The following is a 72,089-nucleotide window of genomic DNA, read 5'->3' as shown; positions in this document are numbered from 1 at the left end:
GTAAAGGGGATTGGGAGTTGGGTTTGCAGAATTTAGACAAGACAGAAGTAAATTGCATTAAACATAAAAGACAAAATTGAATTGCAGTGAAGTAGATCTTAAACAGAAGAGTAAAATGCTTTGAGAATTTAAAAGACAGAGAAAGCAGTGCTTAATTTGCAGCAAAGTAAAAGAGGTTGAAGATCTCAGGGTGGAAGAGACTAGATAACAAGTCTAGATCTCAAATCCTTCCTTGATCCAACAAGAATAATTGCAAAAGAAACTGAAAAGTAAATTGCAGAAAGAGTAGAAGATGAAACAGTAAATGGAAATTGGAATTCAATTATGCAGAAAAATTAAACAAGTTCTCAAGGTGAGATTGAAACAGAAGTTCTTTAATTCTCCACCCAAGATCCAAAGCAAGAAAAATGAAAGAGTTCTCAAGTAAGAACCAAGAAGAAGAGAGATCAATTCTCCTTCCAAGTTCTCAGAAAATTCAAAGTAAAAGCTCCCTAGGAAAATTCAAAATAAAAGTCTTAGAAGTAAAAATAAAAAGTTCCAAAAATCAAAATTCCTAATTACATCAAACTAACTCCTATTTATACACTTTCTATTCTTGGATTTTGGAATTTGGGTGGACTTTTGATTTGGTGAAGAAATGAATTAAATTAGATTTTTAATCCAATTTTTAGCCCAAATTGCACTTCCAGGGGAAAGCTCAGTTGGAAAATCCAACTTAGCTTTCAAGTGTGCTGCCATCCGTGCCGAAATTGGTGCGCCTAGCCCTTGGTGGAGTGTGTGACACTAGAGCTCAGTTGGAAATTTGAACTGAGCTCTAGGCCGTGTCATGGTGCTCTTGGCTTGCTTCCTTGTTGCGCCAAGTTGCTGCTGCCCGTGTCATTGTGCGCAAGACAGCCCTCCTTAGTGCGCCAAAATTGTGCCAAAGTGTGGAGGCTTGGGAGAGGCAATGCTCAGTTGGAAAAACCAACTGAGCTTTCCTTGTAGCGCTTAGCTTTCGGCCTTCACGTCCCAGGTTCGAATCCTGGTGGAGGAAGTGGAGGCTAATTTACTTTGGAGGAGTTGGACGCTCCTCCCTTGCTTCTCATGGAGTTCCCTTGTTCGAACCTTGACACAAGCATTTAAGCTATTTTCCCTTGATTTTTCTTGCAAGCTTGGTGGCACTCCTTCCTTATGTTTCAAGGAATTTCCAAGTTCAAATCCCACGGGAAGCATTTTGGCTATTTCTCTTGATTTTTCCTTGCAAGGAGTAGCGTGTGGTTCCAAGTTCGAACCATGGAGGAGGCATTTTGGCTAATTCTTCATGATTTTCATTGCAAGGAGTGTTCCTTGCTTCCTTTAGCTCATGGGTTCGAAACTTGGTGGCTTCACTCCTAGGAAGTTCATCTTGAATTAATTTGGAGAGGTCCCCGATAAAGTTAACTTAGTTAACTAAGCTTTGTACCATTTCCTTGCTTTCTTTAGTGCTCAGTTAACTATTTGAACTTAGCTTTGTAGCTTGCCTTTCTCCTTTCATTCCTTGTGAAGCTCAGTTTGCTTTCTCAACTTAGCTTCCCTTTCTTCCTTGATGTTGGCCACGTTTTTGCTTCCCTTGGGCACGCTTGTGGCTTCCTTTGGAACGTTTCTTATGCCACGCTTTTCTTCTTTTCTTCTTTCTTCACCTACAAGTAATCAAAACAACCAATCAAAGTATCACTAAATTCACAAGGTTTATAAATCAATTAATTATCAATTAAATTTAGCTTAAACCTCATGATTTTGCATCAAATAAATGGTGGTTGTTTGATTCAAAGAAGTCATGCATTTTCATTCCAAATTACTTACTTAGAATGCAAGAAAGTGTATAAAACCTAACAAAAACAAAGAAAAAGGCTAGTGAAACTAGGCTAAGATGACTTGTCATCATTAAACAACAATGATATTCTCATTGTTCTCTTGTACTATAACTGGATCTACAGTTGAATTCTCATTGTGCTCTTGTATTATAACTATATCTTGAACAATAATAGGTAAAAGACCTGATCATTATCAGTTACAGAATCCTCATCAAAAGCAACATTCTTAATATTTCCTTCCTCCCCAAACTCAACATCCTTAAGAAATCTCGCATTTTTCGTCTCAAAAATAGGCCTTGATGCAGGATTGTAAAACTTGTACTCTCGTGAACGCTCAGCGTAACCAACAAAGTAGCAACTAATTGTTCTTGAGTCCAATTTTTTTCATGCGCCGTATAAGATGGACATTCCCAAATGTGCAAATGCTTTATACTGGGTCTTTTTCCAGTCCAAATTTCATAAGGGTTTTGTTAACTGCTTTGCTTGGAACCCTATTAAGGATGTACACTGCGGTCTTTAAGGCTTCTCCCCAAAGTGATTCAGGCAAGGAAGAATGACTAATCATACTTCTCATCATGTCCTTAAGAGTTCAGTTTCTTCCCTCTGCAACACCATTCATGCTAAGTTTGTCTGGCATGGTGTATTGAGGAACAGTACCGCACTCCTCTAAGAAAAGAGCGAAAGACCTGGGATGTTGCTCACCTATACCGTCATATCTTCCGTAGTATTCACCACCACAATAAGATTTGACAGCTTTAATTTTCTTCCCAAGTTGAAGTTCAACTTCAGCTTTGAAAGACTTGAAAACATCCAAGACTTGGGACTTTTCATGAATCAAATATAGATACCCGTAACGAGAGTAATCATCTATGAACGTAATAAACTACCGTTGTCCATTCCAAGAGACAGTAGAAAATGAGCCACATATATCGGTATGTATCAATTCTAAGATATCTTTAGCTCTCTCGGCACCTAATTTCCTTTCGTTTGTCCTTTTTCCCTTTATGCACTCAATGCAGACTTCAAAGTCTGCCAAATTTAGGGGTCCAAGAATTCCATCCGACACGAGCCTCTGAATTCTCTGTTTAGAGATGTGACCTAGGCGTTTGTGCCATAATGATGCCGAATTCTCATTTAGTTTTTGTTTTGTACCTGTTTGCAGTATTTCATTATTATAGGAATTCAAATCAAGCCTATATAGATTATCCACCGAACGACCAGAGCAAATATTATTCGAATTATAAAGAAAACTGACTTTATTGTTTCCGAACAAACAAAAATAACTTGATTTGTCCAAACGAGAAACAGAAATTAAGTTCCGTCTAAATGACGGTACATAAAATGTCTCAAATAAATCCAAGTAAAATCCACCCGTGAAACATAATCTAAAGGTTCCTATAACTTTGATTGCAACTATATTGCCGTCTGCCACATAGATGTATCTTTCAGCATCACTTGGCAGTCGGCTCCACATGCAACCCTGCATAGTAACACTTACATGAGTAGTAGCAGCAGAATCTACCCACCGAGTATCAATAGGTGCATAACTTAAACTAGTCTCAGAACAAACGAAAGTAAGAATCATACCCTTCTTTACACGCCAAGTGGCATATTTGGTATAATTCTTCTTCATGTGTTCCACCTTCTTACAGAAAAAACAGGTTGAAGCTTGATCCTGTTTCTTAGCCTTTTTCTGCTTAGAAGGTGTATCTGCAGTAGTATCACGCTTTCTTTTATACTGAGAAGAAGAAACCATGTGAGCTTATCTTGATACAACCTCTCTTCTTCTTGCACACGGTGAGATATAAGCCCACTTAGGGACCAAGTGTCCATCAGAGTGTTATAACTCACTTTGAATTACCCAAAGTGTGCAGGAAGGGAGATAAAAATGAGATGCACGGGTAAATCTTCAGACAACTCTAACTTTAGTGCTTTCAATTTAGAAGCAAGATGAGACATTTCCATAATGTACTCCCTTATGTTCCCTTTACCTTTATACCTCATGGAAACAAGTTTGCTCAAAAGACTACTTACCTCCACCTTTTCATTCTTAGCAAAGAATTTTTCAACATCTTTTAGGAACTTTTTGGCATCTTTATCCTCAGTAATTGAGTCTCGCAACGCTTCAGGATAAAAGTATATTTTGTAGCTTTGTTAAAAATCTTGGAAATTGGGTACATATTCATACATTCAATGTGAACCATATGCAGTAGTCACTCTTATATATATTATGTTAAAAAAAGAAAAAGAAAAGAAAAGAAAAGAAAAAGAAAGCAATAAAAAAAGGGGACAAATGTTAACCCCAAAGAAAAAGTAATAAGGATAATGCATATGAAATATGAATTAAAAACAATGCATGAGTGTGTGAAAAAGTGAAGAATGGGTAGTTAGGTTTGCGTTTGAATTGTGTAGGTTGTTATGTATGTTAGGTGAGAGTTTAAGTTAATCAAATATTCAAATTTCAAGCTCACTTGACCATATGCATCCTTACCTTGACCCTAGCCCCATTATAACCTATGAAAAGTTTTCATGATATTTGTATGCATGCATAGAATAATTGTTGATTGTTAGATGAAAAATAAATCTTAGAAACCATTATTAGGGGAGAATTAAGTGAATGAACCCTAAACACTTGAGCAATTAGAGAGTATACACATACGGTAAGGGATTCGATTTCTCAATTCCATATTTCTATTTTTGATCATTGCTCATCTTGCAAGTTTTGTAAATTTTTTTGTAGAACTCAATTCAATTGTGAATTTCATTTGATTTAGATTGTTTAAGCCCTTGATTATGTGTATATGCTTTCTTGGAATTTGATTTATTTTGACTCTGCATATACATATAGATAAATACATAGTGTTAGATAGTGTAGTTATATGCATTTAGATAGATTGCATTTAGATAGTTTGCATTGAATAATTGATATCCCTTCTTGTCTTTCTTGGATTTAGCATGAGGATATACTAATGTTTAAGTGTGGGGAGATTGATAAACCACAATTTTATAGTTTATCTTGTATTGAATTTGGTAGATTTTATCAACTTTTTTTTCCACACTTATTCATTGAAATAGCATAGTTTTATGAATTTTTTCTAATTTGTGCTTAATAGTGAAAACATGCTTTTTAGGCTCTTAATTTGCTAAATTTAATTCACTTAAATTTCATTCGATACCTTGATATGTTTGTTTAGTGATTTCAGGCTTAAAAGGTAAAGATTGGATTGAAGAAGTGAAGAAAAAGCATATAAAGTGGAGAATTCATGAAGAAATTAGGATTTGGAGTAACTCACAGTCACGCGTACGCAGAAGGCATGCGTACGCGTGCATTGGAATTTTGTCAGGCCATGCGTACGCGTGACATCCCATGTATGTATGACACTTGGCACGTGACTCACTTAAAGAAAATGTGGCTGGCGATTTCTAGATTCCTGGAAGCCTAAATCCAACTCAATTCTGAAGTATTTGAGGCCAAATGCAAGAAGAAACAAGGGGAGAGCAATTAGGTTTAGTTTAGAATCATGTTTTAGGTTATTTTTTAGAGAGAATCTCTCTCTTCTCTTTAGAATTAGGGTAGATTTAGGTTAATCTCTCTTAGATTTAGGTTTTATTTCTTGTCTTCATCTAGTTTCATTTGTTTCTCTTTGTTTGCTTGTCTTGATTCTCTTAGTTTACATTGTTAATTTCCCTTTTATGTCACTTTTGGCTTATGAACTTTTGTTACTTTGATTTCTATTAATGCAATTTGATGTTTTTATGTTTATTAATGATTAGTTGAGTTGCTATTATTGTTATCTTGCATTTGGTAGTTTTAGATTTTATTATCATTGCAATCATGCTTTCATTTTATACCTTCGAAGTGTTTGATAAAATGCTTGGTTTGGTTTTAGAGTAGATTTTAGCACTCTTGCCTTGAGATTGAGGACTTAGGTTCCTTGATGTCATTAATGCCTAGTGTGATTGGTAATTTAGTGTTGTTAGTTAGTTTTAGGATCAATTATGTCCACTACTTGACTTCACCCTCCGATGTTAGAGGATAACTAAGTGGAATTAACTCTTTGTAGTTACCATGTTGTGGTTAATGACCTAGATAGACAACCTTGACTCTTAATCCTTACCATGAGTGTCTTTTAGCATTTATAGTTCCTCAGTTGTAGTTTCACTTTCTTGTTCATCATACTAAAAACCCCCAAAATTCTCATAACCAATAATATGCACACTTCCTTGCAATTCCTTTGAAAGACGATCTGAGGTTTAAATACTCTCGGTTTTTATTGGTTTGACTTAAGTGACAAATAAATTAAACTTTGATTGAGAGTTATCTGTTGGTTTAGATCTATATTCAATGGAATTATTTTGTAAAAATTCCAAACCGACGATTTTTCTCCGTCACGTAACCATCAAGAAACCTCAGTCCCCTAATCCACCTACAAATATTTTGCCTCTTCTCCTTTGTTAGAGCAAATATCGCCTTTTGGTTTAGCCCACCACCTGTTATCAAGTCTCCTTAAGTTCAGATCTGGCCACTTGCAAATGTCCATCAAGTCTAACTGTACCTTATCGTTATTCTTTGTTCGCTCATCATCTATTACTGTGTGCATGATATTATCGAACACATTTTTCTCAATATGCATCACATCAAGACAATGTCAAACTAAATTGTCTCTCCAATAAGGCAACTCCTAAAATATACTCTGTTTAGTCCAATTTTTCTCCCTGCCATATCCCGGAGGTCTCAAACCTACCCTATTTTCGATGAATTTTAGGATTCTATTGACACGATACCAAACTTGCCTACCACTCAACTTTGTGAGTGCCTCTTGGTGTTCAGTTGTATTCTTTTTGAATGGGTCCTTGTTGCACCGAAAAAGATGATCCATGCCGAAGAATCTTCGATGGGAATCAAACCACAAATTCTTACCACCATTCGTCGACCAAAATGCATTTGTATCCTCCGTACAAATGGGACATGCCAGTCTACCCTGAGTGGACCAACCTGACAACATCTCATATGAAGGAAAGTCGTTAATGGTCCACATCAATTCAGCACACAGTTGGAAGTTTGTCTTCATCGAAATATCATACGTTTTGACACCATGGATCTACAAGTCCTTTAACTCATCCACCAAGTGCTACAAAAAGACATCTATTTTGGCATTTGAATTGCTGGACCAGGTATAATGCAAGTTAAGAACATATACGGGTCTTTCATGCACATTTCGGGACTCGTGTTATACAGTGTTACGACTACAAGCCGATAAGAGTATGCGTTACCGAAATTGGAATTTGGTGCGAACCCGTCAGAGCACAAAGCTTGTTTAACATTTCTCGGCTCGCTCGCAAATGTAGGATGGACTCGATCGAAATTCTTCCAGGCTTCTCCGTGTGACGGGTGTGTCATGATTCTATCATCTCTCTTTTTGTTACTATGCTAAGTCAGGTGAGGGGTCGAACTCATTGATGCATACAATCATTTCAGCCTAGGGATCAAGTAGTGCATCCATTTCATTGGAACTCTCTTTAACCGTCGTTTACCAATATGTTCTCTCTTGACTTAGAACCTTAGTAATTTACAGAATCTGCATTCAATTTGGTCTGTATCCCTCTTGTAATACAGTATACACTCATTCAAACAACAATCAATTTTCAATGAATTTAGACCCAATTTTGAAACTAGCATCTTTGCTTCGTAATGGTTTCGGGAGATGCCAGAGGTCTCGACAAGTACCAGTTCGTTGCAAAGGGTGGCCCACTTATTAAAAGACTCTTATATATGATTTGACTCTGACTTAATAGTCATCATTCTTACACATGCAGACAACTCTAAATGAACGCAACCCTCAAACAACAGTCTTACAGCAAATTCTAACATATGATAAAATATCTTTACCTCCGGGATAAGCTCTTCTTCAACCTCTTCCAATTTCATAACACTTGTTGCATCAAACACCATCTCATTGTATCTCTCTTGGTTACACTCCCAATTCATGTCTTCCATGTTTAGTTCTCTTTCCACCCGAATCCTCATTGATCGACAGCCAGACCTATTCAAATTCAAGGCAGACCTGTTAATTCCCTATTCGTCCATTTTTTCGTACTCTGTCCACATCCAATACCCATCTTTGAACTCGTTACGATAAAGGTAAAGCGTTATATCACAGTTCCTAGCCACTTAGTCAGCCAACACTTTTCACACGGACACCTAGATACCTCTTCAGATATAAATGGTTCCATGCTGAATACATGCCCAACAAACGCGTCAACTCCCTCAAAGAATTCAGGTTTTAATCCCCCTGTCCACTGTTATCCCTATCATACATTCATATACGGTGACTTGGAATCATATTGAATCACACACCCTAAAATTCGACGAACAATACAAAATTATTAAATTTTTTATAAAATCCGACACAGCATACCCTATAATTAGAATCTTCTGCAAACCAAACAAATCTTAAAATAAATCACACAAAATTTCGGAAAAACTTTCTTTTAATTCAGAGATATTCATCAAATAAATATAACAATTTTCACAATGGAAACAACTGCAAGCATATATTAGAACAAACACAAATTCAATAACATATCAAATCCTAACCGTTCTAGTATACAACCCCTTATAACTCCACAATTTTTCAGTAAACAAATGTTTCGAGAATCCACCTCTATGCGACCTTCTCCTACTTTCGTCCTAAAGCGTTATTCTAGGAAAAATAAACAAACATAAAACTCAAACAATTGATTATAGTTAGAGATAGAAAACCTACCTGAAACACGGTTACACAGAATACGGAAGAAGCGAAATCCAATTAATCTCAGAGAAATACCACCGTCCTAATAAAAAAGAAAACTTATTAAACTCACAAAGTGAAACTAATTAATTCAACAAATTACACAAAGTCATCCACCAACAATATTGAACACTCTTAATCTCACCCCACTTAACCTACATTAACTTAATTATAATTTTTATTTACATTAAATTAACATAAGAAATCATAATCACAAACTTCATTACTCTATTTTAATCAATAATTTGATAATAAAATACATAATAAAATCCTAGACTCACAAAAAATATGAAAAAACTAAAAATCACAAACCAAACCCTAACCACAAACTCCGTTACCATAATTTAATCAATAATTTGGTAAAATACCTATTAAAACGCTAAAGTCACAAAAAAAATCTGAAAACTAGTAAAAAAAAAACTATACCAAATCCTAGTCACAAACTTCATTACACTAATTTAATCAATAAATTCATAAACTATTTAACAAAAAAATTCTAAATTCATAAAAATCTTAATAAAATTAAAAAATTATGCCAAAATTACCGTTGATGGTGGCTACAGAATGTTGGAGGCATGGTGGTACCAGTAGTGACAACGACGCTGATGGTAGTGGCCACCAAAAACAGCGGCGGTGTTCTCAACCTTCCCAGTGGTGACTGACAGATCCAGCGGCGAGAATGTCCAGTGGCAGCGGCACTAAAGGTTCCAGCAGTTGACGGCAACACCGACAGCACCTCCCCCGACGAGAGAACACAAGAGGGGAGAGAGGGAGAGAGAGAGAGAAGAAAGATTTACCATCGAAATACTCCGACGGTAAATTGGTCAAATGCAGTGTTTTACTAAAGTAATTTACCGTCGACAAAGTTCGACAGTAAAATTGGCGCCAACAAATCATATTTCGTGTCACTAATCACTGCCGGATTTAGCATCGGAATATAAAATCCGACAATTAATATTTTGGAAAATTTAAGTTGCCTTATATCCGACGTAAAATCCGACACTAATTCACCAGTAATCGACGCCGCTAAATCCGACAATAACTCCAATTAGTTCTCAACATTTTCTTGTAGTGTCTTAAGTTTTGAATATGGTCCTTTTCAAGTGAACATGGTCAAATTCAGGGGTGTTTACTAACAACCTGAATCAAATTGTAATAAATCGGTTTCAAATTTATAAAACTAGTCAAACCCAACCATTTATGAAAAATGATGTGCCAATGCAAGTCTAAACTAGAAAAGGAATCTTTTTCTTCTTCCCCACTGTGTCCTTAATCTCTTCTCCAACCTCAGCCATCACAGCACTCCATAATCCAAGGTCATAGAAAACAAGAAGTTTTAAATACAAAATAATTTATAAACATAAAATTACTCCATTGTCAGTCAACTCAAAGGGATCTATGGGCATGTAATTAGATTAAAGGTGATATGAGTCATCTTAGTTTGAGAATGCTTAAAAAGAAATTATATCTTGTATACTTATTAATAATAAAATTCTTCACTTAGTTCAGGTTTGGACGTAGGCATAAGGCAGAACCAATATACATCTTGTTATTCATTCTCTCAACATACTTTATTTCTTTATTCATTTATCTATTTATTTTGATTAGTTCTCATATGCCTTAGAACCTTTTCAAAACGTTTTTGAAATAGTTAAACACTTCAGAAGATATTTTCTCAAGATTATATACTACTTTCCGTTGTTCTCAAATCAAACAACTTTATAAGTTTTACTAAAGTGCAGTTTTCAACTTTTCATAAAAGAATATCAAAGTACAATTCAACTTTTTTTAGTATACATCTAGCGATTTTAGTTTAGGATATGTGATTTGGATATTATTTTAAGAGGAATGCTAGGGATCAGTAACTTTTGTGGTTTTTAACTATCAATTGGTCATTAATAGTATTTTTAATGGTGTGAGATTACATCCAATGGTAAGAGATCACTCATTTTTACTTTGATGGTTAAGTGCTGGCCACAAAACACAGAAGTTGCTGGTTCTTAGATTTTCTCTTATTTTAATATCATGTTTAATTTAGCTCATGGTTTTTACTATAAAAATGGCTAGATTAGAGGATTTGATATTATTTTGTTTCGTAACTAACATGTAAATTCTATTTTATTGCATTTAGTTTAACAAGTTTTTTAATGGGTTTGTTGTCTAAGCTAAGCTTTTAAACATGCCAAGTTAGAAAATAATTACAAAAGCCTCTATCCAAAGGCAGCATCATGATTATTCTACATTCACATAAACAACAAATATCTAAAACTTCATTAACATGATATTTAACATAGTATTTACAATCATAAATTAATGAAATCCCATATTTTGTATGTAACAAACCTTAAACGATCTCAAATCATGCACCATCAAAGAAAGAAAAAAAAAAGGAAAATAATGGAATATGGAGGTATATATGATTGCTCTCAGAGAAAAGAAGAAATTGTAGTTGGCCACCAAGGAAGTACAACTGGAGTAATAGGCAAAAATCCCAAAGAGAGGCCACCATATTTTGATGCCTTGAATTCCTGAGTTAGTAGATTACAACAAATAATATGATCACCAAATTCCAAAAATATGGTACCTTTAAGATATGGATGGAAGGCGAGGATTCTGCTACTTCCCCTAACATGTTCTCTTTCTATGGCTTGTAACTTGTCAAAAATTGATCCGATAATATCAGGAATATAAAACTCATGCACTATTTGCCATTCTTGATGAGAATCTAACTCCCAAACTCTACCACTATAAGGACGAATGTTAGCATTGTTAGAACGTGAAATTGGAAATTCGGATAATTGTAAACGTCCACAACAAACACCAACACACCCTCTATATGCTTCACCAAATTCACTAGGATGATCAATCACAGAAGCAACTTGTTCATTTTTGTAAGGATTGTATATAAGAATCTTCCTTCCACTTGTGAAGTATAACACCCCGTCATGTTCAACACACGATGATGTAAGAGAAAACCCACAAGAAAATCCTTTTGGGCATAACAGAACATGTTCATTCCATTTTCCGGTCTCAGAAGAAAAAACCTCAACGTTGAACGTAGTTTTTGTGTTAGAAAAAGCAGGAATGTTCACAACCCTAAATAGGCGTTTTGGAGCAACAATAGACACTTTGTCTTCTTCAATATGATAATAAGGATCGCAGGTGAATCCCACAAGAACACCATTGGGATCGCAATTACTTGGAGCACAAGGTAGCTCTATCGATTCTTTGGTGAGTGGGTTGCAAACATAGTATATACATTTGTGATATCGGCGTGGGTTTCCACATAAGAGCAGGCCATTACAACAACCGAAAACACACTTCAATATGGATCTCAGTTGAACCTCATTGGTGGGGTTGAATTTTGAGCCTAGAAAATTTAAGGATAAATTATTTTCAGAACACCCAAATTGTAAGGAGGGTACCTTTGATGTTATAACAAGTGCATTGTATGGTTTTAGGATGTAGCTATGTTGATCTATGTCTTTCTCTTCACATTGCAAATTTTGGAGAAGTCTATGTTGGTGAGTAAGATATATAAAATGAAAGTTAAGATCGGAAATTATTGCACACCAATGCTTTGAGACACTCTTGCATGTGAAGAGAGATTTGCAAGAAAGCCTGCAAAATATTTCGATGAGTGAATCATTTAGAAGATTATTGATGGTGGTGTAAGATTTTGAGATAGTATTTGATGGTGGTGAAACGGTGGTACACATTGATAGCATTCGAGGAAGAAATTAGAGGAATTCTATGGAATGCATGCTCAACTATATGTTGATTATGATTTAGACTTGGTATTGTAAACCTTATAATTATTGACCACAAGTCAAACTTTTTTTGGATGCTACTTTATAGGGGAAACAATGGTTTAAAAAAATTTTTTTTTTCCCACAAGAGTAACCATAAGCATTTTCTATTTTTAAGGTATAGTTTAGTAAAAATTTTTATCTAAAATCGTTAAAGAAATTTTGTACTAAATTTACAAAGAATATTATGTTAACTTATTTATATTTAGATGAAATTTTAGTGGTTTCAGACCCCTATTCAATAAAAGATGTTAATATAGATTGATACAATATCTTATAAAAAGTTTAATAATTTTAATCTTTTCTTGAGAAAGGGAGAGAGAATGGAAAGAAAATAGAGAAAAAAATTGTACTTCCTTTCCTGTTACTTGAAATAAAAGAGGAAGGAAATGAAAATATTCTTTCTCTTTCGAAACTAAAATATGAAGAAAAATAATAAAATCATATTGAATTGTTATTCAATCCTTTTTACTTCAATAAAGAGATAGAAAAATAAAAGAGAGAGAAATGAGCAAAAACATGAAAATATCACATAGTTGTCACTATATGAAAATTCTAAGTTTATATGAATTGCATTAAAATATTTGTTTCCATGTTTTACACACAACACTATATCGTTTGGACTCTAGAAATCAATTATACACGAATGAATAAGACTAAGAAGAAATTTAAATATGCAACACCTATACATATATACACACATTATACACATGGATAGCAAATTCAAGAGTAGTTTGTTTTCAAATTTTGAAAAAAGAGATTCTACAAGTTAAATTTGATATATAATTAAAAAATAAATTATTATTTCTACCCATAAAAATTTAGAAGATTAACAAATTTATTTATAAATAAACGAAACTAACTTTGTACTCATAAAAAAAATGTTATTTTTACTTCTTTAAAATTTCAGATATTGATAAATTTAGATATGAATAAAATTAACTTTTAGATACTTTTATCACATAAAAATCATCTTTTTAATTATAAATTAATTTTACTCATTTACGATTAATTTTATCAGTATTTTAATATTTTATGATTAGAAATAATAGTTTATTCTGATAAAAAAATTAGAAACTAATTTAAATTACAGTTATATTACATATATATTAAAAATCAAACATCAACTAATCACCATATATAAAAAATAAAAAATACATGTTTAGCATTTCATAAATTTCTATTATTATACTTTTGTAAACAAATTTAATTATTAATTTATTGTAAATTTGATTATTCTACTTGATAAGTTTGATTATTTGATTAAAAAATATGTGAATTAACAAGTATAAATATACATAAATATATAGCAATTAATTTGATAATTAATTTTTAGTATACATATAATATTTTTGTAATAATTAAAATTTACTCTTCTCAATAACATTTAAAAATGGCTGAAAACTAATTTTATAATATTTTAAATGTTTAAAAATAATAAATATATATGAATGTAAAAAGTAATTTTTGAGTTCAAAAAGTCTAATTCAAGATATACATCCAATTGCTTGTGGTCTTGTGGATGTGAGGATATCCACCATGCCCGACAAAAAATTGGTACCGTTGCATGGGTCTCATTTTCACTTGCTATTTATTATTTATTAAATTAAATTTCGCTATCGTATTTGATTGTTAGGTCTATTAGTTATGAATCACAACCGTTTTTAGTTTATATAAATAAAATAAATTCAACCTACTTCAGTACTTGTTTGAATAAATAGGAAAGAATAGAGAAGATAGATTCTTGTAATTTTTTCTTTCAATTTATCTGACAAAATTTGATCTCACGTCATAAAAGACTTAAGTGAAACTAAGAAATAATTTGTGAGTGATTGTGTACTAAAAATATAAATTTTTTTTGTACATAATTATTTTTATAATGACCTACAAACATGGTAAAAAAAAAGTTAAGTTCCTCCTAAAGGTATTGGACTAAAAGGATGGAACCCAAAATAACACCTTGAGGAGTTGAATTTCTCTTCCGTGGGAACTATATTGGTGGAAGTGGATTGGTTGGATTTGGAGTGTAAATGTGTCATCTAGTTGAAAGAAAACCAAACTAAATGTCCCTTCACTAATGTCACATGTCAGAAGCTTTGGTTTAACGTGTGGGAATCAACTTCTTACCCTTTTCAGTTGACAAGACTTGAGGTGATCCCAAATACCTAAAAATATTTTGGAAAGAACAGTAAACCAAATGTCAGACTAAAACCATTGGCCAAGGGGTGTCCTCTTCATCATCGTTCTACACTATAAAAAGGACCCCAAGCCACCTCTGTAAAAAAACCTTTCCACACTTCACTTTTCACCTTCACCTTCAACCAGACTTCGCTTTTCAACTTCACCTTGAAAACCTTTTCATCTTCGATCTTTTCCTTCATCCTTCATCCTTCACTCTCACTTTTCACTTTCACCTTGATCATCTTCTTCTTCACAGACCTTGAAACCCTTTTCATCCTTTACTTTCACCTTCACCTTCATCCTTTTCTGAGAGCTTCTCTTCTCTGTAAACCATTCATGTCCACTTTAAACAAAGCTCGTTCATCATCTTGTGACATTAGTGGAGGTCTCAACACTTGTTCTCCACCTCTCTTCCTCACTATTAGTTCTTGTATTGTTTATTCGCCATTAACAGAAGTGTCTTCCTCACAAGTTTACTTATCCCTAATCTCTCACCTTAACTATTATTTTTCACTTAATCTATTTTTCACAAAATCACCCGAATCATCTGGCGACTCCACTGGGGAGGAACACTTCGACGTGATGGCTGAATCTAGCAATACTCATCCTGGGCAGAATCGACCACCTAAGCGACGCTCAATAACTCCTCGGGATCTCAACCTCAGCTTGGGATCACCTCAAGACGAGGACGGGCACAACCAAGAAGAGGAACACATGGAGGAGCAGAATCTGGGTGCGAGAGGAAAAGGAGCTCATGCCTGCGCAAATTTCTTTACACCCCATGCTGGAGGTACCACTGGCATGCACACTCATGTAACCATTCCTGCTCATGTGTACAACTATATGATAGACAACCAAACAAAGATGCAAGCTTTGATCACAGAAATAATGGCTAGAGATCAAACGAGGTATAGAACCCCCTCACCGCCTCCATTCGCGAACCAAGAGAATATGGAGGAAGATGAGAACACCCCAGTCACTCGTAGGGAGTTAGCACGTATTCTAAAGGGCAAAGGAGAAGCAAGTGAGCCCACTTGGGAGATAAGTCCACCATTCGGACATCATATCTTGGCGAAACCATACCCTAAGGGGTACCAACCACCTACCTTTCGTAAATTTGATGGTACTGAAAGTGCCAAAGAACACATCCTGTCATTTTTGGACGACCTCGGGGTGTTCAGGAACCACCAGGAGCTCAAGATCAAGGAGTTCTCAAAATCACTGACAGGAAGGGCATTCACGTGGTATTGCAAGTTGAAAGCCAGTAGCATCAACACCTGGGAGCAATTAGTAACGGAGTTCTGCAACAAGTTCCTGGAAGAGGAACCCTCCATGCACATCATGGACCTGGGGAAAGTGAAACAGAGACAAGGAGAAGGATTGGTAGCGTTCGTCAAGAGGTACAGAGATCAAGCTTTACTTTGTATAGACACTCTCCCAGAGCCACAATTGGTGTACGGGTGTATTAGAAATGTGGAAGATGGATCCCAAATCTATCTTTCTATGAGCAACATAAACACTTTCTCTGAGCTCTTAAAGAGAGCATCTGACATAACAGAGGCAATGAAGCGCAATGGAAGGAGATATAAAGAAGTTTCTCCTCTGGAAGTGTGTGTCGTTGATGGCAGGGGCAGAAGAAGTTCCTATTCTAAGGGTGTTAAGAAAAACAGTCCTCCACCCCACTACCTCTCTCCAGAGCTCAGGCCATGGTTGTCGTAAATGGATGGTTTGAGGATGGAACATTAAACCCCAGAACAGATAGAGAGCCACCAACATCTGAAGACTTGAGAGATCCAAGATATTGTATGGTGCACCGCAATAAGGGCCATGGGTTAACCGATTGTTATGTGGTGAGGACGATGTTTCATAGGCAAGTAAAGGAAGGGAAGATACTCCTAAATGGGGAACAAAACCAAGAAGGTGTAAAAAGCACTCCTTTTCCTCAACATGATGTTGGAATGATAGGCATTGAAGGAGAGGTAATGCTGACAGAGATCGTAGATGAAGCAGAAGAGATGGTTACCGTGGAGGAGTCCTTGGATGAAGACACCTTGACAAGAGGTCTTTTGAAGTCTCGAGGTTGTAGAATCATGTTCAACCAACTTGGCTTGGAACCCCACATTCAGAAAGAGGTGGCCAGAGCTCTAATAGGAGTCATTCAGAAGCATGAAAAAGGTTTTGGGGGCATCAACGCTCAGCTCACAAGATTAGCAAAGGCCCATGCAAACGCCCTAGTGTTTCGGGACCCTGACTCATTTAATGGGGAGTTCTACCATAATAAACCACTGTACGTGGAAGCAGTGGTAGAAGGCATGAAGGTCAGAAGGGCCTTGGTGGATGCTGGATCAGGAGTAAACATCATACCCACTCATATATTTCTAGAAATGGGAGGTTCTGCTGATCAGATAAGGCCTACTCAAGTCGGGCTCAATGCTTTTAATGGAGTGAGTGTGAAATCTAGAGGGTGTGTTAATGCTGTCTTGGAGGTTGGCCCCATAAAAACCAATAATAAGTTTCATGTGGTGGATGGAAGCTCTAGCTACCACATCCTACTGGGACGTCCATGGATTCATTTACATCGGTGCGTTCCTTCAAGTTGGCATCAATGCATAAAGTCTAGCTGGAGAGGGAAGGATATTAGCATCTCAGCCACTGTAACACCCTTTGATGCGGGAGAAGCACATTTAGTGGATGCGAGTTTCTATGAAGAGCTTGCGTTACCAGGGGTTAACAAAATAAGGCCTGTGCAGGAATGCACCATCGGAACACCCAGACAAAAGGCAGTATGGAAGGACACCCTGATGGAGGAAGCACCAAAAGAAAACACCAAAAAACAAGCAACAGCAATCGAAGACCTAGGGCTTCGTAAGAAAATTCTCCCAGGTGGAGGATATCGGTGGTGTATCCTATAGGAACTCGGGGGTCCAGCAGAGGAAAATTACCAGAACTCCCCTGGCCCCGACATCCTAAGTATACAAGAAAAAGAACATCTGCAAAGCAGCATAGAAAACACCCCTTTCCAACTCCAAGATGAAGCAAAGCAGAAGGAGGAAGAGTTGGAAGAGATTAATCTAGGGACTGAAGAACATCGAGGCCTTTGTTCGTGTGCAAAACTCTAGGGGAGAAGGAGAAAAGGGATTTGATAGCATTATTAACAGAGTTCAGAGATGTGTTCGCTTGGAACTATGATGAAATGCCAGGGTTAGATCCAAACCTGGTGACCCACAATTTAGCCGTGAGGAAAGGAGCAACTCCTGTCAAGCAAGCTCCTAGAAAATTCTCCAATGAAATAGAAGCTCAAGTAAAGAAAGAAATCGAAGAAATATTTCGTCAATGAAAGACAAAACTGGAAAGCGACCATGAGCAATCTTGAGTTGCTGGGAAAATTGATCAAGCCGCGTATATAAGCTGCCGAGATACATAGGAGCCAATGGTAAACGTTCTCCTCTAGATATCAAGCAGGCTAAAAGAAATACCCCATGGCTCATACACTCATCCGCCGGTCCCAAAAATACATATTTACTTAACCAATAAGCAACAAAAGCAGCTTCCCTAAGATCTGAGGAAACAGCAGGAGCAGGGACAAACTCACCATTGAGGAAATCACCAAAGAAATAACGAGACCAATTAGAGTAAGAATACTTAACAGTAATCTTCTTCTTCTTGGAATCTTGCTTGTCGCCAACCACCTCTTCTCCTCTCGAGGACTGACGAGTCTTCGGATGCTCATCCTTGGAGGAAGATTTCTTAGCCTGCCTACTCTTGGACAACTCTTTTGCATATCGACCAGCATCACTTAAACTCATTTGAAGATGTCGTGCAAGCTTAAGCAGATCAGAATCTGGGTGAAGAAGAGTGAGATCCACACTACCAAACACCGGCAGTTGAAGAAGAACCACAACATCTTCCAAAGTGGGTGAAAACTCACCCCAAGAGGTCAGAAAAGTATGAGTCTGAGAACACCACCTTTGCCAAAGTAAACTCATATCAGATCCATTTCGCTGAACACCCAAGCCTGCCAAGAGGAAATCAATTAGTGCTTCTTCAACATATAGCAACAAGGTAAAGAAATTATAAGAATCAATTATGAGGATAGATGGCAGAGAACAACCAACCTGCAGATGTGCGAATAGCCTCGGCAACACCAGCTGATTCTAATCTCCTCACAAAACTACCACCCTCCTCAAACAATACCGTGAACACCCACTTTTGCCAAACCTTATTTATGTGAGTAGCTGCCTCAGATTTAAAAGACGTCCATGGAAATTCTTGGCGCTTCAACCGAGAACAAAGTAGAGTAGGACCCACTTGATATGAAGGCTTCTCAACAAATTCACCCAAAACTCTACAATCTGAAGAATCAAAGGCGGGTTTCATAGTTTTATCCATACCTAATAACAAGCCAGAAGAAGGAGGGTCCAAAAAAGGTTTCTTCATCAGAGGAGGATCCACAAAAGTAGCCCTCTTATTTGATGGTTTCACCCAAGGTTAGGGGATAGATTCAGAAAATCCTATCGCATATTCTTCAGGAACGTCGTCCATATCATTCACAGAAGAGTCAGTACCCAAACTATTACTAGAGTCCTCTGGGTCACTATCCACTATCTCAGCAAGTTTCACACGAGGCATGGCAACAAAAGAAACAATTCCTAAAAAAAAGGGAGAAAGAAGGAGAGCAGCAACAACAAAATAGAGTGAACATCAATATCACGCAAATACCAACGACAAAAATGTTCAAAATATAAAGGAGAATATTGCAGAACATTCAAGAAATTCTGAAAAAGCCAAAGAGCATTCAAGAAAACAACCAAGGAGTTCTCAAATGAAACAAAAAAGCAAAGGTATGAAAATCATTCATCATATTTTTTACTCGATAAGGCCACTAACTCCTCATATCCTCACAATATCATATTTCATTTGGTGACATATATGAAAATATTGCAAAACATTATACGTCTATAGCTTTGAAAGAATATAAATATGGAACACTAAAAATTTGTTCTAATTGAAAAAGTTTATAAACAAATTACTTATGACTATACTATAAAAAAAAATTTAACTAAATTATTTTTATTTTTAAATATCTATTTTATAGTTGCGGATGAATATTTCTCATGATGTTTAACTCAATTTCTTTTATTTTGTGATGCCATTGGAAATATATACAAATGAGAACATGTACAAATGAGGATATAACATCCAAGTTGTAAGGTGAAAGATCTTTATCAAAGAATCCCTACAGCTAATTCCAAAATTAGCAACCCAATATACATGGGGCTGAGAGGGGTTACATGAGAACGAAGGCAGGGAACATAATAATAAGGGTTCAGAGTAACAAAGAGTACAGAACGAGTACAGAGTAACAAAAGTTCAGAACAATACAAAAAAAGTCAAATATACAATAGTAGATATTCAAGTGCCAGAATCTCATACAAGAAAATAGGAGTACGCATTATATGACAAAAAAAGGGAGCAAGACCAAAGACAAAAGCAAGAAAAGAAGAAAAAGAGTCTTACCAAATAAGAAGACAGAGTGAGAAGACAGAGCAATGTTGAATATGGGAGTGTCCTTTGTCCTAAAAAAACTCTCAAATGTTGAAAAAGACAGAGGGTTTGGATGGTAGTGCTGCTGTGTAAAAAATACCCTAACAAAAATGATGAGAAACACGCTCTCCCCTATCCTCCCAGGTGTTCTCCCCTTCTTATGTGTCTCTCCAAATCCAGGTATTCAAATTTAAAACGCGTCAAATTAAAAGGGTAAGAGTTTCTCCCCTTCCTATTTCCTTATACATTAAATTATTATATTAAATCAAATCTTTCCTCTTTTTTCATAAAAAAAAAAGAGTTTATATATATATACATACACTACTTTTAAAAATAAGTACATACATACAAATAAATTATGAATATATTCATTTACTAATCTTATTTATTTATTTATTTATTTTATTAATATTTAAAATATTTGCACAATAACATTCTTTTATTCATTTTTTTTACGAGTACATAATCATATCCAAATTATATAGACATATTTATATTTGAATATCATTTACAAATACATATCTTATTATAACAAAAAATAAATAAAAGAGGGGAGATTTGATTCTTTAGAGTTATGATATGTTAGCTTCTTAAAAAAAAAATTAATTATTATTCTTATTCTATTGAGTACAAAAAAGTTTAATGCAGCTTGAGGGAATACTTTGTACCCTCAAAGACTGCATGGGGGCTTATGATTGTGTACTAAAAATATAAACCTTTTTTGTACATAATTATTTTTATAATGACCTACAAACATGGTCAAAAAAGAGTTAAGTTCCTCCTAAAGGTATTGGGCTAAAAGGATGGAACCCAAAATAACACCTTGAGGAGTTGAATTTCTCTTCAGTGGGAACTATATTGGTGGAAGTGGATTGGTTGGATTTGGAGTGTAAATGTGTCATCTAGTTGAAAGAAAACCAAACTAGATGTCCCTTCACTAATGTCACATGTCAGGAGCTTTGGTTTAACGTGTGGGAATCAACTTCCTACCCTTTTCAGTTGACAAGACTTGAGGTGATCCCAAATACCTAAAAATATTTTGGAAAGAACAGTAAACCAAATGTCAGACTAAAATCATTGGCCAAGGGGTGTCCTCTTCATCATCGTTCTACACTATAAAAAGGACCCCAAGCCACCTCTGTAAAAAAACCTTTCCACACTTCACTTTTCACCTTCACCTTCAACCAGACTTCGCTTTTCAACTTCACCTTGAAAACCTTTTCATCTTCGATCTTTTCCTTCATCCTTCATCCTTCACTCTCACTTTTCACTTTCACCTTGATCATCTTCTTCTTCACAGACCTTGAAACCCTTTTCATCCTTTACTTTCACCTTCACCTTCATCCTTTTCTGAGAGCTTCTCTTCTCTGTAAACCATTCATGTCCACTTTAAACAAAGCTCGTTCATCCTCTTGTGATATTAGTGGAGGTCTCAACACTTGTTCTCCACCTCTCTTCCTCACTATTAGTTCTTGTATTGTTTATTCGCCATTAAAAGAAGTGTCTTCCTCACAAGTTTACTTACCCCTAATCTCTCACCTTAACTATTATTTTTCACTTAATCTATTTTTCACAAAATCACCCGAATCAGTGAGAAAAAATTATATATGGTGTAAAATTACAATTTGCAAGATCAATCGACAAATTATAGTATGGCACAACACCTTAAAATATTAGCTTGTATATTTTGCTTTTCAATAATGTCACCTTATAAATGATTACTTAATGTTGTTACTTTCTTTTTTCCCAAAAAATAGTACAATTAAGAGATTAATTGTGTATTATTTTTTTAAATAAAGGACTAGTTTGTCAATTTATTTTATGAGGATTACAACAAAAATTCCTAAGAACAAGTTTCTCCAATACAATTGTCAATGAACAATGTAAACTTTTATTCGTTTATTTTATTAATTATAAAGATAGTTATAAGATAACTTTATAAAAATTGACAATTTAATAATGACAAAGTGGAACTTACAAAGAGTTAATATTCAAAATCGTCCCTGAAAGATACCTCGTTCTCCATATGAGTCCCCGAATGATAAACTTAATCAAAATCGTTCCCGAAAGATGTCGAGCATAACCACGTTAGTCCTTCCGTCAAATCGTCCACTGAGCTGGCTAACGTCGAGTGACGTGTACCGTGAAGTGCCTGGGTGGCTAAGGTCTACGTGTACCATGGGGTTGCTGACTAGGTAAGTTCGTTTAAAGAAATCAAATCAGTCCCTCAATTTGATGAACCCTAATCCTAAATGCGATGATAAATAAGTCGCATTCTGGAATTGTTGGGTGGTTGGGAGGATGGAGACGGGAAATGGATGTCGTAGTGGTGGGGTATCTCTTCGGTCACACGAGAGTAACGGTTCCAGTGGTTCGATGCGAATGAGGAGGAAGAGTCATGAGGAAGCATGTTTCTGCGGGTTGAAGGCTATGATAAAAAAATCTGGGACAGCAGAGAACCCAGACAGATTATTCTATACATGTTCAAGGTACCGGGTACGTTGTTTTGAAAGTGTTGAAGTTTTTCCATCTTCTTCTGTGTTATTGGGTGTGATTCATTGTATTCTTGTCTGATTTTTAAATTTGCAGAAGGACAATCACTGTAATTACTTTAAGTGGGTTGATGGTGATGACTATGAAGCAGTGGTTGAAGCAGGTGCTAAGGAAGATTCCAAAACTGAAGGAGGGTGAAGGAGGCATGGAGAATAGATAACTTGGAAGCTGAAGTTAGATATTTGAAACTGTTAGTAATTTTCTTGTTTGTGATAGTTATGATTAATGTGAGCATTTGCTGTTTGATATGTATTTGTAAGTAGAAAAAATCCTGTTGAAATGTAAGAGTGTAATGATTTGGTTTGATTATATTGAATGAGAATAGACTTTTGATTAGTACTGTTTAAGGTTAACTCCCAAGTCTCAATTACTGGCATTGTGGAATATTGCAAACAAATTAATATCACTATTGCATTAAGCTATAAACAGGATAAGTAATCAAAGTAAGTAGTCAAAGTATTGTGATAAGTACCATCTAAAATACATTAAATAATACATGCTTCAATCCATGGAGATCAAACTCACAAGTTATGTACACTGCAAATTGAGTGAGTATGGGTGGTGTCTCAATCAGCTATGACTTGTAGTGGCTTTTTTTATATACTCTGCCTTTTACTTTTTCTCTCTTATTTTCATTACCACCTTTAATTTAGTCCTTTCATGACTCTCTTCACAAAAGGTTACTCCACCTGTGACTACTGAAACCACTTTCCTCTTTTGTTTCTTTTGCTCTGCAACCATAACTCTATTGCAATTTCTATGCACCCTTATTTACAAGTTTGATATTTTGATCTTCTTCTCTTCATTACCTTTCATTTCTCTTATAAGCTTTTGTACCACTACTATTCAATTCATTCATTATGTTTTGATTCCTTGGCTTAAAGAGAGTTTTACAACTTGAAAGGTTTTTATTCTTTCCAACTCTCTAACTCCAATAGAGTACTATTATAATGTTGTGTAAATTCTCTTTTTTCTCTGCTTAATGGCCTAAACTGTGCTCACTAGTGCTTTCATTTCTCTGTTTCGTCTCTGAACTTAGTTCAAGATATGCTGAATTGAATCAGAAATTCTGCTCTTTGTTGTTATTTTTGAATTATGAATGATCGGTTCTTCTATCCTTTTTCATTTTCAGGTTTCAAGAGTCGGAACTAGGATTCTCTTAGCAGAGTTTTAGGATTCTCTTAGCAGAGTCCAAGGCTTCCCCCTAGAAAATCCACAAATGCTTGTTTCAAACAGGATTCTAAACTTGCAAATAAGATCAGGGCTACAAATAGATCAAACTCTTTCAATGTCAGTGTGGTTAGAAATAAAATGGATGGTGGTAGAGAAAAGAAAGCTGAGAGCATTGTTGAGATTAGGTCTAATGTGGAGGAGAAAAAGGTGAACAAGGATAATGATGATGATGATTATGCTTTTTCTGATGCACTTGAAACACTGTCACAAACACAATCATTCTCCATGAACTGCAGTGAGAGTGGTGTGAGCGGTTTGGATTCTTTGGATGTAAAGAAGTTGGGAACCGTCTCTACTGATCAGCAATAAACAAGAAAAACGATTCATTCTTACCTATAAAAGTCGAGATGGCTTCCTCCACTACCAATGCTGCTCCAGGAGACGATCACCGCTGTATTCAGTACCAATACCTCTTCCAGGCTACCGGTCTTCCTACGTTGACGAAGGTTAATGGCCTGCTTCAATTGTTGGGTCGAAGGCTTAGGGCATAGCTTGACGCAGACGACAAGTTTTGGAGCGAAACCGAGTGAGATGCTTGTTGGCAGAGGGGGTCATGGGTTGCAACGTTTTGAATCTCTTCTGGAGATCAAACGATGTCGTCTCAGCTTCTGGAGGCCATTAATTCAAAACGGCGTCGTTTTGTTACTGTGCCACGCGTAGGGCTGGCAATGGGTAGGGTAGGGTAAGGTTTGGACCCTACCTTAACCCTACCCGCGGGTTGAAAATTTTATTAAAACTCTACCCTACCCTACCCGCGGGTTGAGAATCTCTCAACCCTAACCCTACCCGCACTCTAAAGTTCTAAACCCTACCCTACCCTACCCTACCCGTAGAAATATCAAATTTTTTCAAAGTAAATATAAAATTCAATCATTTCAAATTTTATACATATTAATAACATAAAAAATAACAAACTAATGCTCTAAATTACTAAATTAACTAACTAGTTTAGTGGTTGTTCACTTATTGTAAGTCATTACATAAGAGAGGTTGTGGGCTTAACTCTCACTTCCTTCACTATATATCTAATTTTTATAAAATATGTGTTATATTTGAGGTGCGGATAGGGTAGGGTAGGGTACACCCTAAACCCGTACCCTACCCTACCCGCAGGCATACCCGGACCGTACCCTACCCTACCTGCAGCTGATAGGGTATCCTACCCTACCCGAACGGGTTGGACCGGGTAGGGTACCCGCAGGTAGGGTATGAATTGCCAGCCCTAGGCCCACGCGGGCACTTCACGGTACACGTCACCCGACGTTAGCCAGCTCAGCGGACGATTTGACGGAAGGACTAACGTGGTTATGCTCGACATCTTTCGGGGACGATTTTAATTAAGTTTATCATTCGGGGACTCATATGGAGAATGATGTATCTTTCAGGGACGATTTTGAATATTAACTCAACTTACAAATTATTTTTATTTGGAATAAGTTATCATTTTAATATGAACTATTATGTCACTTGCACTATAAGGAATAGTGTATTTTTTCGACACTAAAAACTGACGGTCTGTAAATCTAATTTTGTACTCCAAATATTTTGAGTGAATTCTAAAATAAATAAAAAAATCTTTTTTTTGTAATATAAATATATATGTATGTGTGCTAGACTGCTAGATAGATATTAAGACAGAGAAATATACTTTAACTTATCTCGTCAAGTTAAATATTTTTATTCTGGTTTAATTAACGGTGAGACTCGATAATTTAACTATTTTGTGGAATAATTATTCCTATAAGTTATTTATCATCTATTTAATTGTTCATAATATCAGTTAATTCAAGACCACACCAAATTGAATGACCGAAATGCTTTCTTGGTTGTTTGATGAACCAAGATTTAAACTATTGATTTTTCATTACCTTTGGTTCAACCGAACCATACTTCTTCTTTAAACCAAACCACAGCAATCAGCAATTCTCCCTCTGAGCACCGCAACAAACTATGGTTCCACATCTTCCTATTAATGTTGATGAAGAGAGGAAGTCACGAAGCCTTCCATCAACAGCCCAGCCCCCTTCTTCTCTTCTGTATACCACCTTCTTATTCATCCCAAACGAAGAAAAGAAAAGGGAGAAGAAGGAAGAACAAGAAGCTGAATCATCATCATCATCATCTTCGGCGCACATAGGAGAGCAGAAGGATAATCGAAGTTAAAGACCCCCAACCATTCAATCTCTTCAACGTTCTTCCACTGGGTAAGAACCAGCGATTCCTGTTCCTCTATTCTTCTTCCAGTTCGAAAATTCAATCTTCATTGTGCTCCATTTTCTTTATTTAGTGACCAAACCATTCATGAACAAACACTTACAAGAGTAAGAAATTCTTCTCTTGTTCCATTTTGATTCAGCCATTTGGCCTTGATGAAGTAACAGAGCCATGAATTTGTGATTGTTAGGGTTTCTGATTCCAGATAAGTAGAGGAGCAGAATTTAGTTTGTGATTTTCAAAGAAAGGTAAGGGATAGGATAGATAGAATGCTATGTTTGCTGCTGTGATTGATGATTCATTATATGCTTGATTAATGAAATGTGTATTTTGAATTCTGTTTTGATATGATACAAAAAAAGTGAATGTTCAATTATGTATACATACTTGTAAAAATGTGAATTGATGATTTTGTGTTCTTGGGGCTGTACTCAACATTCTAACAACTTTGTTTAATCAAAAAGAAGATAGAATTATGGTTTTAGAAGTGTTATAAGTTTAGTTGTGAAATTTGATATATGAGATTGTTAAATTACTTGATGCAGAATTTCTTCACATTTGGCAGCGACTTGGAACAAACTTTGGGAGCAATCTAGACCACTGATTTGAATAAAATTATTTTTCTGTGAAACCTTGGTGTGTTTTAAATGTCCTATAAAAATTTCAGAACTTATTGATGAGTAGATTAAGAGGAATGAATTTTTGCAAATTAGTGGTTTCTGCAGAAAAGTCTATTCTCTTGCTATAGAAGCATCAACTTATAACTTACTTAACTTTTGATTCTAATAACTGATAAAGTTGAAACTAACGGCAAGTTGAAGCTTTGTACGTCTATAACACCCAGTTTGAATTTTAGACCAACTCCATGTTTGACAAAATAAATATGCAGATGGGAAGCTGACTAGCTTACTGACTGTTACGGATCCGGCCCACCATCCCGGATCCAAGACCGAACCCAACACCGGTTCCCCGGGTCCGACCCGTTTCCCACTTCTAGAAGGCCCGAAAACGGCACTCTCAGATTCCTAACCGACTTTCGAATTCAAACGTCTCCCTTATCTTAGCCAAATAAGATAAGATAAGATATTCTCCATCACCTATAAATAGAGGACCCAGGTCCCTCCAAGTATTCATTCATTCCTCACACCTTATACCTCTCAGATCCATTCTGACTTGAGCGTCGGAGTGTCTTTGCAGGTACCTCCCCCCATCGCCCCAGTCAAGTGATCCGGCATCCACCTCGACCCGCAGGTTCCCGATCCATCTCTCAACCCGTACCAGAGACATCTTGTACATTGGCGCCGTCTGTGGGGACCTGCGCCGACTAAATCGGAATGGGGGACATACCGGAAGAAGCCTCCTCAAGTCAGGAGGACTCTCGACCAAGAAATCCGACCCCAGAACATCAAGAGGTCACAAACCAAGCTAGGATAACGAGCGCTATCCACCACACAAATGATCGTATATTGACGGAACCACGACATCCCGAGAACACGGGAGACAAAGCAGCTCAAATCATCCAAGATCTCTGCCTCCGGGTCCAAGAGCTCGAAGGCAAATTGACCACCAAAAACAGACGCTATAACGAACACGGAAGCCATGCGACTTCCCGGTCAAGATCCCGTCACGGCAGGTCACCGACTCGGCGACATGATACGAGAAACGGTCGCAGCAGCTCGCGCGACCACAGACGGGAAAAATCGCCAGGACGGCGATACAGCAAAAGGCACAACCGTAGCGCTTCCCGAGACCTAAGCCACCAGCGCGACTCAGATGAAGAGCGGCGACACCGAGACACAAAACGCACGAGAAACGACCATATAATAATGGGCGCTACACCCTTTACAGAAAGAATCCTAAGAGCAAAACTCCCCAAAGGCTTCGACAAACCTACCGATATGAAGTACGATGGAACTAAGGATCCCCAAGAACACCTAACGGCTTTTGAAGCCAGAATGAACCTAGAGGGAGCGGCCGACGCGGTCCGATGCAGAGCCTTCCCGGTAACCCTCGCCGGGCCAGCAATCAAATGGTTCAATGCCCTCCCAAACGGATCCATAACCAGTTTCCACGATATCACACGAAAATTCATGGCCCAGTTCACTACAAGGATCACTAAAGCCAAGCACCCCATCAGCTTGCTTGGGGTCACACAAAAACAAGACGAATCCACAAGAAAATACCTCGACCGCTTCAACGACGAATGCCTAACGGTCGACGGACTCACGGATTTCGTCGCAAGCCTTTGCCTGACCAATGGGCTAATGAACGAAGATTTTCGCAAACACCTCACCACCAGACCAGTATGGACCATGCATGAGATCCAGAACATCGCCAAAGACTACATCAACGACGAAGAAGTCAGCCAGGTCGTCGCGGCCAACAAACGGCAGCACGGCAACACCCAACGCGGTAATTCAGCTCCTCACCATAACCCAACACCCAAAGAGAATCAACGGGACCACCCGAGGCCGACCAGCCGGACACCGAGAATAGGCAAATTCTCCAATTACACGCCCCTAACTGCACCAATTACCGAGATATACCACCAAATAGCGGATCGAGGCATCATTCCGAAAGCCCGACAACTCAAGGAAAGGACAGGAGGCAACAAAACCCTCTACTGCGAATACCACCGAGGTTACGGTCACAAAACACAAGATTGTTTCGACCTTAAAGACGCCCTTGAACAAGCCATACGAGACGGCAAACTCCCAGAATTTACCAAAATCATCAGAGAACCGAGACGCGCGGAGAAAGACAGGTCACCGGAGAGAGAAGGACGTAACCCGAGAACCCAAAAGCGACCCCCTAGAGAAAGTCCAGAAGAAGACCCGACCATCATAGTAAACGTCATCACGGGCAAAGATGCACCATGCAAGTCAAAATCCAAGATAAAAAAAGACCTCCAGGTAATGGCCGTCAGAAACCAAGCCCCAACTCCCGTGACCAACAAAGCAATAACCTTCCTACCCGAGGACTGCCAGCACGGCACCGCAGCCGAAGACGCACCCTTCGTGATCTCGGCGAGAATCGGAACCGGACTAGTCCGAAGAATACTAGTAGACACCGGCGCAGATTCCAACATCCTCTTTCGAGGGGCCTTCGACAAGCTTGGGCTCCGCGATGAAAATCTCCAGACGCACCGCAACGGTGTCACGGGACTCGGGGACAACTTCCTCAAACCGGAAGGCTCCATCACACTCCCCCTCACCATAGGAACCGGTGACAAGAGGAGGACAATCATAGCCGAATTCGTGGTCCTAAAAGACTCCACTGCCTACAACGTCATCCTCGGAAGAAAGACGATCAATGACTTTTCGGCCATCATCTTTACCAAGTACCTCCTTATGAAGTTCGTAGCGGAGGACGACTCCATCGGGACCATCCATGGAGATCGGGAAATCGCGGCAGAATGCGACAACACCAGCCTGGCTTTATGAAAAAAATCCCGTGACGCTGCCGGGATATTCCTAGCCGACCTAGGCGCCCGACAAGACGGCCAACCTAGACCCGAACCGGAAGGCGACATGGAGAAACTGCAAATAGGACAAACCAAGGACGAGTACACCTTCATCAACAGGAACCTCCCCTATGACCTAAAAGAAGACCTTTCCCAATTTTTAAAACAAAACAGAGACCTGTTCGCTTTCACGCCAGCCGACATGCCGGGGATAGACCCCGACTTCATGTCCCACCAGCTAGCCGTAAACCCCAAAGCCAAACCCGTAGCACAAAGAAGAAGAAAAATGTCAGCAGACCGAGCGGCCGAAGTCAAGAGACAAGTACAAGCCCTGCTCGAAGCAAACTTCATCCGAGAACTCCCCTACACGACCTGGGTAGCAAACGTTGTACTTGTAAAGGAATCCAACGGGAAATGGCGAATGTGTGTCGACTACACGGACCTCAACAAAGCCTGCCCAAAAGACGCCTTTCCCCTGTCGAACATCGACGGACTAGTGGACTCCGCATCCGGACATCGATACCTCAGCTTTATGGACGCATACTCCGGCTACAATCAGATACCCATGCACCGACCCGACGAGGAAAAAACGGCGTTCATCACCCCCGACGGCACGTACTGCTACACAGTCATGCCCTTCGGTTTGAAAAACGCCGGAGCAACGTACCAACGGCTCGTCAACAAAATATTCCAGAACCTATCCGGAACAAAACTAGAAGTCTACATAGACGACATGCTCGCCAAAACTGACTCAAACGAACAACTCATCAGCGACCTCAAGGTCATAATGGACACCCTAAGAAGGCACCAAATGCGACTCAACCCAACAAAGTGCGCCTTCGGAATGGAGGCAGGGAAGTTCCTCGGCTTCATGATTACACAACGCGGAGTTGAAGCCAACCCGGAGAAATGTCGTGCCATCCTCGAGATGACGAGCCCAAAAAACCTGCGCGACGTTCAGAAGCTCACCGGTCGACTGACAGCCCTATCTCGCTTTCTCGGAGCGTCAGCCCAAAAAGCAATCCCCTTCTTCAAACTAATGAAGAAAGGAGCCCCCTTCATGTGGAAAGAGGAGTGCGAAGCGGCATTCCAACACTTCAAGAAAACCCTAGCGGAACCACCGATTCTCGCCAAACCCCAAACAGGGGAAACCCTGTACTTATACCTCTCCATAACGGAAGAAGCACTCGCGGCGGCACTCATCCGAGAAAACAAGAAAAAGGAGCAAAAACCTATATATTTCACAAGCAAAGTCCTACAAGACGCAGAGACCCGCTACTCGCGCCTAGAAAAACTAGCCTTTGCCCTCCTCACGGCGTCCCGACGCCTGCGACAATATTTCCAAGCCCACCCCGTAACGGTTCGAACCGACCAAGCAGTTAAACAGGTACTACAGAAACCCGACCTAGCGGGTAGAATGCTAGCATGGTCCGTCGAACTATCCCAATTCGACATCAAGTTCGAACCCCGATACGCAATCAAAGCACAGGCCATGGCCGACTTCATCGCCGAGATGACCCCGGGAAACACCCCTCCCGAGTCATGGAAACTACACGTCGACGGCTCCTCGAACGTCACTTCCGGAGGCGCCGGAGTCATTCTGGAAAGCCAAAACGGCGTCGTGATCGAACAATCGGTCTAATATGATTTTCCGGTCTCAAACAACCAAGCAGAATACGAGGCCCTCCTGGCAGGCCTAACCCTAGCCAGCGAAGTCGGGGCAAAAATCCTGGAAATCAACACGGATTCGCAAGTAGTCAGTTCCCAAATCAACGGAGACTACCAAACGCGAGATCCCCTACTACAACAATACCTCGCCAAGGTCAACAAACTAAAAGAAGAATTTGACCAGGTAACCATACAGCACGTCCCCAGGGAAAGAAACGCCAGAGCCGACCTCTTCTCTAAACTTGCTAGCACCAAACTAGGACACGGCAACAAATCGCTAATTCAGGAGGTCGTCAAAACGCCGTCTGTATCCCTAACAGCCGACACCCACCTGACACACTCCCACCACAAGTCATGGACCTACCCCATCCTACAGTACCTCCTCAACAGAACACTGCCCGAAGACCCCAAAGAGGAAAAACGAATAAAAAGGGAGGCCGCCGGCTATACGGTCGTCGCAGGACAACTATACAAACGTGGACTCTCGCAACCCCTGCTCAAATGTGTCAAGCCCGGGAGCACGGAATACATACTACGCGAAATCCATGAAGGCTGTTGCGGCCACCACATCGGAGGTAAAACCCTTGCCCAAAAAGTCATCCGCGCCGGCTACTTCTGGCCCACGATCATCCGGGACTCCATGCAACTAGTGAAAAACTGCGATAAATGTCAAAGGCATGCCAACATCCACCAAGCCGCCCCGCACCAGCTCAGCATCATATCGGCAGAATGGCCATTCGGCACATGGGGGATCGACCTTGTCGGACCTTTTCCCACGGCACCAGGCCAACTCCGATATCTCATCGTCGCCATAGACTATTTCACCAAATGGATCAAGGACGAGCCACTAGCCTCTATCACGGCGACCCAATGTCGAAAATTCCTCTGGCGACAAATCATCACCCGATTCGGGATCCCCGAGATCGTCATCTCGGACAACGGAACCCAGTTCGCCGACACAAAATTCAAGGAATTCCTAAGTGGACTACGCATATCCCACCGCTTTAGCTCGGTAGAACACCCCCAAACAAACGGGCAGGTGGAATCAGCAAACAAAATAATAGTCAAACGCCTCAAGAAACGACTCGACGAAGCCAAAGGGCTATGGGCGGACGAACTCGGATCGGTCTTATGGTCGTACCGCACGACCCCCCAGACAGCTACCGGGGAAACCCCCTTTCGATTAACCTACGGCACGGAAGCTATTATCCCAGTTGAAATCGGCGACCCAAGCCCGCGAAGAACAATCGGAGGCAACGACGAAAAAGCAGAACGAGACCTCACTGACGAAATAAGAAGCGTAGCCCATCTCAGAGAGCTAGCCCTAAAACAAAGAATCAGCCTAAGATACAACCACGGAGTCATTCGGCGAGAGTTCACAACAGACGACCTCGTCCTACGACGAAACGACATCGGTCCCCCAACCCCGGGAGAAGGGAAACTCGCCCCCAACTGGGAGGGACCATACAGAATCAAAGCTGCAATCGGGAAAGGAGCGTACAAGCTCGAACGGCTTAACGGTCACGAAGTCCCGAGAACGTGGAACGCCGCTAACTTACGGCGATACTACTCCTAAAACCAACCTAGGTCTCCATTCCCCCCCCCCCCGTTTTCTTTTACGCTTTCGCTTTACTTATTCAGTGGTTGCAAATTTACATTTCAAAACTACGCCTATGTATCAAATTCGGGTACTCTTTCCCGCCAACAACGGAGGGTTTTAACGAGGCCCACCCATCAATAAAATCACATTACAAAGCTATCCCTAAAATCTTTATTTTTTTTTTTTTCACACAATGTCCCAAATACGGAACAATGACACGGCCACAACTGGAGGACCGATCACCCTCCGGGCCCAACCCACGAATATCCATATAAACCCGACCACACGACGGTCCACTCATCCCAAATATGGGAGTAAGATTAATTAAACGGAATAGCTTTAAAACGGAACATACGAAAAGAGCCCGAACGGCTGGAAAAGTCATTAAAACAAAATTCAAAAGCTACGGAGTCACGGTTACACGGCCCACGGCCAAACCAAAAGTATCCAAAAAACAAAGTAAGTCTAAAAGAGCGGAAGAACAAAAATTACAAAGATAAAGCTACTCGAGGTCGACTATCCGGCCATCACGAACGGTCTTGAATGCTCCCATCACGGACACATCCATTCCCGGAGCAAGCACCAGGGCCTGCGCCTTCATCGTCTCCTCGGTAGCAGCAATTGCATCCTTAGCATCGGCCAGCAGTTCCGTTTTCTCCCTCTTCAATGCAGCAACCTCGGCATTCAGAGCCTCCGTCTCACCAAGAAGTACGGCAGCCCGGGAACCCGCATCGGAGGCCTTGCGCCGCTCCTCGCCTAGCTGAGAAAGGAGTGAAGTCTCAACCTCGAAAAGCCGGAGAATCTCCGCCCCGGCTTCTTCAGAAGACTTCACCGCCTTCTCCCTCGCAATCTCGGCAGCCTCGAGCTCCTCCTTCAACTTAGCCACCTCAGCCTGAGATTGGCGAAGTTTCTTGTCCAATAAATCGACCTGAGCCATCACGGGCTCAGTCTTCCGAACAACAACAGCAGAACGAAGGAGAGCACGATACACCGACTTGGCCTGGAACGAGACATCACAGCCATCAAAATAAGGCTCCGTACCAGGCATCAAATCCTGATCAATGAAACCCGGGGCATCAAAACGACGATCCATCACACTAGGCACCAAACCCTCCTCAAAAGTCTCGCTGCTCGGGTCCTCAGGCCTCCTTCTCTTCCGAGAAGCCTCAGCAGCCGACACCACCACAACCTCAGGAGAGTTCGCAGGGCCAGGGAAAACTTGAACCTCGGCCCGTGCAGCCGAGGAAATCACCTCCTGAGAAACCGGTTGAGATTCCACGGCAGGATTGGAGACAGGGGTAGAAGGAGACGAGGATCCCTCCTCCCGGCCCATCGCCGCCTTCAACCTAGCCAGAGAAGTCAGCCCACCAGCCATCTCAACTGAAAGAAATAAAAAATAACAAAGTAAGTTACAAAAAGAGAAAAATAGAACACATAAAATCGGGAAAAGAAGACAAGGCACACACCAATATACGCCCGACAAGCCTCGGGATCCCCCATAACGTCCCGAGGATTCAACGGACGCTCACCAAACAAATGCCACAAAACATTGGCAACGTCCTTATCCTCCTGGGACAAACCATCGTAGGTGAATTTAGTCAGAACCGACGGGCCAGCTTGGAAATTCCAGTATGTCGAAAACTGACGTACGCCCTCCGGCGACAGCCAGAATGGATGGTGCCCCTGGACAGGACGCACCTTGAAATACTCCCATTTAAAACCATGAAAAGAATCCTCAAATAAGCCAAAAATACGGCGATGAGGCTGAGCACGGAAAGACATATACCCCTTCTTATGCTTCCCCTCCTTAGTCGAGAGAGTGCATAAGAAAAGAAAAAGAAAAACAGGAACGGAAGCCGGAAGGTCGAGATACCGGCACACCAACTCAAACGACCGCACAGCAGCCCATCTGTTCGGGTGAAGTTGAGACGGCGCCACGGAACACCGACTCAACAGATCCTGAACAAACGGCGAGAAGGGGAGTCGCACGCCAAGCCGAGTGAACATCGACTCATAAACCCACATCCAATCCGGAACGGTGGGGGAATGCAGATTCAAGTAACAAACGCGCTCGTCGGCATCCGGGAGGACGAGCTCATACCGCCCCTCCTCATCACCACCACCACAGATGGCCCCCCTGATCACGGAGCCGTTGAAGGTCGCCCTCCGTCATCCGCGACGGAACGCCCCATACATCACTAGTCACCCAACCATAACGATTGGGAACGCCCCTGGAAGGGGCTACTGGAGCTCTCACACCCTCATTTCTCCGCCGTTGCATACCTAAAACAGGGAGGAGCACCACCATCAGCCTGCTAACCCTAGACAGAAGCAAGACAGAAACCTACACACCACTACCAAACCAACGCGGCGGTACACCGCCATCACCGAATGAACACGGCGGTGCTCAACCCCTCCAAAAACTCAACAACTACCCCCCCCCCCCAAAGAAACTAGTTCAACGCAAAACTAAAAACAGGCAGAACAATGCATGGCAAAAGACAGAGCAGCATTCACAAAATAACAGGAAAGAATAAACGAAACGCGCTAACCTGGAAATGTAGAAAGAACACTTGAGAAAGCTCGAAAAGCAGAAGCAGCAAGCAAAAACCAAAAAACAAAAGACCACAGAGAAAGGAGGAGACTTTCTGTTCAGATAGAAATTCTTCAGAAGAGAATGGAAAAAGGAAAAAGAAAGGGAAACGAGCGAGGGAACTGAAATAAAAATCCAAAACGGTTTCAAAGAGAGGGGTGAAAAGACCCAATTGCCCCTAGGCGCAGTTAAAGCTAGTATGGGCAGAAGAGGGAAAACGTCCCTTCACATTTAATGACCCTCCCTCGAAAAAAGAAGCTAATAAAGCCTCGAAGAACGCAACAGACACGGCAGAATCGGAGGAGTCATGTCAAACCAAAAAACGGTCAGACGAGCCTTCAAGCGAAACCGGAGCCGAGGCACCGATCTCCCTCCAAAAAACAAACGAACTCCCGAGACAAACTGAAGCCCACGGACAAGCATCGCGCCTTTCAGCGACAGACCGACCTTGTTCGCTCCCCCGCTGCGGGGGCAACTGTTACGGATCCGGCCCACCATTCCGGATCCAAGACCGAACCCAACACCGGTTCCCCGGGTCCGACCCGTTCTCCACTTCTAGAAGGCCCGAAAATGGCACTCTCAGATTCCTAACCGACTTTCGAATTCAAACGTCTCCCTTATCTTAGCCAAATAAGATAAGATAAGATATTCTCCATCACCTATAAATAGAGGACCCAGGTCCCTCCAGGTATTCATTCATTCCTCACACCTTATACCTCTCAGATCCATTCTGACTTGAGCGTCGGAGTGTCTTTGCAGGTACCTCCCCCCATCGCCCCAGTCAAGTGATCTGGCATCCGCCTCGACCCGCAGGTTCCCGATCCATCTCTCAACCCGTACCAGAGACATCTTGTACACTGACCTTTAAAAACAACGTTCTCCAAAATAGGGCTACGTATCCAGCTGTATATCTTTTTCGTGTGACATAATATTGATCTGAAATTTGATTTGCTTGAAATCTAAACGAGTTTAAGGTCACAAATTTTGAAGGACAATTGGTTAGAATTGAATTTTTCATGAATTTATTAAAATCATTGTTCTCTGCTATTCTTATATTTTTTTTACCTACAAAATTACATTGTATAAGTAAAGGTCTCGTACGTGAGTTTTTCACAATATATATGGGCCTTAGAAAGTCAATAGGTGCTGAGTCGGTGATCTGTATATAGCAGTCACTGTTTTGTACGCATAATTTTAGGTACAGGCATTGAAACCATGCATAATGGGCATTGTCATAAACTTCAGTCCGTCGGAGACGTGAATATAAAATTTGTACAATTTCGAGGCCATTCGTTATACTAATTATCAAACAGAAAGTCAGTCGCCAGTAGGATGTTAAGCTAAATATTCTAAGAGGAGATTAGAAGAACATGTTAGAATTTAAAGTAGGTGCCAAGATACCAAGAAGACTTTAGCAAAAGTAATTATGCTGAAATGAAGTGTGAATATTCTAGGGAAGACCAGAATTAATTATATAAATTAGTGGTAGCCCTGATGGACCAAAGCGGACTGTCTAGTGAGAAGGGGTGAGGTTCGCTCCAACGAAACCAGAGTGGATTAGCGGGTGAGAAGGAGGAACGTGTGGGGTAGGAACGCCTCCGAGAAAGTTGTCTCTCTTCTAGGCGCATACCATCAAGTTGCATTACTGACTGAGTTGAGAAACTATATCCGAGCATAACCTTGGGTAACGTCGGGCTACGGAGAGAAGATCGATGTGTGAGCTCATGGTTTGCACTAGGGACATGCATGCATCATGTTTGTTGCGCACTTGCAAATTACTTGTGTTTGATATTGAAATTACTTTAATTGCATATGTTTGTTTTCTGTTATATATAAATGAATATGTTACTCGGTTGTTTTCCTTTTACTTTGTTTGACCAAAACATAGAAACCAAGACCTTAGGATCCCTTTCACTCTACTGGAACTTTAGATTGTCACCCTTCTTTTCTTTTCTTGTTCCCCTCCCCAGATGGGATCGGCGGTGATCTTTGAAATTCCTCTTGTCTTGAGTTATGAAGACCTCGTGCGGGGTGGAGTCTTCATGTGGGGAACACCTAGAACCCGCATTTATGCTTTACGCAACCGTAGTTTTAGATTTTCTGTACATAGCCCATATTTTGATCCAGACATGCCATACGAGTTTACTTTAGCGGAGCTACATCCAGCCGGAGGCCAATTTCTTTTTCCTCATTCTCTCAATATGGTAGACCGCACTACAATGTACCATTTCCAGGTTTTTCGTATGTACACAAAGTTGAACTAGATCTTACTTAGCATTTTCCGATTCCCGACTACAGAGGTTTAGCCAATGCCAGATCACCCTTGGGGCACCATGTTGCAGCTGCTCAGGCCACACACTCTAATCTGGCAGTGGATGAACCTTGGAGACAGATTTAGAGTCCAATGAAGAGTCTATTCCCGAGGAGGTTGGACCAATTATCAGAGAGTTGTTTGGAGACCATCCCGGAGTTTTATATAGCTGACTATTTCTTTTGGTGAGGTATAGTGCCATATTCCCTCGCTTTAGCATGATTTTAGAGGGATAGGATCTTCCAATGATTTTAGAGGGATAGGATCTTCTAATAAATCAGTTCCAGCTTAGGGGACGATCTTCAAGTAAATCGGTTCCAGCTTAGGGGACCTGTAACACCCTAACTTTTAGCACCTCATAATCGTACTAAAAGTCCAAGCGTCACTTACTTCTAAACTTTTTTATTTTTATACTACCTTTATTTAATATTGAGCCTTCACAAATACGAATCGAAATTTTAATCAAGAAATCGAAAGGAGACTTTATTTTAAATCACTTAACCACAAAAGTATATATTCACATAGCATTACATACATAGACTTATCTCAGGATTCTCAAATACAAGTCTTACCCCTCTAAAAACAAAACAATAAATGACGAGAGAAAAATAAAATCTAAGATTAAATCAAATACAGAATATATATATATATATATATATATATATATATATATATATATATATATGAGGATCAGTCGTGGCTCCTCACCAAGGATTCCTGAATCTGTCACTGAAACAGAAGATCTGTAGGGGGTGAGAACGTCGCCCTCGCATGTTCTCAGTAGGGAAAATGAATGCCGTAAAAAATATAGAATAAAATACAAAGAGTAAAGTATCATTTTTGTCTCCAACGTTTGGGGTAAGTTTCAAAGTTGTCCCTAACGTTTTAATCATCCTATTTAAGTTCTTAACATTTCAAAATTGGCTCAACGTTGTCCTGCCGTTAGGAATCCGTTAACAGAATTTACGCCAGGACAAAATTGAGACGATTTTGAGGCATTATGGACTTAAATAGAACGAAAACGTTGGGGACAAAACGATACATAAAAATAAATTTTAATTTTATCCTTTAATAATATCAATTTTTTACCATACATAGTATTCAATTATTTTTTAATCACATCTAAGTAAATTACACTTAATCACATTACTTTCATTCTAAATAATTTTTTTTTTATAATTTTACACTTAAGGTAATGTAATTTTTCATAAATAAATAAATTTTACACTTTCATTCTAAATAAATAATATAATGTGATTAGAATGGAGGTGTAAAATTATTAAAAAATTATAAGTAATGTGCTTAAGTAATAAAAGTAAAATTAAAAGAATGAAAGTATAAAATTTATTTATTTATAAAAAATTACATTATTTTAAGTGTAAAATTATAAAAAGATTAATTTATTTAGAATGAAAGTGTAAAATTATAAAAAAAATATATAAGTAATGTAATTAAGTAATGAAAGTAAAATTACATTATTTAGAATAAAAGTGTAAAAGTTATTTATTTATAAAAAAATTACATTACTTTAAGCGTAAAATTATAAAAAAATAATTTATTTAGAATGAAAGTGTAAAATTATAAAAAAAAATATAAGTAATGTGATTAAATAATGAAAGTAAAATTACATTATTTAGAATAAAAGTGTAAAATTTATTTATAAAAAAATTATACTATTTTAAGAGTAAAATTATAAAAAAATTAATTTATTTAGAATGAAAGTAATGTGATTATAAAGTAATTTACTTAGATGTGATTAAAAAATAATTGAATACTATGTACAGTAAAAAATTAATATTATTGAAGAATAAAATTAAAATTTATTTCTATGTATCGTTTTTGTCCTCAATGTTTTCGTTCCATTTAAGTCACTAACGTTTTAAAATCGTCTCAATTTTGTCTCGCTGTCAATTCTATTAACGGATTCCTAACGGCAAAACAACATTGAGTCAATTTTGAAATGTTAGGGACTTAAATAGGACGATTGAAACGTTAGAGACAACTTTGGGACTTACCCCAAATATTGGGACAAAAACGATACTTTACTCATAAATTTATTTTTTTTTATAATTTTACACTTAAGAAAATAAAAAATTTAGAATAAATTATTCTAAAATCTTAAGTGTAAAATTATAAAAAAAATTTATTTAGAATGGAAGTAATATGATTAAGTGTAATTTACTTAAATGTGATTAAAAAATAACTGAATACTATCTACAGTAAAAAATTGATATTATTAAATGATAAAATTAAAATTTATTTCTATGTATCGTTTTTGTCCCCAACGTTTTCGTCCTATTTAAGTCTTTAAAGTTTCAAAATCGTTTCAATTTTGTCTCGCCGTCAATTCTGTTAATGGATCTCTAACAACAGGACAACGTTGAGTCAATTTTAAAACGTTAGAGACTTAATAGGGCGATTGAAATGTTAGAGACAATTTAGGATTTACCCCAAACGTTGGGGACAAAAACGATACTTTACTCAAATACAAATAGTTAACTCATATCCCAAAAACAGTTTTCTTTATTACACCATTAAAATTCTTCCTAAGTCTTATCTAAAGCCGTTTAAAGCCCTTTCTTTAAATCACATTACTTAAATAAAGTCTTAGTCATGTTAACCATTCTTTAGCCACAAACAGCATTCCTTAATACATTACTAAGCTCGCAGCAACAACAAAATATTCAATTAAACATACAAGCAAGTCACCAAGGCAAACAACACAATCACAGGAAAATTACATAAACAACCACAATCAAATGCAAGTGCGCAAACAAGTTATGATGCATGCCTGTTCCTAGCGCAGGCCATGAACTTATGCGTCGGTTGTCTACCCACAATCCGACGTTACTCGGGGTAAAGCCCGAATATGGGTTATTTACTGTGTCAGTTAGGATAGCATTGGCATCACGGTTACCCGTGTCAGTTAGGCCACTTCATAATAACATTTCAATGTACATCACAGTAAGAAACAGTGCTATCATTTAGACGAACATTCCCGCATTAACAACCTTAAGCTATCAGTTAGGCAGGCACTTTCGCACTAGCAGTTTGGCACAAAAGCCCATTTAACATACAATTTTCAAGCATCTATCTTATTCATTCTTTCTCATTTCTTTCCTCTTAAGTATCTATTTCATTCATTAGTTCTCATTTTCTTTCTTTTCATTATGCCTCCGCATCACCATGTAGTTAAACATACCTCCACATCACCATGTAACTAAACATACCTCTACATCACCATGTAATCACTCATACCTCCACATCACCATATAGGTATACTTTCAGTCGTCCATCAGTCTTGGCATTAAAACTTTTAATTTCCAAATACCCAAACTTCTTTAACGTTTAATTAAGGAAAAATTCATTTTCTTAATAAACCGAGCTCAAATTATAATTTAAAACAAAGTCATTTGTCAATGAACTAAACTTAAAACATAATATTTTTCTTAATAAATGACCTCAAAACAAAATGCTTTTCTCCACAGTTCAAAATCATAGCATAATTTATTCTTTTCTTAACAAATCGAAAACAAATAATATAGTTTTTAAATTAAACTTTCTTTTAAATAACGCTTTAAACAAGTCTCAGAGTTTTATAAAAATTTCTACAGCATTTTCTCTAAAATTCGGACTTTGTCACCCTTCAAGGGTCCCAACCAAACCATTTTCAATTAACAAATCATTTTCAATAATCACACCATTACAAATATCAAATAAGTTTTCAATAATCAAATTATTTTCTTTAAAGCTAAGCCTCTTTTTTATTCCAATAAAATTCAGCTCTCTTTCAAATCTGTTGCTATTAAAACCAAAGGAAAAATTCAGACGTTCATTCAAACTTTACAAAATCTTCCGGCCATGTTCTTTTTATATTTAACCTTAACCAAAACCACCTTTTTGTTTATTCTTACAAAAACTCAGACAGAATCTCCCCTTAAAACTAGACTTCACCACCCTTACGTGCTCCTTCACTTCCTCATTAATCAATGCACCTTAATTTAGTTTAATAACCAATATAACATTGTCAACATAACCAGGAAAAATCAGACTTTTCAAGAAAACAATTCATCAGATAAACTTTGACTCGTTCAACCAACTTTAATTCGAATCTCGGTTCATCCCAAAATTCACCTCAACCATCAACACAACAATACCCAATCAAATTAGCATGTTCGATAAATAATGATTTTCCATACCAGCTTACAACAGTCCCTATCATTATCACATAAATCTCAAATCAACTATAGAATCAAGACATGAACTTAACCAAAAATTCCAGCATCAATCACAGCTTCAATTCAAACTCAATTTGTAAAACTCAATTCAAACTTTAATTTAATAAGCAACGTCTAATTTATTAACATTCTGAACCAAAGATTCAATCACAATCATAGCCAATCATTCACAGCCGAGAATTCAAGCTCAATAACATCATAATTATTAACATATTTGCAATTATCTACTATACTTTTGGACATTTTTAAATTAAAAACTGTTAATTTTAAAATAAAACCCCTACCTCAATGTCGCATTTAGGAGAAATCGAAGGCAGAATTATGGCGGCAGCAACTCGAACCGAACTAGCAATAGCAGCGACTACAGTGAGGGCAGCTCCAACAGCCACATGCAACTCAGCGGCAACCCACAATCCACAACTACAGAGACCACACCGAAAGCACCCACGGCAGCGGCTGGAAGAGTAGCGGCCATGGCAGCAGCAGCTGCACCAGAGCTTCAACAGCGGCGGCAAATCAGCGGTGGTGGAGGCACGGCAGCGACAGGCTCCACCTTCCTCCGCGATTTTCTCTGTCCTCGCGCATCAACAACGGCAGATCTAAAGATGATGGCAACGCGGTGGTTGCAGCGGCATTCGAGCTTCAGCGGTGACGGCGTCTTCTTCCCCTGGTCTCTTGCATGGCGGTTCGGCGGCTTGAACGGCGACGATGGTGGCTGGGCGTGACGCTCTCTCTCTCTTTTAGCCTTCCTTTCTCGTGCACGGGTCCTCTGTGAAGGCGTCGGCGGCATCAGAACGCGGCGGCGGTGTGGCAGCAGTTTCCCCTACCTTCCCTTCTTCTTCCTCGCGACTCCCTCATTCCCTCAAATCCTTCCTCTGTGTATATGTCTCTGTATGTGCTTGTTTATTTGTTGTGTGTGGTGTGTTTATGGGTGAGTGAGTGGCAGTGAGGAGTGGGTGAACAGGGCTCATTGAGAGATGAACGAGTGTGGAGGGGGTTACGTGTGTGTAGGTTAGGTAAGAGAGGTTAGGATCAGTGAAATTAGGAATTAAAATTGGGGATTTAGGGTAGAGTATTAATTTAAAATCAAATTTAATTAATATAATATATTTTAAGAATATTATTTATTTTTTAAATTATAAATTATTTTTTAATTAAATACTTTTAGTTTAAGATTATAGATAAATAAATAATTTTTTTTAAGTTCATAATATTAATTAAAATTTTTAATTATTCAATTTAAATTATATAAAATTTTTATTATTTTTAATTATTTAATTTTAAATTTTTAATATGAAAATACTCAATTATTTAAAAAATTTTATAAATTTTAATAGATTTTAAACTCAAAGTATCATAAAATTTAATTTAATTACATTTAGAAAAATAATTTTTTTTAAATAAAATTATCAACAATTATCATAAATAAACTAATAACTCATTATTTATTTTTTAAAAAAACTAGGGTTGTTATAGAACTCGTGTGAGGGTTGGGACTGTTTTTCATATTTTGTCTATGTATATATTCGATATAGGTACTTTGTATTTTGGATATTTGACATGTACCTTTCGACTTATATTATGTATTTTGTCTATCCTTATATGTCTATCTTGTGATATTACTATAAGTATTATTCTGTGTTGCGAAAAATTTATTTTAATGCTTTACCACACCAAAACGGAAATAGTTTTTATTAATCACATTAATTCGACAAAGGCTTTTAGAAATATCTGATAAAGAAATTTCAAGTCTAGAGCCAAGTAGGTTCGTATGACCAGAGACGAATCCACTCTTTAGGGTGTGGGGGTAAGCGCCCCCACTATAATTTGAAATTTTATTGAGTAGTATATAATAATAATAATATTTATTTGACTCCGCTAAATTATTAAATTTGATTCCACAATATTTTTTTATTCAACTTTCGATACTTGATAGCCAATTTAACAACTTCATATTAGATGTTCATTATAATTATCAAGTTTCAAATTTAAATAAGATTGATATTCTTTTTTAGAAATCGACTCGAAAGAATATTATCTATCTATTTGTATTTCTTCTTTTAAAATTAGCTTTAGTTTTTTCATAATAACTACACTAATTGAACTTTTTCAACTATGAATAATATCATCAAGAGCTAACTGTATGAAAGTTGAGTTTTAAATGATTGTTTAACGACATATATAAAAAAAGGACATTTTAATTATATTGTCAAGGTTTTAAAATATGAAATATAATTTTAAATTATATGTTATTATTTAAATTACTATTTTAGTATTTTAATTTGTAATTAGATATTTTGAAACCTAATCATATTTTACAATAATAAAATATAATTATAACAACAATTATGCTACGCATACATAAAATAATCACTTGTACAGAATAAATCTTAACATACAAATTTTGAAATACAAAATACACATTAAAAATAAGTTAAATAATATATGTATTTATACATAAATTTATAGTAGATAATTTGATAACTAATTTTTTATGTAAACGTAATATTTTTATTATAAAAATTATTATCATGTTATATATATTTCGCCCCCACTATCAAAATTTTCTGGATCCGTCACTGTGTATGACAAGTAACATCTAAACGATTGGAATTAGTCATGACATGTCAAAAGTTGGGTCGTTGTGTAACATCCCAAATTTTTGAATCAAGTCATTTTTTTAATAACTAATTAATTAATTAAAATGGTAATAATTTAAAATTTGAATTTAAAATTTAAATATATGAAAGCACTAGTGGTAGTAAATCTCTAACCGACAGTAAACAACCTTTTAAAACATAGTCATAACTAATTCTACATTTATTAGATTTGAATGATATTTTATTATATGAAAAGATAAGAATACTAGCTCTATTCCTTAAGTTAAGTATAAAATCAAATTCAAATTAAATTAGGTAGATAAATCGGTTACAAGTTTAGAGTAGAAAATCGCGCTCTTATCAGCCAACCTGATATACTAATAGTATTTCAGAAATATCTCAAGTTGTGGTTATCCGATTGACTTTGTTTAAGATTCGTTTTAAAGATAATTCAATTCTCTATAATTTTGTTTCTAATAGATATTTCCAAATACCAAACGTATAAAAAGTTATAGGGCTCACAAAGTGACGATCCAGATTGAAGATTTCACCTAAATGCCTCCTAACATAATCTGCACATACATGAGAGCTATTTGATCCTTCCTTTCTCATTCTATTCCCTTTTTCTATACAAAACATTCTACTATACACAAAGTCTAGTCATGAAACAAGTCTCTCTTCACTAACAAGCCGCATCTATTTGCATCGGAACACCTATCGAAACTTTACTCGAGGTAGGGGTTTTATGCTAATTTTTATGTCATATATAGATGTTAGTATTACATGCCATGATATAATGTCTCTTCCCTTCATACGCATTATGCATTATAATAAAAATCTTATGTTCATGAAGAACTGAGGGAATGATCCTTCGGTAAGGGAAGGTGACCCCCAAAGACAAGATAATCGAGATGATCCTTTGGTAAGGGAAGGTGATCGGCAAACCTTTGGGATAAGAACCTTTGGTAAGGGAAGGGGACTATCCCATCAATTTTATATAATAATATATCTTTGTTGACATGACTCCCTTCTTGTGTATGTCTAAATAACCTTGATTGTAAATTGAACTGAGGGAATGATCCTTCGGTAAGGGAAGGTGACCCTCAAAGACAAGATATCGATATGATCTTTCGGTAAGGGAAGGTGATCGCCAAAATGTTTGGGATAAGAACCTTTGGTAATGGAAGGGGACTCCTACTTTTTATACCGGTTTGAGCTCAATACCTTCCATAAAAGCTACGAGAAAAAGTAATGAAAAGTGCAATGAAAAGTGTGATCATGATTATTCTTCTTTTATTTTTTTTATTTATGATTATGTTTATTATTGCATTCAAAGATTCTTCTTTTTCCAAAGTTCCTTTTTGTATGATGTATGATATTGTTTAAGATATTTATTTTATTCAGATCTATTCTGTTCGACTTATCTATGGCAATGTTACTATTCTTCTCTTATTTATTATTTATTTCGTCTTGCTTTATGGCCTATGAGAACATCATACCAAGGTTTATGAGTTACCTTTATATGTTTTAAAGCTATAGGCATTTTGTATGCATTACACATGTCATAACATAAGTAAATGAGAAGCATCTAAAAGTCACACCACTCCAACTAATCAAGACTTTTGAAAATAATAATTGAACAACATTGCATCATCACTGTTTTTATTTTAAAACTTGGAGTGGTTGGGGATGGATACGATGACACCATATAGATAAACTACTGAGAAACTTTTGTTTCTCACCCCTCTCTCCGTACCATCTTCAGGAACGATGTAGTACGAAGCAATACAGTTGAGGTGAAAAGACAGGTGCACTAGTGGGAGCAAGCTATCAAGAACGTAGATACAAAACATTAAACGTTTACCTTAAGAAGGAAGAATATGCGATTGTTTTAGCCATAGTTAAACAAATTAAGGGAATTAGAATTTTCTATGTGTCCTGTTTTATCCTTATTGACTGATTGCAATTGTAACTATTATGTTTCCTTTTTATTTGGTATGAGTAAAGCTTGTCATTGTTGTACCTTCATAGTTTAGCACACCAATTTTTCATGTTAGTATTTTTAAATCCACTTATATTTTTCAACTAGTAACCATTCTGATAAAAACTAATTATTTAATATTTTTATATATAAATTATTTTATATAAATATTTCATATTTGTTTTAAGTAAAAAATTTCGCAAGGTTTTGAATATCAGCTACTAAATATAACCCAAATAAAGCTTAACTCAGTTTAAAAGTATTAGGGTGTTACACATTGCATGGTCAATCTTCCCGTCAATATTTGATATAGTTTAAAAATGATAATTAAAAATAAAATATTAAAATCGACAGCCAAGGCGTCGATTCTTTTGATGACATTAAAATTATTCTACTGTTATCATCACATTATCGACAAATTTGGGTAGAGAATACTTTTTCTTTAAAATCAACGAATATGGCGTCTATTTTAGTATTAAAAATATCGATACTGCCTTACCATCGATAAATTTGAACAATCAAGATTACTTTCCAAAATCGAATAAATGGTGTAGATTTAATATATAAAATAGATGCTTAGGTTGTTTCTTGTTTTCAAATTAAAATTGACATAGTTACCGTCGATTTTTATTATTAAAAAAATGCTCTCCTGCACACTTCCTGCGCCTCCCTCATTTCTCCCAAATTCCCCATTTCACTAGTCCTCACTTTACCCCCAAATTCCCCTTGCATGTACACTTCAACCCTTATTCTCCGTTGCTTCCGTCGCTCTGTCATGGTCATACTACCATCACTCTGTTGTTTCCGTGCCGCTGTCACTCCTCAGGTTTGCGTCACTGTCGCTCCTCACGCTCGTGCCGCCATTGTTCTACTGCTGCCGTGCTACCCCCATCCCTTCAATTGACAGTGCTCAATAAAGAACCAGTTACTCTCTCTCTTTCCTTTTCTGTTTTATTATTGCTATGTTCAATTTTGTTGGTAAAAATATCAACGAACTAGTCCTTTTGTTGTTGAAAATCATCACCGACATAAATTTTTATTGATTATCACTGAACCTTAAATATGTTGTTGCTGAAAATATCACTAAGCTATTTTTTTGTTGCTTAAAAATATTACTGAGATAAATTTGTTACTGATTATCATCACTGAACTTTGAATAATTTGTTATTAAATTGAAATTTTCTATTTATATCGTGTTCGGATTGAACCTAACTAGTTGTGATCATATGCATACTTTAGTCTAAAAGTTGTATTAATATTTTATTTAGATAGATATGTCTTGAGGATGCTCAACAGTACTTGTAAAAGTTATTGCTGCAAGCATAAAATTTAATATTAATTTGTTACTCATTTATATTCTTATATAAAGAATTAAGAGTAAAAGACAAATAGGTTCCTGACCTTTTAAAACGAGGACATTTTCGTCCCTCAAGATTGAAAAATACATTTCGATCCCTCACGTTTTAAAACGGCTGACAATTATACCCCTCCGTCTATTTTGGGCCAAAAACGGCAACGGAGCCAGCTGACATGGAGGAGTAGAGGATGATGTGTCCGTTACACTTGCTGAAGTGGACTAGGACAAATTATTAGTGGACAAATTCGTCCCTTAATGGCCAAAATGATGCCGTAAGCATGAGTGAGCCCTATTTCATCAAAATGCAAAGTGGAAGCCATGGCCGCTGCTGGTGCGATCGTCCATGAAAGAGTGGGGGGGGGGGGGGAACGGGGGGGGGGGGGTTCTTCATCTTGCTTATCCTTTTTTCTATGTTTCATGAAGGTGTGGATTATGAGGAAACGTTTAGTTGGGAAAGCTTTTGACATGATTTTGGGGATATCTATGAGTGATAACAGGGAGGTATGTTCATATTTTGACGAATTTTAGTTGTACACATTCTGCCATTATCCCATTCTACATAGGATAAATTGTGTTAACTTAGATTCACTAATACTATCCGTATGTCTATATGTGTTTATTCATTTAACTAGATGTCTTGCTCTGTATGCAGGGCTATGAGAAGTTCTGGGAGAATTTTGGCAAACATTTGAAACTGGGTTGTATTGACGATAGTGAGAATCACAAACGCATCGCTCCATTGCTTAGGTTTTTCTCATCCCAAAGTGAAGAAGAACTGATCAGCTTGGATGAATATGTTGAGAACATGAAGCCTGATCAAAAAGATATTTATTACATTGCAGCCGATAGTGTGAATAGTGCAAAGAACACACCTTTCTTGGAGAGACTTGCAGAGAAGGATCTTGAAGTATAAGTTTATTTTCTTTCCTAAGTTTATAACTTTGTACGGATTAATTATATCATTTCTTAATATTGGTGTTTGTGATTTTTTCTTAGGTACTATTTCTGGTGGATCCAATTGATGAGGTTGCTATTCAAAACCTCAAGTCATATAAGGAAAAGAATTTTGTTGATATTAGCAAGGAAGACTTGGATCTAGGTATGTTCCTATTGCGTGGTGTATGGGAATAACATATCCCAAATGCTTGATATACTTCATGTTTTGGGAAAATGCTCATTTAGTCAATGGTATCAGCATTTTCATCAACCAAATATTTAGTAGTCCTTGTTTTTCAGTGGATTCATCATGGCTTGGTTCTTCTTTATAGCTAGTTAAATTTGATTTGTTGTTTCTACAGGTGATAATAATGAAGAAAGGAAAAAGGAGATGAAACAGGAATTTGGCCAAACTTGTGACTGGATTAAGAAACATTTGGGGGATAAAGTTGCAAGTGTGCAAATTTCAAATAGACTAAGCTCTTCACCCTGTGTTCTGGTGTCAGGAAAATTTGGTTGGTCTGCAAACATGGAAAGGTGGGTCTTCCTTTCTATCATATACTTAATGACAAATTTTGAGGATTTTACATAACAAATTAACAATGTGCTCTATGTATTTTTCAGGCTGCATTCAAAACAAACCCTAATGATCAAAATGCCCTCAGAGCTATTGACCTTCTCTATGATGCAGCTTTGGTTTCCAGTGGTTTTACAGTAAATTCATTGGCTCGGTTAATACTATTGTTTTGAAAGTCATTGAAGTTGGGTTGTTAATGTGATCAAGGTGCTGCATATATTGGCTATTTTAACTTTACGTGTGACATTATTTCTTGATGTGCTTGTGTGCGCGCAGCCTGATAATCCAGCGCACCTTGGAGGGAAGATATATGAGATGCTGGGTATGGCTCTGACCGGTAAATGGTCTACGTATTCTGGTCAGTCTCATCCCGCAGGAACCCAGCCCCATGTCCCTGAAACCGTAGAAGCTGAGGTGGTTGACCCTGCTGAGGCAAGCAGTCAGAAATGATCAAGAATTATAAGCATGTATATATCATGCTATCTAGACTGAAGTGAACCTGCATAATTTCACGACAACGGCAATGGAAACCATCACAGAAAGTTTAATGGTCTTACATGAAATAGAAAAACAAGAAAATTGCAAAAGTCAAAGAGTGAAAACGGCAATGGAAACCATCACAGAAAGTTTAATTGTCTTTCATGGACGATCGCACCACCAGCGGCCATGGCTTCCACCTTGCATTTTGATGAAATAGGGCTCACTCATGCTTACGGCATCGTTTTGGTCATTAAGGGACAAATTTGTCCACTAATAATTTGTCCCAGTCCACTTCAGCAAGTGTAACGGACACGTCATTCTCTACTCTTCTATGTCAGCTGGCTCCGTTGCTGTTTTTGGCCCAAAATGGATGGAGGGGTATAATTGTCAGCCGTTTTAAAACGTGAGGGATCGAAATGTATTTTCCAATCTTGAGGGACAAAAATGTCCTCGTTTTAAAAGGCCAGGGACCTATTTGTCTTTTACTCAAGAATTAAAAATAATGCATGGTAGAATAAGCATTGTTTAAGCATAATGGAAGTTACTGTCCATTGTGAGATATTTTGGTGATTAGCTAACATACTATTTGGAGTTTATCTAAAGGTAGTTGGTTTTTGGAATTTTATCCACGTGTTTTTAAAAATAAGTATAGAGATAACATATTTAAATAGCTATTAGGTGCGCAAAGAGAAAAAAGAGAAAGAAAGGAGATGTGAGCCGAGAATGTGGAACAAAGAGAGAGAGAGAGAAAGGGCTTCCATCAAATTCTACATCATTTCACTTCACTCTCATCATACCATTTCATAAATTTAAGCACAATAAAGAAGAGGGTGAGAGTGAGAGAGGACAGTCGAGAGATTGAGAGTGAGAGATCATCAATTTCCAACCTTCATCAAGCTTTCTTCACCAAAAACACCACTTCCATGACACCACCTTTATAAGAGCTCAAAAATTCCAAGTCTTCTTTTCGTCATCTTCTCTTCTCACCATTCAAAAAATAAAATAAAATCAGTAACTTAATCAACCATTCACATTTCTCCCAAGATTATCAACCCAACTAAAAATCCAAGCTCAAGAGGGCTTCCTTTGGTCAAAAGAGAGAGCTAACATCAACTTTCAAAGAGAGTGGTCAACAAAGGGCTAGGCTAGATAGTAACCTCTTGCTCATGATTATGTTGCTAAATGTTTGATAATGATTATGATTCTGGTGTACATGATCGTGCGAAAGTTGATGCATTGATGTCTTTGTTGTTTGATTATAATGCAAATACTTGATGTGAAGTTCTATGATGATCCTGATGAGATATGTACTTGTTTAATGATGATGAAGCTGCTAAATTTTTGTTTTTATTATGCATATTTTATATATGATCAATATATGTATGTGTATGTGTATGTGGTATGTGAGTAATGAAAAAAGTGAGCTGAGCTCTTAGGGCTGTAACAACAAGTGTAACAAATTTAAATAACTAAAAAAAGGTTAGAATCATGAATTAGAGGAAGTTAGTAGCTTAGAAAACTAAACTTGATATGTAGAGTCCGAATTTTATGCTGCAGAATCTGTTGCAGAATTTTTGTAGCAACTTGTTCGATCTGGGAGCAATCTAGGCACTCAGTTTAAGTGAAATTATTTTTCTATGAATCCTTAATGAGTCTAGGATGTCTCCTGAAAATTATTACATATAGGGGGTGAGAACCAAACCACACGGTCCTCCGTAGGAGAAGAAAATGCCACAAAAGAAATAGAAATAAATACACCTGGTCAACGCACATTTCAAGAAAGTCTATCTTTATAAAAGCTTGCAGTTTTTATTTTCTTTATTTTCAAATCATCTTCGCTTATATATAATTGCATATCTTAATATTTATTAATATTTTCTTTAAAGCTCAACGACACATTTAAGGATTTTTTACCCAACAGATTACCATCTCTCTTTTTCTATATGTTCAACACATAAATCAGAGTCTAAGGGTAATACCGAGTTCAATCTACCTCAACCTCAATCACCTCCGTCCACCAGCAATCACGATCAAGTCAAACAATCAAAACATGCAAACAGTCACATATAAAGCATATAACACATAGCACATAATCACATAAAACACATAAGCACATCACAACAATAAAATGTACGCCCAAACTGTAAATTCAAATAAATAATAAATAATTTATTAATAAATTAATTATGAACAAAATGGGGGTTAAAAATTTTAAATTTATAATTTGGAGAATTGCCGGTAAAATTTTAATTTAGAAAATAAATTTGAGCGCAAACATATAATTAATTGTGAAAAAACGCATATTGGCATTAAAATTTAACTGTACCTACTTAAGCCTGTCCGGTACTGCATATATAAAAACTAATACTAAAAAAATGACAAGAAAAATATTTAGAATAAAAAATCAAACACTTAACTTAAAGATTTTGGTCCTAGGTGGGCTAATGGGCAAATAAACCCCATAACATAAAATTTCAGCTCATTTCTCCCAAATTGAGAGAGCGACCTCAAAGAGAAAGAGAATGAGAGAAAAGAGAACCCTAGTACTATTCACTTGACACACTGATAAACCACTATTTTATGGTTTATCTTGTGCTAAATTGGGTGGTTTTTATCAGTTCTTTGCACACTTATTCATACAAACTGCATAGTTGTAACAACCGCCCCTTCTAGAAACAAAATTAAATTTGAAGTTTGAAAATCAGTTAGGAGATAAGTTTAGAATTTTGAAATTTTGGATAGGAACCTGGTAACCACCCTCAGTTTGAAATTTAAAATATCCCAACCACCCCATCCCCAAATGTATATAAATAGGGGAGCACCCATAGGTAGAAAATCACTTTTCTCAAACACTTATCCTCTCCCTTCTCTCTCTACAAAGAAATAACATTCTGTGGGCAAACACAAGAGGCAAGCTCAAAGAAGCGTTAGAAAAGAAGGTAGGGAATTATGCCTTTCTTACTTATGTTGGCATGTAGTATGCTTTATTTTGTTTTTCTTCCATCCATGTATGGCTACCACCTTTCATGTATTTTATGGCATGAATTATTCTTTGCTTATCTCTCATCTACATTGAGCATGATTATCCATTTTGTCAATTACACCCTCTTGAATCCATTAATATGTATCCCATATCTTTTCTATGTGCATTTACATGACCCTTTAATCACTATTCCTTTTATGTTGAGAGTACATGCCCCTTTATAACGTTTTATTAAATTATTTAACATTCCCTAATTTTACTATGTGCCCTTACATGACCTTTGATACCGTTACATTATTATTATTCCTTTTATGTTGAGAGTACATGCCCCTTTATAACGTTTTATTAAATTATTTAACATTTCCTAATTTTACTATGTGCCCTTACATGACCTTTGATACCGTTACATTATTATTAATCCTTAAATATTGAGAGTACATGCTCCTTTTTATATCTTGTTCAAAGGAACCCTATTTTATTATATGGAACTAAATGACCCCTTATATCATTATTGCTCCTTTATTTTAAAGATCAAGGGTACATACTTCTTATAATATCTAATCCAAGTATTTTAAATACTCACTTTCTTACTATATGCACTTAGATTATACTTTTTACATTATATTATTAATATCTTCTTAGGGTCAAGAGTACATGTTTTCTTATAAATGTTTTATTCAGCTAATTAATATCCTATTTTTTTATAATGTACATTTATTTTATACCCCTCTAGGGACGAGAGTACCTACTTTCGTATAAAATCTTATTCAAACATGCTTATTTTATCATGATATATGCCTTTCCTCTCGCATGATTCATTCTTGTATATGCCTAAATAACCGTACTTGTTAAAGAACTGAGGGAATGATCCTTCGGTAAGGAAAGGTGACCCCCAAAGACAAGATATCGATATGATCCTTCGGTAAGGGAAGGTGATCGATCGAGATGATCATTCGGTAAGGGAAGGTGATCGAAAAACGTTTGGGATAAGAACCTTCGGTAAGGGAAGGGGACTATCCCATCAACTTTATATAATAATATATCTTTTTATATGACTCTCTTCTTGTGTATGTCTAAATAACCTTGATTGTAAATTAAACTGAGGGAATGATCCTTCGGTAAGGGAAGGTGACCCCCAAAGACAAGATATCGATATGATCCTTCGGTAAGGGAAGGTGATCGATCGAAATGATCCTTCGGTAAGGGAAGGTGATCGCCAAAACGTTTGGGATAAGAACCTTCGGTAAGGGAAGGGGACTCCCACTTATACCGGTTTGAGCTCAATACCCTCCATATAAGTTATAAATTAAGAAAGAAAGAAGGCATGAATAAAAGCTTGAGTTCTATGTTTTCCTTAGATTTAATTATGATTATGTTGATGTTATCCTTCTATTTTCCTATATGTTTCCCCTTTCTTTTACACACATGTTTTACAAAAAAAGAAGATGCATATTACATGCCATATTATACGCTTGTTTTTAAAATCCCGCACGTGGGCTGGAGATGGATATGGAGGTGTTACATAGCACTCCTACTGAGACGTTAGGTTCTCACTCCCTTTCTTTTCTCATACTATCTCCAGAGGAACATGGCACAGCAGATAGAGACGACGCAGTGCCCCCCGAGGGTAACTTCTGAGTATGACCCCTCAAAGCACGCGTGGGTAGTTGCGACCACTACTACCGTGCTCTAGACTATCCACTTAGGTCGCGAACCCATGGAAGAAGAACCCCAGCTGCCAGTCATAACCTTCCTAGATAGGAATGCTTCAACATCTAGAAAGCGGTCACCTAAGGTGGTACACCTCGAGTCCGACTCCGAGGCCGAGGAAGAGGAATCCGACGACCCTGGCCAGAAGGAAGACACCATGGAGGCGGATCCAGAGGAGAAGTTGAACCCTTGCGGAAGTCCAAAGGTGGAATACGTACCCTATTCCCCCACTTCGGCACCCCGTCGAGTTTTGGTTCATCCCACACAACGGAACCGGGTTTTCACTGCGCGAAAGGGTGTTGGAGGGAGGCCCCTGGTACCTCGATTCGTGAATAACTAAAGACTCCTGATCAAGGATAGGATAGGATGCAAGTAGGGGAGCCTCTTCGACGAGATTAGTTTAGGACGTAGTTAGCTTCTTTTCCTGTTTTAGTTTCCTATAAGTATTTTGAAACGTACTCATGGTTAAGATGTTTATCTCACTTTAATTCAAATTCCAACGTTTTAGCGCTACTCGTTTTCCGCTCTACACGTATTTACTCCTGCCTCGCGTAAAGATTAAGTCATTTCTTTGCTTAATCAAGTGTGGCACCTTATTTTAAAAACCTCCACGATAGTATAAGGACTTAGGGTGTTACATTATTGGTATCAGAGCGAAGTCGATCCTAGGAGATATGAGTAATGAAGCCTCTTCCTATGGTTATCCATAAACAGGGAATGTCCAACAGTTCCCCCACCCTCTGCCGATGCACCCCAACGTCAAGGACGAGTCTTTGCCCTCAGCAGGTCTGTCAGAGGGTTTGCATCCTCATTTCAGGTAGATCACACCTTGCTAACCTAGTGTGCCTCCCTTTAGTAGGATTAGATATCATCATAGGAATGGACTGGCTCAACGAAAACCGAGTCTCGTTAGATTGTTTTGAGAGAAAAGTCATCTTCCCTTCTCAATCCATACGAGACACACGTGACCTTCCAAGATCCTCCGAAGACACCAATACGAGGCAAGAATATGCCTTGCTAAATTCGGTAAAAGCAGACTCCCATCAGGAGTTCTGTGAGATACCAGTAGTACACGACTTTTCAGATGTCTTTTCCGAAGATATACCCTCGTTTCCCCCAACACGAGAGGTTGATTTCTCCATAGAATTGATGCCTGGGACAGGGCCAATCTCCATAGCCCCTTACCGGATGGCTCCATTGGAACTCACTGAACTGAAGAACCAACTAGAGGAGCTGCTGCAAAAAGGATTCATCCGACCAAGTGCCTCTCCCTGGGGAGCTCCAGTATTGTTTGTGAGGAAAAAGGACGGCAGCATGCGTCTCTGCGTGGACTATAGGCAACTCAACAAAATCACGGTGAAGAACAAGTATCCCCTCCCAAGAATAGGTGACTTAATGGACCAACTACAAGGTGCAACAGTGTTCTCAAAAATCGACCTGAGATCAGGGTATCATCAAATAAGGGTAAGAGAGGAAGACATTCCAAAGACAGCATTTCAAACGAGATACGGACACTACGAGTTCACCGTAATGTCTTTTGGGTTTACCAATGCCCCGCCGTCTTTATGGACTACATGAATAGAATTTTTCGACCTTACCTCGACAGTTTCGTGGTGGTATTCATAGATGATATTTTGATTTTCTCCAAGATAGAAGAAGAACACAGGGAGCACTTGCGTGTAATACTGGGAACCCTTCGAGAAAAAAAAAAGTTGTACGCAAAACTATCCAAGTGTGAGTTTTGGATGAAGGAGGTACAATTTCTTGGACACATGGTTTCCGGCAACGGAATATTAGTGGATCCCAGTAAGATAGACTCGGTACTAAACTGGGAAAGGCCGACGTCAGTCACAGAAATAAGGAGTTTTTTTAGGATTGACGGGCTACTATAGAAGGTTCATAAGAGGGTTTTCTCAACTAGCCCTGCCGTTAACCCGTTTAACCAGGAAGGATACCCCGTTTGCTTGGACGCCAGACTGCGAAAGAAGCTTCCAAGAGTTAAAGTGTCGCTTGACATCTGCCCCAGTACTAGCCTTACCTAACCCCGACATGGCCTTCGAAGTTTACTGCGACGCCTCAGGACAAGGATTGGGTTGCGTACTAATGCAATGCAAAAAGGTAGTGGCGTATGCGTCAAGACAACTGAAGACCCACGAAGCTAACTATCCAACTCACGACCTTGAACTAGCCGCGATAGTATTTGCGCTGAAGACATGGAGGCATCATTTGTACGGAGTTGAGTATTCTCCGATCATAAGAGCTTAAAGTACCTGTTCGACCAGAAGGAACTCAACATGCGACAAAGGAGGTGGATGGAGTTTCTTAAAGATTATGACTTGTTCTAAATTACCACCCAGGAAAGGCTAACTTGGTGGCCGACGCTCTGAGTCGGAAGGTACTCAAGGCATCATGGCTAATGATAAAAGAGGCAGAGTTGATAAAGAATTTCAGAGACATGAACCTACAAGTCACCCTCGCTCCAAAAAGCATACGTCTGAACCACCTAACAGTGGCAAGTCAATTCAAAGAACAAATAACTAAGGCGCAGAATTCCGATCCCGATTTTCAAGAAACCCTGAGCCTTGTCAAAGAAGGAAAATTGAAAGGCTTTACCGAAGGAGAGGACAAGGTGTGGAGATACCAAGGTCGAATCTGTGTCCCAAAGAAAGGCGATCTTCAAAGCAAGATTGCGAAAGAAGCCCACAAAGGAGATTTTACCATTCATCCTGGCATGACAAAGATGTACCATGATGTTCTGGTGGCCAGGGATGAAAAAGGATTTAGCTACGGTCGTGAATAAATGTCTGGTTTGTCAGAAGGTAAAAATTAAACATCAGAAACCATCAGGGGTATTGCAACCCCTTGGCATCCCAGAGTGGAAATGGGAGGACATATCGATGGATTTCATCATGGGACTACCTCGTACTCAAACAGGGCGTGACGCTATATGGGTCATCGTGGACCGACTTACAAAGACTGCCCACTTTCTACCAGTCAAGGCGACCGACTCATTGGAAAGACTAGCCACGCTATATATCAAAGAGATCGTGAGGTTACAACAACCATAGTCTCGGACAGAGACCCAAGATTTACCTCGAGGTTTTGGAACGCACTGCAGAAGGCATTCGGGACAAAAATTGTGCCTGAGCACATCGTACCACCCGCAAACAGATGGACAAACGGAGAGGAACATCCAGACGTTGGAAGACATGTTACGAGCTTGTGTCCTGGACAGACCAGGAAAGTGGGAGAGTCACCTACCACTGATCGAGTTTGCTTATAACAACAGTTACCATGGTAGCATCGGGATGGCACCATATGAGGCACTGTACGGGCAAAGATGCCAATCTCCTTTATGCTGGTACATACCAGAAGAGAAAGGCTACTTAGGACCGGAGTTAGTAAGACAGATCACGGAAGATATCAAGAGGATAAGAGAAGGAATGCGCACCGCCCAAAGTCGACAAAAGAGTTATACAGATCAACGAAGGAAACCCCTCGAATTTCAGGAAGTCGATCACGTATTCCTAAAAATCACCCCCACCACCGGGGTAGGGAGGGCTCTTAAGGTACAAAAACTAAGCCCCGGTACCTGGGTCCATTCCAAATCCTCCGGCGTATAGGAAAGTCGGCATACCATCTTGCCCTACCACCAAATCTATCAAGACTACATGACGTGTTCCATGTGTCCCAACTCCGAAAATACCAACACGATCCAAGCCATGTGTTGCAGCAAGAGGATGTAACACTCAAAGACGACCTGACCTTTGAACTACCAGCCATAGAGATTGTAGGCAGAAGCACGAAGCAACTAAGGAGCAAGACGATACGACTGGTAAAGGTGGCATGGGGTAGCGGCAATTCCAGAGACTACACATGGGAAAAAGAGGCAGACATGAGACAGGAGCTCCCGGACTTATTTACAGGTAACAATCGTGGTGAGGATCTCCTTTCTCCCCAACAGTAAGGAAATTTCAGTAGGACCCCTAAGTTATCTAAACGACCCTTATCGACCAAGTTCAGACATGGAATTTGGGGACAAATTCTTTTCTTATGGGGGTGATAATGTAACAACCGCCCCTTCTAGAAACAAAATTAAATTTGAAGTTTGAAAATCAGTTAGGAGATAAGTTTAGAATTTTGAAATTTTGGATAGGAACCTGGTAACCACCCTCAGTTTGAAATTTAAAATATCCCAACCACCCCATCCCCAAATGTATATAAATAGGGGAGCACCCATAGGTAGAAAATCACTTCTCTCAAACACTTATCCTCTCCCTTCTCTCTCTACAAAGAAATAACATTCTGTGGGCAAACACAAGAGGCAAGCTCAAAGAAGCGTTAGAAAAGAAGGTAGGGAATTATGCCTTTCTTACTTATGTTGGCATGTAGTATGCTTTATTTTGTTTTTCTTCCATCCATGTATGGCTACCACCTTTCATGTATTTTATGGCATGAATTATTCTTTGCTTATCTCTCATCTACATTGAGCATGATTATCCATTTTGTCAATTACACCCTCTTGAATCCATTAATATGTATCCCATATCTTTTCTATGTGCATTTACATGACCCTTTAATCACTATTCCTTTTATGTTGAGAGTACATGCCCCTTTATAACGTTTTATTAAATTATTTAACATTCCCTAATTTTACTATGTGCCCTTACATGACCTTTGATACCGTTACATTATTATTATTCCTTTTATGTTGAGAGTACATGCCCCTTTATAACGTTTTATTAAATTATTTAACATTTCCTAATTTTACTATGTGCCCTTACATGACCTTTGATACCGTTACATTATTATTAATCCTTAAATATTGAGAGTACATGCTCCTTTTTATATCTTGTTCAAAGGAACCCTATTTTATTATATGGAACTAAATGACCCCTTATATCATTATTGCTCCTTTATTTTAAAGATCAAGGGTACATACTTCTTATAATATCTAATCCAAGTATTTTAAATACTCACTTTCTTACTATATGCACTTAGATTATACTTTTTACATTATATTATTAATATCTTCTTAGGGTCAAGAGTACATGTTTTCTTATAAATGTTTTATTCAGCTAATTAATATCCTATTTTTTTATAATGTACATTTATTTTATACCCCTCTAGGGACGAGAGTACCTACTTTCGTATAAAATCTTATTCAAACATGCTTATTTTATCATGATATATGCCTCTCCTCTCGCATGATTCATTCTTGTATATGCCTAAATAACCGTACTTGTTAAACAACTGAGGGAATGATCCTTCGGTAAGGAAAGGTGACCCCCAAAGACAAGATATCGATATGATCCTTCGGTAAGGGAAGGTGATCGATCGAGATGATCCTTCGGTAAGGGAAGGTGATCGAAAAACGTTTGGGATAAGAACCTTCGGTAAGGGAAGGGGACTATCCCATCAACTTTATATAATAATATATCTTTTTATATGACTCTCTTCTTGTGTATGTCTAAATAACCTTGATTGTAAATTAAACTGAGGGAATGATCCTTCGGTAAGGGAAGGTGACCCCCAAAGACAAGATATCGATATGATCCTTCGGTAAGGGAAGGTGATCGATCGAGATGATCCTTCGGTAAGGGAAGGTGATCGCCAAAACGTTTGGGATAAGAACCTTCGGTAAGGGAAGGGGACTCCCACTTATACCGGTTTGAGCTCAATACCCTCCATATAAGTTATAAATTAAGAAAGAAAGAAGGCATGAATGAAAGCTTGAGTTCTATGTTTTCCTTAGATTTAATTATGATTATGTTGATGTTATCCTTCTATTTTCCTATATGTTTCCCCTTTCTTTTACACACATGTTTTACAAAAAAAGAAGATGCATATTACATGCCATATTATACGCTTGTTTTTAAAATCCCGCACGTGGGCTGGAGATGGATATGGAGGTGTTACATAGCACTCCTACTGAGACGTTAGGTTCTCACTCCCTTTCTTTTCTCATACTATCTCCAGAGGAACATGGCACAGCAGATAGAGACGACGCAGTGCCCCCCGAGGGTAACTTCTGAGTATGACCCCTCAAAGCACGCGTGGGTAGTTGCGACCACTACTACTGTGCTCTAGACTATCCACTTAGGTCGCGAACCCGTGGAAGAAGAACCCCAGCTGCCAGTCATAACCTTCCTAGATAGGAATGCTTCAACATCTAGAAAGCGGTCACCTAAGGTGGTACACCTCGAGTCCGACTCCGAGGCCGAGGAAGAGGAATCCGACGACCCTGGCCAGAAGGAAGACACCATGGAGGCGGATCCAGAGGAGAAGTTGAACCCTTGCGGAAGTCCAAAGGTGGAATACGTACCCTATTCCCCCACTTCGGCACCCCGTCGAGTTTTGGTTCATCCCACACAACGGAACCGGGTTTTCACTGCGCGAAAGGGTGTTGGAGGGAGGCCCCTGGTACCTCGATTCGTGAATAACTAAAGACTCCTGATCAAGGATAGGATAGGATGCAAGTAGGGGAGCCTCTTCGACGAGATTAGTTTAGGACGTAGTTAGCTTCTTTTCCTGTTTTAGTTTCCTATAAGTATTTTGAAACGTACTCATGGTTAAGATGTTTATCTCACTTTAATTCAAATTCCAACGTTTTAGTGCTACTCGTTTTCCGCTCTACACGTATTTACTCCTGCCTTGCGTAAAGATTAAGTCATTTCTTTGCTTAATCAAGTGTGGCACCTTATTTTAAAAACCTCCATGATAGTATAAGGACTTAGGGTGTTACAATAGTTTTAGAAATCCTTCCTAATTTTGTTCCATGATTGAAAACTTGCTTCCTAAGCCTTTAAATTGTCAATTTTTAATCTCTCTTTATACCATTCGATGCTGTGATCTGTGTGAAGTGTTTTCAGGCTTTATAGGGCAGGAATGACTTAGAGGATGGAAAGGAAGCATGCAAAAGTGGAAGGAACACAAGAAACAAAGGAGCTGACCAGCAAGGATCGACGTGCACGCACGGCTTACGTGTGCGAGTGACTTGGAGCATTTCATAGTGACGCGTACGCGTGACTGACGCGTATGCATGACAAGCGCAGAAGCTCAGCGACGCATACGCGTGACCGACGCGTACACGTGACAGAGCGACGTGCTGCATTAATCAGAACTTGCAGGGGACGATTTTGGGCTGATTTTGGACCCAGTTCCAAGTCCAAAAACACAGACTAGAGGTAAGGGTGTAGTAGAGACTCAAGACATTCACATTCACTTAGTTTTAGTTTTAGTTTTGTATCTTAGAGAAAAACACTACTTCTTCTAGGGTTCTTGAATTTTAGTTTTATGTTTTTAGATTGGATATTGAGAGAGCTACTATTACCTTCGATTGGAGTCCTCTTCATTATAGTTTGCCTTTCTATTACTCTACTCTCTTATTTTCCCATTTAATTTGCTCGTGGTCATATATGAAAATTGTTAACTTTGAATTTTATTAATGCAATGAACCAATTTTACATTTAATTCCATAACTTGTTTGATTTCCTTCAATTAATTACCACTCCAATTTTATTTTTATTAATTCATTTTTAATTGCCATGTCTCTCATTTATTCCTATTCCATGTTGTTGAAAAATGGCATTCATGTTATGATTTAAAACTCTCAACTTGGTTTGGGAGTTGATTAATTGGAACCCCTTGAGTTGGAAAACTCAAGTATTAATTTATAATTAGGGATTGCTGACTAACTCACTTTTCACTAACTCTAATCCTTCCCTAGGAAGGGATTAGGACTTGTGAATCAGAGTTAGTGTTACCCACTTAACCTTCCTTTGCAACTGCATGAGGATAACTGACTGGAAGCAACAACCTTTTACTATTATACTTGGGAAAGTTAGCAAGGATAGAAACTCTAATTAATCTTCTCTCAGCCAAGGCCTTTTAATTCAAATGTATAACACCCATTGCTCTTATTCATTGCTTTGATTTTTGGTTATTTATTTTTCCATTTTCAAGCTTCAAAAATTTCTCAGAAAATTCCTGATCAATAATTTACACTGTTGTGTCAACTCTTTGGGAAACGACCTGGGAATTATACTCCCAGTTATTTATTCCTTAATTGTGACATCTTCTAAATTGACAGTGAGAATTTCGTCGGTTAAGACTGTACTCACAACGCTACTTTTACTAAAATTTCTTAATCGGCATTTTTCCACCCGTCACACACTAAAATCCACATAACTCTCAAATCGTAACTTCGATCGAAGATGCATTTGTGGCCATGCAACTACCTCGTTGTCCTCTTCATTTCTAACTAACTTTGTGGTGAGTACTCCTAATAAACTTGGCCCATTTTTCTATTCAACTCTATTTTCGAGTTTGGAGTTTGAGGTATTAAAATATTATGATTTTGATGTTTTAGGGGAACCTCAAGCACAATCTCTAACGGAGTTTTGACCCAAGATTATGTGATACAAGGTAAGAAAACCCAATCCCTCCATTATCCCTAATTTTGAGTCAAAAACTCTAGTGTAAATATTGAAATAATTGATGTAATTAGATTATATGGAGTAGCTTAGATGCTTGGTTGATTTTGGTTTGAGATTGGACTCTTGGGTTGATTGTAGAGTGCTTGGTGGAGGCTTGGTTGGTTGATTAAGGCTTGGGTCCATTTGGAGAGAAAATTCAAGAGTTGAAAAATTGCCGTTAACAAGGTACAAGTTTTGGTTTCGGGTAGACATTATCTAAAGTTATGTGAAAACTTAGGTTAAATGTCCCTAAAATAATGTTGAATGAAAGTGATTGTTGTTATGAATGATTGATAGGTTAGTGTGAATTTTGTGTTGAATGATGGTCGAATAATAACATATGTGTATATATGCATGATTGAATTGATAGGTGTTGTGGTATGATTGCCTATGAAAGGCTATGGAATGAAAATTGGGCCGTATGTCATAATAGAGTGAGTTGCACACTTGGTAAGTATGGCAAAATTGAGTGAGCCATATGAATTTTGATATGAATTGGTATGTTTGAACGTGAGTGATATATGTGAATTGTTGATTGATGTTAATAATGAGGGATGAAATGGTTATGATCCGCCAAAGTTCACTGAAAATCAAGTTTTACTTAAAAACATCCAAGTTCTCAAATTTTCAAATTTCATAACCGAACCAAACCAAAAAATACCCAAACATTCCGAACTCAACCAATTCAATACCAAAACATACTAAATTTATTCTAAAGTCCCGCAATCACTTTCTTGCCATTTCACTCAAGATTACCTCCTCTCCACTCAATAAATCCATATATCCAATAAAATTGATGAAGAAATTTTTGATGGTATAGAATTTCACAATTGAAATCTCGTTTCAAGTATAGTTTCTAAACCAACAAAGAATCCTCTCATGCAAAAATTTGGTTGTCACAAGTACAAACCCCAATAAAAATAACCGAAGTATTCAAAACTCGGGTCGTCTCTCAAAGAAATTGCAGGGAAGTGTTCTTGCTATTGGTTATGGTAAAGTGTTTTTGGAGTTTTGAATAAGAAACATGAAAGATAAATTGCAAGAAAGTAAATGAAGACTCAAATGTAAAAAGGTCTTGGCAAGGAATGATGGTCAAGGATCTTTATCCTTGTCACTAACCACAACATGATAATTGCAAGGATCAATCTCATTAAGTCATCCTCTAACAAGTAAAGGAAAATCAAATGAGCTACACCAATCCTAATCCATAAGTCCTAGCCTTCTCACTAATTAACTTAGTGGAAGGTAGAGTCAATGGACACCAATTATCAACACTTGGACATTAGTAACTCAAGTTCACCTAAGTTACCATCCCAATCCAAGAACACAAAAATCTACTCTAACATTCTTCCAAGTATTTAATCAAACACTTGGAAGGCATAAAAGGAAAGCAAGATAAAATTGTAAGAAAAATAGATCTACAACTACTAATTGCAAGGAATTAAACAACAACTCAAATCAATAATAAAGGAACATGAAACACAAATTGCATTAAAAGGAAAATAGAGGAAACAAGAGTGCATCAATAACAAAGTAAAAAATTACAAGAATAAAATGCTAAACTAGAGAAAGCAAAGGTAGAGGAACAAGGAATTGGAAAGGAAAAGTAAATTAAAGCATTAATTAAACCTAGATCTAAGTAATCATAATCTACCTCTAACCTAATTCTAGAGAAAATAGAGAGCTTATTTTTCTAGAAAATAACTAAAGCATCATGTAAAACTCAACTATGTGTCCCCCCCCCCTTTGACTCCTCTTGATTTCTGCATGTAATAGGCTCAGAAGTGAGTTGGATTTGGGCCTGAGAAATCGCCCCCAACGTTTTCATTTTAATGAAGTCACGTGCGAGCATCGATGCGTACGCGTGGGTCATGCGTACGCGTCGCTTGGCATTTTTGCTATCCACGCGTATGCGTCATGTACGCATACGCGTCGCCATGTGACTTCAAATTTCCACGCGTGTGCGTCTGCTACCCGTGTGCGTCGGTGAATGCATCCCAAATCCTTGATTTTCCATGAGTTCTCCATTTTGCATGCTTTTCTCTTCACTTCTTTGATCCATTCCTAGCCTTTTCAACCTGAAATCACTTAACAAACACATCAAGGCATCTAGTGGAATCAAAGGTGAATCAAAATTAGCAATTTAAGGACCTAAAAAGCATGTTTTCACTCTTAAGCACAATTTAGGAGAAAATCATGAAACCATGCTATTTCCTTGAATAAATATGGAAAAAGTGGGTAAAATCCACCTAAATTAAGCACAAAATGTACCATGAAATAATGATGCATCAAATCTCCCCACACTTAAACCAAGCATGTCCTCATGCTTAACCAAGAAAGAGACAAAGGGTACTATCATTTATTCAATGTAAACTACCTAAATGCAACCTATCTAAATGAATGCAACTACTTGGTCAACATAAATCAATCCACAAGAAAACATATATGCACATGAGGGCTAAAGGTATAAGCAACCAAGCCAAACCACAATTGAATTGAGTTATTAAAGATTATACAAACTTGCAAGAAAAGTAATGATTCTAGGTGAAAACATGTAATTGAGCAATCGAACCCTCACCGGATGTGTATCCGCTCTAATCGCTCAAGTGTATAGGGTTGATTCACTCAATTCTCTCTTAATCATGCTTTCTAAGATTTGTTTTTCATCTAACAATCAACAATTATTTCATGCATGCATACAATTATCATGAGGACTTTTCATAGGTTGTAATGGGGCTAGGGTCAAGGTAAGGATGCATATGGTCAAGTGGACTTGAGAGATTTGAATCTTTGATTAACTTAAACTTTTCACCTAACCTATGACAACCTATACAATTTCAAAGCTAACCTAACTACCCATTCTTCACTTTTTCACATACTCATGCATTCTTTTCTTGATCACAACTCGTATGCATTGATTTTTATTGAGCTTCACTTTGGGGGCATTTTGTCCCCTTTTTATTACTTTGCTTTTTCTTTCTTTTTCTATTTTTTTCTTTTGGTATATATTTTTTTCTTTTTATTTTCTCATTTTTTTTCTTTTTGCAATAAAGTATACACAAAAGTATCAATGCATATGGTTTTACATTTAGTTAACACATGAGTATGTACCCAATTCCCATGATTTTTAACAAAATTACAACACGCACTCTTTTTCCCAACCAATGTCCCAAGTTTTCTCACACTTGAATGATACACACTTACTAGCCTAAGCTAATCAAAGATCCAAATAGAGGATATTTATTATTTTTTGCTTTAAGATTTGTAATGTGCTAAAATTAAGAACAAAGTGGGTTAATCATAGGCTCAAAGTTGGCTAACAAAGGAAGATAAAAGGTAGGCTATTTGGGTAAATGAGCTAAATAAAATGATGGCCTCAATCATATAAATACATGTATACACAAAATAATGGACATAAAGAATCAAACAAATCAAAGATTACAATCATAGAAAGAGAATAATGCACACAAGAAGGAAGATAAGTGGTTTATAAGATGTAACCACGTAATTAGACTCAAAACTCACAAGCTTGTGTTCTTAGCTCAAAAATCATGTTCCACAAGATATAATTCAAGCAAGTTCAATGAAAATTTTTTTTACTCAAATCAATTGAGGTACCCTATGGATAGAAATCTTGCAAATTTCATTATTTTGACTAAGCTTATTATATATATATATATATATATATATATATATATATATATATATATATATATATATATAAAATAAGAAAATGCAATAAAAGATCCTAAAAGACCTAAAAAATAAAATGCAAAAGTGCTGGGATTAGAAACTTGTCATTCAAAAGTGCCGATTGGTCGGACGACCTCCCCACACTTAAAAGGTTGCACCATCCTCGGTGCATCCAAAGATGAGTAAGGGAGTACGGCGGCTTGCCGAGTTGCCACCTTCAGCTGGCGGATCAACCGGCTGCTGCGTGTTCTTTCTTTTGCTTCTATTTTTGCCTATAATGACTCATCCTGAAAATAGAAGGCAGGATAATGAAAAAAGTAAATGCAAAAGCACGGAAATATACATTGTTGGAATGAGGTAAATTACTAGAATCGAGTGAGTGAAAATAGGTGGGTGGGTTCTAATTTGCGCGCGGTTTAGAACACACACTAGTATAGAAAGCTATGTCACAAAAGAAGCATGCACTTCGCTCATCCTAATGTTCTTGAGATGCTCTAAACTCGTAGGTTAAGACAATTAAACGAGCAATAGAGAAGCATGAAAGCATTCAAGCAAAAAATATAAGCATGCATATGATCAAGAAACACAATGCATTAAGATAAATGCACAACATCCATCATCAAGAAATTGCCTAATCAAAGAAGAGAACTCAAATTACATGGTGGCTAGCTACAACATGCAATTCAAAAATTTAAGAAGCTTGAGGCAATTCTCAAGTACTTGGTGTTCACAAAATTAAGCATGAATAACTCAAAACCAAGTAGCAAAATGTAACCTCAACAATAAAACCCAACAATGACAATTAACAAAAATGATGTTAAGACAACATCTTATCAGTAATCAACAGCAATAAATAGTAAACAAGATTAATAATCCAACACCTATAATGAAAAATAGAAAATTAAACAAAATTCAAACTAACTAAATAACTAACTAAAAGGAATGGTTGTAAATGGTGTTTGGTAGTGTTGAATGGGGGGTGAAGGGTGGAAAGAAAAGAGAAGAAGAAAAAAGAAGGAAAGAAATGGAAAGAAGAGAAGAAAAGAAGATGATAAAAAAAGGCTACCCACGCGTACGCGTGGTGTGACGCGTGCGCGTTGTGATGGTGAAATGGAGGCGACGCGTACTGATGAACGGATAATTTATACGCTTTTTGGCATTGTTTTTATATAGTTTTTAGTATGATTTAGTTAGTTTTTAGTATATTTTTATTAGTTTTTAATTAAAAATCACATTTCTAGACTTTACTATGAGTTTGTGTGTTTTTCTGTGATTTCAGGTACTTTCTGGCTAAAATTGAGGGACTTGAGCAAAAATCTGATTCAGAGGCTGAAGAAGGACTGCAGATGCTGTTGGATTCTGACCTCCCTGCACTCAAAGTGGATTTTCTGGAGCTACAGGAGTCCAAATGGCGCGCTCTTAATTGCGTTGGAAAGTAGACATCTAGGAATTTCGAGCAATATATAATAGTCCATACTTTGTCCGAGTTTAGATGACGCAAACTGGCGTTCAACGCCAGCTTCCTGCCCTATTATGGAGTTAAACGCCAGAAACAGGTTGCAAAGCAGAGTTAAACACCAGAAACAGGTTACAACCTGGCGTTTAACTCCAAAAGAAGTCTCTACACATGAAAGCTCAATGCTCAGCCCAAGCACACACCAAGTGGGCCCCGGAAGTGGATTTCTACATCATTTACTTATCTCTGTAAACCCTAGTAACTAGTTTAGTATAAATAGGACTTTTTACTATTGTATTAGACATCTTTGGATGTTTAGTCCCTAGATCTTAGAGGCTGGCCATTCGGCCATGCCTGGACCTTGTTCTTATGTATTTTCAACGGTAGAGTTTCTACACACCATAGATTAAGGTGTGGAGCTCTGCTGTTCCTCATGAATTAATGCAAAGTACTATTATTTTTCTATTCAACTCAAGCCTATTTCTTCTCTAAGATATTCATTCACACACAAGAACATGATGAATGTGATGATTATGTGACGCTCATCATCATTCTCACTTATGAACGCGTGCCTGATAAATACTTCCGTTATACGTGCAAACAAGCTTGAATGCATATCTCTTAGCCTCCTGATCTACGATCAGAGTCTTCGTGGTATAGACTAGAATTATTGGCGGCCATTCTTGAGATCCGGAAAGTCTAAACCTTGTCTGTGGTATTCCGAGTAGGATCTGGGAAGGGATGGCTGTGACGAGCTTCAAACTCGCGAGTGCTGAGCGTAGTGATAGACGCAAAAGGATTACTGAATCCTATTCCAGTATGATCGAGAACCAACAGATGATTACCCGTGCGGTGACAGCGCATTTTGGACCATTTTCACTGAGAGGACGGGATGTAGCCATTGACAACAGTGATGCCCAACATACAGCTTGCCATGGAAAGGAGTAGGAATGATTGGATGAAGACAGCAGGAAAGCAGAGGTTCAGAAGGAACAAAAGCATCTCTATACGCTTATCTGAAACTCTCACCAATGAATTGCATAAGTATCTCTATCCTATTTTATATTTTAATCATATTTTAATTATCAATTCACCATAACCATTTAAATCCGCCTGACTGAGATTTACAAGGTGACCATAGCTTGCTTCAAGCCGACAATCTCCGTGGGATCGACCCTTACTCACGTAAGGTTTATTACTTGGACGACCCAGTGCACTTGCTGGTTAGTTGTGCGAAGTTGTGATAAAGAACTAAAATTATGAACGTGCGCATGAAGTTTTTAGCGCCGTTACCAAGGAATGAACGATCACGATTTCGTACACCAAGTTTTTGGCACCGTTGCCGGGGATTGTTCGAGTTTGGACAAGTGACGGTTCATTTTGTTGCTCAGATTAGGTAACTTTATTTTAATTTTAAGCTTTTTATTTCTTATTTTTGAAAAATACAAAAAAAAATTTCTTCTTTTTCGTTTTTCCCAAAATAGTTTTCGAAAAAAATCCAAAAAAATTATAAAATCATAAAATCAAAAAATTAATTTTGTGTTCCTTATTTGAGTCTAGTGTCAAGTCATAAGTTTGGTGTCAATTGCATGTTTATCTCTTTCTTGCATTTTTCGAAAATTCATGCATTGCATTCTTCATGATCTTCAAGTTGTTCTTGACGAATCCTCTTGTTTGATCTTCACATTTTCTTATTGTATGTTGCATTTTATTTTTCATATGCATTTTTGCATTCATAGTGTCTAAAAAATTAAAAATTTCTAAGTTTGGTGTCTTGCATGTTTTCTTTTCTTAAAAATTTTCAAAGTTAAGTTCTTGGTGTTCATCTTGACATTCAAAGTGTTCTTGGTGTTCATCTTAACATTCATAGTGTTCTTGCATGCATCATTTGTTTTGATCCAAAATTTTCATGCATTGAGTCTTTTTGATGTTTTTCTCTCTAATCATTAAAATTCAAAAATAAAAAATATCTTTTCCTTTTTCACTCATAATTTTCGAAAATTTTTAAAATTTAGTTGTTTCTTATGAGTCAAGTCAAATTTTCTATTTAAAAATTCTATCTTTTTCAAATCTCTTCTTTAAAAATCAAATCTTTTTCATTTTTTCTTTCATATTTTCGAAAACTTCAAATTGATTTTCAAAATCTTTTTCTTATTTTTGTTTCATATTTTCGAATTGATTACTAGCATTTAAATTCAAAAATTTTAAAGTTTGTTACTTGCCTATTAAGAAAGGTTCAATCTTTAAATATTAAAATCTTATCTTTTTGCTTCTTGTTAGTCAAGTAATCAACTTTAATTTTCAAAAATCAAATCTTTTTAATTTCTTTTTTTAAAATCTTTTTCAAATTAAATTTTCAATCATATCTTTCAATCATATCTTTTTCAAAACTTAATTTCAAAAATCTTTTTTCTAACTTCTTATCTTTTCAAAATTTGATTTTCAAATCTTTTTCAATTAACCACTTAACTTTTTGTTTGATTTTAAAAGTTTACTATTTCAATCATATCTTTTTCAAAACTACTTAACTAATTCTCTCTCTAATTTTCGAAAATCACCTTCCTCTTTTTCAAAATTCCTTTTTAATTAACTAATTGTTTTAAATTTTAATTTAATTTAATTTAATTTTTCTTTTTTAAAATTTTCGAATTCTAACTTTAATTTTAAATTAAAAACAAAAATATTTTTATTTTATTTTAATTAATTTTCGAATTCTTCCCTCTCTCATCTCCTTCTAATTATTTATTTATCTACTAACACTTCTCTTCTACTCAAAAATTCGAACCCACTCTTCTTCCCTGTGTTCGAATTTTTCTTCTTCTATTCTTTTCTTTTTCTACTCACATAAAGGAATCTCTATACTGTGACATAGAGGATTCCTCTTCTTTTCTGTTCTCTTCTTTTTCACATGAGCAGGAACAAGGATAAGAACATTCTTGTTGAAACTGATCCTGAACCTGAAAGGACTCTGAAGAGGAAGCTAAGGGAAGCTAAAGCACAACTCTCTGGAAAAAATCTGACAGAATTTTTCGAAAAAGAAGGAGACATGGCCGAAACCAATAATAATGGTGGAGGTGCAAGGAAGATGCTTGGTGACTTTACTGCACCAAATTCCAACTTACATGGAAGAAGCATCTCAATCCCTGCCATTGGAGCAAACAATTTTGAGCTAAAACCTCAATTAGTTTCTCTGATGCAACAGAATTGCAATTTTCATAGACTTCCATCAAAAGATCCTTTTCAGTTCTTAACTGAATTCTTGTAGATCTGTGATACTGTTAAGACCAATGGGGTTGATCCCGAGGTCTACAGGCTTATACTTTTCCCGTTTGCTGTAAGAGACAGAGCTAGAATATGGTTGGAGTCTCAACCTAAAGATAACCTGAACTCTTGGGATAAGCTGGTCACGGCTTTCTTAGCCAAGTTCTTTCCTCCTCAAAAGCTGAGTAAGCTTAGAGTGGATGTTCAAACCTTCAGACAGAAAGAAGGTGAATCCCTCTATGAAGCTTGGGAGAGATACGAGCAACTGACCAAAAAGTGTCCCTCTGACATGCTTTCAGAATGGACCATCCTGGATATATTCTATGATGGTCTGTTTGAATTAGCTAAGATGTCATTGGACCATTCTGCAGGTGGATCCATTCACCTAAAGAAAACACCTACAGAAGCTCAGGAACTCATTGACATGGTTGCAAATAACCAGTTCATGTACACTTCTGAAAGGAATCCTGTGAGTAATGGGACGCCTCAGAGGAAGGGAGTTCTAGAAATTGATGCTTTGAATGCCATATTGGCTCAGAACAAAATAT

The 72,089-nt window shown here is 37.6% G+C and overlaps 5 protein-coding genes across 6 annotated transcripts; 2 read left to right on the top strand and 3 right to left on the bottom strand.

Annotated features, from left to right (window-relative positions):
• Positions 1 to 11,049: 11,049 nt before the first annotated feature.
• LOC148570718 (uncharacterized) lies at positions 11,050 to 12,342 on the bottom strand. Its single transcript, XM_088507150.1, has one exon. The coding sequence runs from the start codon at positions 12,340 to 12,342 to the stop codon at positions 11,050 to 11,052; it is 1,293 nt and encodes a 430-aa protein (XP_088363276.1).
• A 1,916-nt stretch (positions 12,343 to 14,258) lies between these two features.
• On the bottom strand, positions 14,259 to 20,340 carry LOC148570717 (uncharacterized). Its single transcript, XM_088506525.1, has 3 exons — positions 20,131 to 20,340; positions 18,729 to 19,262; positions 14,259 to 18,628 (listed from the first exon to the last, which is right to left on the bottom strand). The coding sequence occupies exons 2-3, from the start codon at positions 19,048 to 19,050 to the stop codon at positions 17,883 to 17,885; spliced, it is 1,068 nt and encodes a 355-aa protein (XP_088362651.1). The 5' UTR covers positions 19,051 to 19,262; positions 20,131 to 20,340; the 3' UTR covers positions 14,259 to 17,882.
• Positions 20,341 to 29,072: 8,732 nt separating this feature from the next.
• Positions 29,073 to 29,600, top strand: LOC148570716 (uncharacterized). Its single transcript, XM_088507148.1, has one exon. The coding sequence runs from the start codon at positions 29,073 to 29,075 to the stop codon at positions 29,598 to 29,600; it is 528 nt and encodes a 175-aa protein (XP_088363274.1).
• A 3,434-nt stretch (positions 29,601 to 33,034) lies between these two features.
• On the bottom strand, positions 33,035 to 43,056 carry LOC110269470 (uncharacterized). Of its 2 annotated transcripts, none has more exons than XM_021117320.2 (2): positions 42,315 to 43,056; positions 33,035 to 34,268 (listed from the first exon to the last, which is right to left on the bottom strand). In XM_021117320.2, the coding sequence occupies exon 2, from the start codon at positions 34,261 to 34,263 to the stop codon at positions 33,391 to 33,393; it is 873 nt and encodes a 290-aa protein (XP_020972979.2). In that variant the 5' UTR covers positions 34,264 to 34,268; positions 42,315 to 43,056; the 3' UTR covers positions 33,035 to 33,390. The 2 variants fall into 2 exon arrangements, 1 of the variants encoding a protein (XP_020972979.2); XR_015906920.1 differs by lacking the exon at positions 33,035 to 34,268 and adding an exon at positions 38,249 to 38,521.
• A 4,330-nt stretch (positions 43,057 to 47,386) lies between these two features.
• LOC107633266 (heat shock protein 90-6, mitochondrial-like) lies at positions 47,387 to 49,931 on the top strand. The gene is made up of 7 exons (XM_088507147.1): positions 47,387 to 47,437; positions 48,392 to 48,469; positions 48,621 to 48,875; positions 48,965 to 49,067; positions 49,267 to 49,445; positions 49,529 to 49,618; positions 49,758 to 49,931. The coding sequence occupies exons 1-7, from the start codon at positions 47,387 to 47,389 to the stop codon at positions 49,929 to 49,931; spliced, it is 930 nt and encodes a 309-aa protein (XP_088363273.1).
• The last annotated feature ends 22,158 nt before the right edge of the window (positions 49,932 to 72,089 follow it).

This window comes from Arachis ipaensis, chromosome B3, assembly GCF_059453495.1.
Source record: "Arachis ipaensis isolate K30076 ecotype BB chromosome B3, ASM5945349v1, whole genome shotgun sequence".
Classification (NCBI taxonomy): Eukaryota; Viridiplantae; Streptophyta; class Magnoliopsida; order Fabales; family Fabaceae; genus Arachis; species Arachis ipaensis.
The sequence above is the reverse complement of the archived record's forward strand: the minus strand, read 5'-3'. Positions and strand labels throughout refer to the sequence as shown.

Coding starts and splice junctions, on each gene's coding strand:
- LOC148570717 (XM_088506525.1), bottom strand. CDS start 19,050: ATGAAGAAACCTTTTTTGGACCCTCCTTCTTCTGGCTTGTTATTAGGT. Junction 18,629..18,728: donor GGCTATTCGCACATCTGCAG/GTTGGTTGTTCT, acceptor TCCTCTTGGCAG/GCTTGGGTGTTCAGCGAAAT.
- LOC110269470 (XM_021117320.2), bottom strand. CDS start 34,263: ATGGCTGGTGGGCTGACTTCTCTGGCTAGGTTGAAGGCGGCGATGGGC.
- LOC107633266 (XM_088507147.1), top strand. CDS start 47,387: ATGGTCATACTACCATCACTCTGTTGTTTCCGTGCCGCTGTCACTCCT. Junction 47,438..48,391: donor GTGCCGCTGTCACTCCTCAG/GTTTGCGTCACT, acceptor TGTTTCATGAAG/GTGTGGATTATGAGGAAACG. Junction 48,470..48,620: donor CTATGAGTGATAACAGGGAG/GTATGTTCATAT, acceptor CTCTGTATGCAG/GGCTATGAGAAGTTCTGGGA.
- LOC148570716 (XM_088507148.1), top strand. CDS start 29,073: ATGGCCGTCAGAAACCAAGCCCCAACTCCCGTGACCAACAAAGCAATA.
- LOC148570718 (XM_088507150.1), bottom strand. CDS start 12,342: ATGTGTACCACCGTTTCACCACCATCAAATACTATCTCAAAATCTTAC.